This window comes from Gallinula chloropus (genome assembly GCF_964237585.1).
Source record: "Gallinula chloropus genome assembly, chromosome: 3".
NCBI lineage: Eukaryota > Metazoa > Chordata > Aves > Gruiformes > Rallidae > Gallinula > Gallinula chloropus.
Genome location: NC_140087.1, coordinates 50299693 through 50371781, shown reverse-complemented (window position 1 = coordinate 50371781; position 72089 = coordinate 50299693). Strand labels below are relative to the sequence as shown.

The window sequence follows — 72089 nt, the reverse complement described above, 5'->3', positions numbered from 1 at the left end:
ACAAAATCAGAGGTGGTTAAGCAGGGCGCAGATTTTAAGCTTTTTCATGGCCTCCCATAATCCTTCTCTCAACAAGTCCTGTAGTAGGAGCCAAAAGACAAACAGAAGGAATCAGAAGGAATAATTTATATTTTTTTGTCATTAGTGCCTCTCAGCCTAACATTCTCAAGGCTTTCCCCCAATGGAAGTCCTTAAACAGCCAGTCATGAGTTGGAGCCAATGACTTAATCATTTTACCATGTCTCACACACTCCAGATGTTGCCTGAGAGTCTCATGCACTTACTACATGTTGTTGCAGTCTCTACCATTCAGTAACCCCACACACCAGTAGTATTAGATTGACGTGGTCTACTGCTCTGTAATCTGCTGACCAACTGGGTCTTCTACACAGAGATGTGGAAAAGGGAGGAGAGTAGGATGCAGTGAAGGAGATGCAAATTATATCTCACAGGCCTTAGTGTTGAAAATAATAAGATGTATAAGAAACACCCTACAATGTTGGACCAATACTCTGCCCCACCAGTGGCAGTAGGAGATGCTGTTCAGGGAGAGCTTCTTGGCCACTATCTTCCTACTACTCCTCCCATCTCCACAGTCATTGATTAAGGAATTCCTGGTTATTTACTTTAATGTAACATTGGACTGCTTTTCCAGGAGTTCCTAATTCATTTTATTCTGTACCACAATTACCTGTCTCCAAAATTCATGGCCACAAATTTCAGAACTTGACTGTGAAGCATTCTGTGTGCAAAAATGTGTATCTTCACCTGTTTTAAAGCCATTTTCCACTAGCTTTAACGGGTGACACCTAGTTTTATTACTGAAGGATTTGATGAGTTAGCAGATCTGCATTCACTTCATTGAGTGCCTTCACATTTGTTCTTGAGCATTCTCCACTAAAAATTATAGATTTAGCCCTGCAAGTCTCTCCTCCTTTTAATGCTGTTGCTTGACATCCTTAATCACTTCTCTTGCCTTTCCCTGCACCTTTTCTAACTCCACTGATTCCTTCTAATGTGAGTATAAAAATGTACACAGTACCCAAGGTGTGAGTACAAAATTTTGTACTGCAGACAAATGATGCTTTTTGTTATGTTTTTTCTGTCCAAATTACACCTTTACTTTTTTGGCATTTTGACTGCTATTGTATCTTAAGCTGATGACTTCAGAGAACTGCTCGTGATGATTTCATCTTCCTTGAGGTGTAACTGCCAATTTCCAGTTCAGCATCCCATAGACATTTTTCCCCACAGTTAATTACTTCACTTTTTCTCACACTGACACTAATTTGACACTTTTTTGCCCACTCACTCAGCTTTGTGAGGTCTTTCTGGAAGACCAAACAGAATGAACATTCCTTATCTGCAAAGGGCAACTGCATGAGATCTCTCGTGACGGGAAAGCACTTTGCAGATACCCTGACCAGGCTCTCAGGTGCCAGGACATGAAGTTGAAATACATGCACGCTGAGTAGGGATTGCTTATTTGCATAACAGTAAAATTGTTCTTCAGCCATGTCTAGAATGACTAAAATAAAAAACTCTTGCACATGAATAGTTCTGATTTAACCTTTAGGATCAAAAATGGGGAAAGACTTTCTTTGCCTGAACAGCTATGAGAATTTTTCAACCTAGTGAAGAATTCACACATTTTCTCCATCTCTGGCTTCTGTGTGCAGTGACAGCTGGTCCGTCAGCTCATCTGACCACTCAGTTTGTTTGTACAGTCCTTTGGGATCCATCTTGTGTCAGGCTATCTTTATCTACATCAGAAACCCCAATTCCCCTGCTATGTCTGTGTGGAACCAGAACACAGAAAGGTGAAGGAAGCATACTTCACATCCTATCATGGATTTAAATAACATTGTAGTATAGTATTGGGAAGGGAAATTAATTTCATCTGCAATGACACAGTGAGATTATCTCATTGCTTTCAAAATTTCCCCACAGATTTGGCAATAAGAAGTAGCAAATGAAGATCTGCAACTGGCCAGGGAAGACCTGGCCAGGGAATGTCAGAGACAGGAGACTTATGTTACAGCCTGTAAGAGTCATACAAAGGGCTGTCAGAGTCAGAGTAACGAAAACCCTTTGGACTCTTGAATCTCTGAGCTAAAACAGTAGCACACAAGACAGTTATTTTGATGGAATGAGCTTTATGTGCTACATGAACCTTGCTTCCCTTGATCCATGTTTTCTTTCCAAAGCTTGTATTGAAATTAAATGCTTCAGAAACATATATTTTGCAGTCTTTCAGTCTTCAGCAATGTATGTGAAAGAAAATTCAAGCTTCTAGTGCTCTCCTACAAAGTGAAAATGAATATTTCATCATCTTCATGATATTTGTCTTCAGTTTAAAAGAATCCACCACAATAAGATTATACTGTAAAAGACAGATCGTACATTCTGCCTCAGGTGACCACTCCTCCAATCCCTCTTCCGGGATGACTTAGTCTATTCTCTAAATTAGCATTCCCTAGAAAAAATGAGCTGTTTCCCCTTAGAGCCTGTCTCTGCATGCCAGTAGAGACAAACCTTTCCCAGCAGGACTGCCACCTGCTTCCAGGGCAAGGCGCCTTAGCCCTCAGGCAATCAGTGTCAGCCTCTTACAGGACAGCAAGAGTCTAATCTGAATTCCTGACAGTGACATACAGGGAGAGGCTGATGGGAGCTGGTATTGTTCAACCTGGGGAAAAGATGGCTCAGCTGGATCTTCTCAGTGAATGTAACTCTGTGATGATGGGGACAAAGAAAATGGAGACAGACTTCTTGGTGGTGCCCAGTGAAATGACAAGAGGACATGTACTGAAATACAGGAAATGCAATTTAAACAAAAGAAAAAACTTTTTTCACTGTAAGACTGGTCATCAAATTGCCAAAGCAGGTTGTGGAGTTTCTATTATTGCAGATAGTTGAAAACCTGATGGGTTGCTGCCCTTATCAACCTGCTCTGAGCAGGAAAGATTGGCTTAAACAGTTGCCAGAGGCCCCTTCCAACCTCAGCCTTTTTATATGATTCTGTATGAACATCCACAGGCTTGAGAATGTTGAACTCTCTGCTTTGCTTTCGTGCAGATTTGTCACAGGATATGCAAGTGTTCAAATGCAACTCTCAGGCATGTGTGTTTGAGATAGGATGGGTTTACACCAAGACAACTCCGGAGAAGAGGAGCAAAAAAAAGTTGAAAGGCAGGTGTGTAATTTATGTTTGGACATCTGGTTGTGTCACTTGCTGTAAGGATGACTTACTGCTGAGAAGTGAAAGAAACACTGTAACAACAATTAAAGACCACGTCTCAGAAAAGAACATGCACAAGTATTTGCCTACAGATTTTAGTGGAACTTGCTTAAGCACTCTGCTGAATCAGGACTAAAATTCACCAATACCAACAAGCACTTCACCTCTAAAGGTGACCTACTTAATTATACTAATACCTTTTAAAAGATTTATTCCTCTCCTGAGGTATGCATTTTCCCCTCCTGTTTTAGGAAAGCCTATGACAGACATTATGATGTGTTAAGTGAACCGCTAAAGATTCCAAATACTCCCAGATAACAAAGAGCACTTTTTCTTTAATGTGCTTTAGAGTAGTAAAGTAAATATATCTGGAAATTTAATAGCACTGGTTGGAGTGTTTATGAAGTTGTACATGAGCTATTTGGTTGTAACAATGCTGAACTGTAATTTAGTAGTCCTATTTGCAAAATGTTTGCCTTCTATATGACTTGTTTTTATGAGACTAGGCAATTTACCATGCTGTGCCACTACTAGTTAGAGTGTTGTACTGCAAGCTGAGATCCACCTTTTGTTGTCTTGTATGGCAGTCCAGCTTCTCAGATAATTCTAGAAATCAGTTTCCACACGTATGACTACAGAACAAGTATCAGTCCATCTTGAAATAAAAAGAAGTTTTAGGCCAAAAAAAAGTCCCATGGAAGAGACTTCAGTTGCCTAACCAAACCCATTAGCTATTCATTTCCTGAAGAATGCAAAGATGTAACCACAGTACAAATATTGCTAATAACCATACCAGGGCTATCCCATCAGCTCTGGAAACAGTTGTCTCTTTAGCATGACCAAGGTTAGATGAGTTCAGCACCTGTTGTAGCAAAATGCGGTAACTATTGAGCGTGTTTTGCTGAAGCAGGTGTTGAACTCCCTTGACCTTATTCTCATCAGCCAGACAAATGGAGAACTGTTTTTTCTCAACAAAGAGCGCGTGTGTGATCTTGACATGTAGTAGTTTCTGTGATTTTGAGAAGACTTAAGAGTAAACTCTGAAGTCTGTAGCTTAATAATTTCAAGAAAGTGGAAACAAGCCCTGAACTAAACACTTCTCTAAGCTAAACTTGAACTTGAAAGGTTTGTGATTGATTAATTTAGATGATTTCTCTTACCAGGACACCATTTCTTATTTTGTCTATTCAGACATCTGGAAACCTGTATCTGACCTCTCCGCAAAACATCTCCAGATGCACTTGTTTTCCAAACATCAACTACTTCTGAAACCTTTGGCACCCTAACCTTTGTAATAGTACGGGGCTATTGCTTTCTGCAAGATTTATTTCTTGGGCTTAGATAGACTTTCCTTATTTCATACCAGTTCCTCAGGAAATTAAGTCAGTTTGACCTATTTGATAATGTCTTGTTAGTGTGATAATCACATATCAAGTAAGATTTATCTGGGTAGATGTTTTCCTTCTGCTTTAGGCTTTCTTTCCTTCCAAATTACAATCATGTTACCCTTTTCCAGAGGGAAAATATGCTATTCTATATGCTATTTTACATAATGTCATTCAATGGAAGTTAATAACAGTGGTGTTCACAAGCCTTTTTCCTTTTAAATTTTTTTGGAGATTTTCTGACGCTTGGTTCAATAGAACAAATAGTTAAGCCTTGTGTTTACAGAGTACCAAGTTGTACTGGGAAGCTGCCCCCACCCCCCACATTTGAAAAGTCTCCAGTTGTACATAATCATGAAATAGTAGTATTTAAACTTGTTTTCAAATAATTCAAATACATTAGCATTTATATGCAAGTATGAGATTAGAAGAACTGCAAAGTGTACAGCAGTGTATATTAATGTTCACACTTAAAAAACTTAAACACAGAAGATTAGATAATATGTTGCCATAGCAAATAATATTTTACTGAATGAAGCTAATTCATGATCTCTTGTTTTTATTCTTATTCTTGTGATTTTATATTCTTTCTGGCACTAACTAACCACTTGATATGCAGAAATAAAGCAATTTTAATTCCTATGTTTAATTTCATGAATGCTCCCTGTGAGCCATACCTAAAAACTGGTTCCTTCAGAGAAGAGATTATAAAGAGCAAGGAATTACTGCTGTATTTTTCAATTTAAAAAGGGGGTATGAAGTTAGTTCTATGTATGAGCTGCCTGTTACTAGGACTTTTCAAGGAGTCCCTCACGTGAAAAAACAAAATTATTTTCCACTTAGTCTATATTCAGAAACAAAGGGAAGAAAACAGCCTTATAGATTCTATACTGAACTGGTATTTGGGACATCAATATTGCATGTGCAAAATAAATGCCTATTTGCTCTTAGTATTAACTCTGGTGTCCTGGAAAAGTTGATTAAGCTTTCCTCAAAAGATATACATATATATTGCTCCTGCTTTTGCTCATCTTTGCTTTGTGGCATAAGAGCTATTTTGGAAGGGAGCTAATTTCTCCCTTATGATATAGAACTAATTGTGAATAACTACTTTTCAATAAAAACATGTAAAAATATAAATAGACTACAAAAGAAAATCAATTTATGTGTTCAAGTGGTGGACACTGACAATTTGTCATGCAAGTGAGATTGGTTTTCTCCTCCGCTTTTACAAGCAGTTGACTGTTCACACTGAGGACCATACACATCATGGTCTTCCTCCCTGCCACAGGAACAGGACTGTTTCCAAAACTTAAAGTCAGAGCATACGATTCTGTGATTCTGTGATTCTGTGATTCTCCTCGTCCTCTCCTATTACATGGGTAGCTTACCTTAGTCCTGTCCTTGCTACCAGACCTTCTCAGTTCAGGTCCGCCACCTGTACTCTTGAAGAGCTGCACCACACACATTATGAGCACTGAGATGAGTCAGTTCTCACATGTAGAGCACATGAGCACCTCATATGGCAAACGCTTTACTTCACAGTAATAGAAAGGATTATATATATATTCCTGCAAACTCAGCTTGATCTCATGTTCTGTTTGGTACACTTTTGACATGAAATCACCTACCTTGTGGCTAAGTGGGACTGAACAGCAGAGCCATCAGCCCAGCCAAGGGGTAGTCAACAGATCTTTTTAGTAAGAATATCAGCTCGCACAGTAAGAGGCTGCTCTGGCCTTTCTTGCTCCACTACAGTGGAATTCACTGATGTGTTGGTGTGGGTCTCTGCCTGATAACAGTGACAGTCCTTGGAGGTGCTGAATCTGTGCTTGACAGGTCAGTCTGGAGTCCCTCCTTCATCTCAGTGAAAACAGTCTTCTTTTCTGAAAAAGTCATGCTTAGGACTCTTCCTGGATGGCTCTCCAAGAGGAAGTCCAGTTTCCATCCTAATTGAGAAATTAATCTGTGATTTTTTTCCTGCCTAAACTACTCTTGCATGTTCTATATAATCAATGTTTTCTTTTGAAAATCTGGACAGGAAGAAAAACACACAAAGTTTTTTCCGTCTTTTGAAATTTGTGTCTCGAGGCTCACAAAGGGTCAATTATCTCCACAGGGAGACTGTCAGTGGGTTACAGATGATGTTAGAACTTGTTAAGCATCAGTAAGACAGGGCAGCACAGTATGATCTGAATCTCCATTAGAGCTCAGATGGTACTAGTGACCTCTCAGTAGGATGTTTTCGGCTCTACAAATTGCATAGTTGCCATCTGGACTCCATTCACTCTCTCTGTAACTGCACTACACGAATACAGATACTTACAGGCACAAGAATGCTGTGTCATGAAAAAAAAGGAGTGATTGTCTCTTGATTAATTTAAAGGACACCAGGGGACTTCTCCAGCTTCACGGTGGTATGCTGGACGTACTGCCTGAAGTCACATACTGTGTGAATACATGTATAAATAAACAAAGAAAAAGAGCTTTTACTGGTTACTGGGATTCTTTCAGTTCTGTTGTCTATGGGTATACTTCCAGCATTCTCCCAAACATCTCTCTTCTGGATCCCTGTAAATGTGCAGAACTTATGAAGCCAAGTAGAGCAGCTTAGGGCCATAGCATCACTTAACGTGCATAAGTGATGCTGGGGGGGACGGCTGAAGGGGTGGAGGCATTGAGCACTGCCAGAGGTGCTGGTCAAGCAAAAAGCCCCCACTCTGCTGTGCAAAGTAGCACACACACTGCACATCATGAGCAACTCCAGCTACCGGTGAGCAGCTTCCCTGTTCTGGAAAAAGAGCCCAGTGCCAGGAAGCTGATGTTGTGGACACTGCATCAGTGGTCCTTGGGGTGCTGTGCTGCTGCCAGAAGTGCTTATGGAATAGTTACAAGATGTGACTGGGCTCCCTCCATCAGGATAGTCACTGATACAACAGCAAATCACCCTGTTGCTTGCCAGCCTCTTTACAGCTCCATGGTCTGAAATTACTCAGGTCAGACTGTGTGAAGCTTGACTTTCATCTCCTAGCGCAACATTTTGTTCCATTACAGTATTATTATCCAGCCACAGGTTTTGTGTTTAGCTTGCATTAAATATTTTGCTCAGTAGTACATTTAATGAACATTAGCTACCTTTGAACTAAAGATTTATGTAAATAGTAGGTACAAAAGTACTTTTGAAAATACAAGGAAAATAATTACTTAGTGGACAACAAGTAGAATTCTGCCCCAAACCAAAATAAGAATTTAAACAGCCGAAACTGAGTTCTCTTGCAAATATACATCAAGTATTTGCTTTATTACTATTACATAAAAGACTTATAAAGTAAACCTCAGTCAGAAGCTCATCCAGTACAAATGCTGGACTGCAGCAACTGAATTTCTGGACCAGGAGTACAAATTTAAGGAAGGCAGAAAACATTTTCCATCTAGTAACCTTCTACACAAGAGCACCTGGCCCCTACTGAGTCTCCATCTTATTAGAAACACATTGACTCCAACGGCTGCTTGGGAAGCCAAGAACCACATTCATCACTGGGGTATCTCATCTGACATCAGTGAGATCAGAATTTGGCTTTAATCCTCCAAACCGCACACCATTTTTACACAGGAACTCTGTGAAAATGAACTTTGAGTGCTACACAAATTCCACTGTATTCAGAGAAGGAGACTGAACACTACTCTTTGTTCAAAACTTTTCTTAATGGCATCTTTAGTCAGCTGTCTTCATGTGAAAAGCCTCATGTGAAGAGCTACTTCTCCATCAGCTTTGGGGTGAAGACAGCACTTGTGGCACTGAGTACCCACAACAGACACTGACGTGCCAGACCAGGCAGGAGACAAGCTACTTATGAACCAAGACTCAGGAGAAATGCCTTAAGCCCTCTTTTCCCCTAAAATACCTGTCTAAGGTTCTGGCAACAGTCAGTATTCCTAGTGGCAGTTGAGCTCTTATTTTGCAGGAGCAGATGGGGCCAGGCCTTCACAACACACGCTGTCAAGAAAGTCACAGCCTAGAGAATAGCCTGGCTTCTTCTTTTCATTGAAGAATGGAAACTTACTGTGTATTATTTGATTAGTGTGTTCTGATTTTGTTTGGATTTTGGCTGATCAATGGGAAGACAATAAGTTTTGTTTATTTGACAGAAAGTATATGAAACGGGGTATGATGGGAAAGATAATCAATATAGGCACTGATTGGTGAAAATTACTGTTTTTCCTTAATCTACAGATGTTTCAGAGAATCTTTGTTATTTTTAAAATTAAGCAAGGGCTTCCAGGAGATGGCTTCTAATGGTTACATTTTTATTTTAGCTGGATTTTGGATGAAAAGGATCTTTGTTTTCATTACATTTTAATGGTATTTTGTTAATTCTCTATGGCATGAAAGTGCCCTTAATGTAGAATTTGTCTCTTATGCTATGTCAAAATTCTGGGGTTTATTCCTCAGATCTTTCAGTCAAAGATCTTATTTTTAATACTTGATGCGGATGCATTTTAGGTGTTTGCACTTTGAAAAGGTGGCTCTGGTAAAAAATGGTCATAGCTTAATTTTCGAACTAAATTTCCCTCTGAAGATCAAAACCTTCTTACTGCCTTGCATTTGGCCAATTAGTCACTTTCAAAAATGTAGGCTGGTACTCCCAATAAATGAAATCAGAAATTTCTATCTATCTCACAGGATAAAACCACATATGCTGGCTACCCCCACATTGTCCCTGTGTTTGTGCATGTATATGCATGCATATATATATGGCTTGTGCAGAAATGACTACATTTTTCATACAAAAGCTACTCTGGCTACTTAATTTGTTGTTCTATAGATTTGGAGTGAAAATTGAAGGGAGTTCTGAACAAGTTGACTTTTACATAATTATCAAGAAATCAGCTTTCTACAATATTTCTTGTATGATAAATATTGTTTGAAAAGTAGTTTTATGACTTACAAATAACAGACTTTTAATTAACTTTTCACTGGCCTTTTATCAAATAAAAAATAAAGAAAACAATGATACACTGTTAGAATTGATTATGTTATTTATTACAGAGCTTTTAAAAACATTCTCATAAATGGTTGACTAATGACACAAAGATTTAGATCCGGCACTCAAACTTGAGCTTGCTCTAATGATCTTATCTATAAATGATTAGCAAGTTTATGCGATAGGAAAAAGTGGAATTTTCTCCGGTTTTCAGTACAAATCATGCCCAGAACATGTTCTTTGGCATCCTGAAACCCAAAATAGAGCAAGAATGTGTTTCTTAATATGAAATATTAATCTAAACTGAAGTATGTTCACCCTCTGGGGGTTCTGTTTTGATTTTTAGTGATTGCCAAGTATCTTTATAGATGACTGATTTGGTGAGTGCTCTACCCAGCATTCAGCAGTATAAGGATGAGAAATATGCAGTTGCATAACATCACAGAGATGGGATTTTGCCAATCAGACATGAATGTAATTTGCAAGAAAAAAAGATGTTTTTACCTTTTACTCTGAAAAGTGCAATTTACTATGAACTCCCCCCCCCCCCCCATGTGCTACCCTACACATGAGGAAACTTAGTCCAAAATAAAACCAGTCTCAGTGGTGTAAGTGGTGTAAGTCTGGTGCAAGTCTCACTGCTTTCTCAGAGTATCTGTGATTTTGGAAATGGAAAACAGAGAAATTTACACAATTGAACACTTGCCTACAAAGCCTGGGGCATACTGCTCATTAATGCACTATTTAGTGTATTTACACTGACCACATCTCACAAAGCAGTTGCTTGAAATAGCCGCCCCCAGGTATAAAGCCAAAATGTTTTTAAAAGAAGCAAAAGCAAAATTTCCTTTTGGGTCAAGAAATGGTACTATTGAACAAACAGGTGCTACTTTGTACTCATATATTAAGACTTTGACTACTAGTGGCATTGAGAGTGACAGATCACAGCCAGTAAAATTTATGTCTATCTTAGAGGTCTACTCTGAAAAACATATGGAAAATACGTTAAGTGCTTATTCACAGATTTGTGGTGATGCTTCTCCTATCCCTTTTGCTTTGAGGAGCTATTAGCAAAAGCTCTTATGACTTTTGAGGACATTCTATGTTAAGGTAGTTTACATCCTCTTTTCAGATACTAAGACAAAACATTGCTTTACTATTATTAAATTTTAAAAGCAGAGCCCCTTTCTTGCCTGAGATGAGGTACATGTTACCTGAAGGGAATGCATACAGCAAGTACTGAGTAAAATCAATGACAGAAGTCTCAGCAGGTATTAAGCCTTATAGGCTTCATAAAATTATATTAATGCTAAAAGGCTAATCTAAACCAAAAAATATATTACAATTTTAGCAGTTCATTATGCTTTAATTTAAATTAAAAAAAAAAAGTGCCTGTCACTTTATATCTATAACTACTGTAGTTGCCCTGAGGCCTGATAGAAAGGAGGTTTTTTTGCAAGCTAGTCCAAAAAATATTCTGTATGGTTAGAAATAATGAAAAAATCAGTATGCCTGTATATAGATGTGTATATAGATGAGAACACAGATGCCTTTATCTTTCCTAAATTTAGAGGGAAAAGGCTCAAATGAAGAGTGAAGTAATTTTGGCAATTCAATGAAAGCTTGTACACTGAGAGATCTGTCAGAGGCAATGCCCTCATCAGAAATAATACTGAAAGGATAATTGATAAGAAATGGATATCCACAAAATGCTGGCAAGGAGCAGCAAAGCAAATAATCAAAATCCTGCCATCTCTCTATCACTTGCTTATATATGATCTAAATCTATTTAGCACCAAAGTAGGTAGGTCTACCTATTGCAAAGGGGCAGAGACTACTTTGTTTTCATGTTGTAACTCTTACCCTATTTTAACTTAATAAGGATACCCATCAGGATACCACTTCAATATGTGTAAAATAAAGTACTGGCAGCAGGACTTTATGGTTTGGAGTCCTGCAGTTTTCAGACTCCAGTAATTTCTTTGTGGGTTGACAAATGAGAGGGGAGTAGAGTGACCTCAAAGAACAAGGAGTCCCACAGGCTTCATTCTGTCACTCTCCCTACCAACTGTCCAGTGCCTTTCATTTGTGCCACCTATTTGTTTAAAGCCAACTGTAATTGTAATGTTAAAGAAAGCAAAAATTAGCTTGCAGAGACAGCTGTTGACATGCAACGCTGAAGAACATTTCTTTCCCTGTTTCTGCTGGCAAGATGGGCAATGGCATTTCAGAACTGCAGAAGCCATAGGAAGTATTGCTGTTACACAATGACACTTGTTTGTAAATGTCCATCAGAAAGAAGAAAAATATTAACCTGCATGCACAGCTGCTAAGATTATCTTTCTGCCTTCAAGGGGTGATTCTTTTCAGTTCCTCAGGGAAAGGTCATCCTGTTGTCAGGCCTTTTCATTACTATTACACATCATCCCTAAAAGATTCCTGTTGCATGAGGTGTACACCAAGCTTGCTGCAGCGATGCAGCCTGACTACAAGATACCTTTGCAGGAAAGTGTGCAGCCCTGCTCATCAGGCACTGACTGACACTATGGAAAATTACTGCTGCACATGGTCAGGCTTTCACCGCTCACATCTTTGTGAATATAGGTGCTACTTGTTGTGGACTAAAGCTTTTCTAACTCCTTTTCCTGTAGTTGCTACATATAAAATGCTGGGAATAGAATTTTCTTACCAGGGAAAAGAAAATCTGACTGAACTGAAAAAAATGCTGGAAAGGAATTTGCTCCAACTTTCTCCCCTCACAGTATATATACAGAGTATTAATCTTCAGACAGACAAAGGATGATAACTGGTGTGAGCAGGCATGCACTACAATCAACAATGATTTAATTCCATTCCATTGCTAACATTTAAAAACATTATCCCTTCCAAGTATCATCAATCAAGTCCTTGTTTAGGAAATACCAGATTCGTTGCTGTTGCTAAAATGCCATCGATAGATTTTTATATTTGGGGGGGAATATTCCACCATTCTTTTTTGCTCAGATTTGGTTGTTGGCTATTAACTTTTCAACAGGAATGTTACAAAAGGCTTGTTCAGCACATCTCTGTCTTCAGACTTGAGACAGAAGGGAACCATCTGCAAAGCGTAAAGTATCCTTGACACGACCATGATCTTACAGGCAGCTGCTCTCCCATCCATGAGCTGGTTTCAGTGCCTGAAACTTCCTTCTAAATTATTTGAAGTTAATGTGGTTCACACAAGTGACTGGGGTTATTTTGGCATGTAAGTAATCTAATTAAGATTTGATCACTAACTGGATAACTCTGTGGTTTACTAAACAGTCTAGTGGGAAAAAATGTGTTCCATGTCTATAAAGAACAAATAACAAGATACCATTCTTCAGTTAGGAACAAAACTGTTTACATCTACCTTAAGTTACCTCACTGAGTTCAATGTCACTTCATAAGGAGAGGAAGGAGAAATTTGAGCCTGTTTTCCCTCTAACCATATTTATAATTCTTATACTTACACTCGGTTTATAGTAATTTTCCTCCATTTGTCATTTTACAGCTTATTTTTTATAGATAATATTAACTGTGTTTTGACAGACGAGGTTTGCGCATTTTGTGGCCTCCTACACAGTAAGTATCCTGTGATGAGTATCGCACGCTTGCACAGTTGGATTAAATACAAAGCATGCCCGTTTGAAGGTACAGATATGTGTATGAGTGGCAGAAAACTCTATGAATATTTGAACAGTTTTGTTAAGATGAGTGAAATAGGCATGTGTGAGCAGCTGGGTAACTGCTTCGTGAAATGACTGCTCCATTAAAATCATGTGAAATTGCACTGATTTTCTCCAAAGATGTCTGGCACCTGTGTCAAGCTAAGTTTTTTGTGGCTGGATCACAATGTTGCAAATACAACGGTCCACGGAGTACATCATATTTTTTTTAACTGAGCACTTCAGTCAGGCTTTAATTTTCAGTCTAATTCAATACCTGTAAAATCAATGGAGAAGGCTTGAGAGATTTCAGTAGGCAGTGAATATACAGAAACCCCCAAGAGTTCTTCATACAAACACTCCCTCTAACATTACCCTTACTTAAAAGTTGCATTTTCTTCTCTTGTTCCAGGACAAAGCTGCTATTTAGGAAAGGATACGCAGCATTCCAATAAAATATCTGGAAATTAAAATATACCCACTAACCTGAAATACAAAGTAACTTTTCTGGAGCAATGAATCAAACTGATGGAAAAATAATAATCAGAAGTAGTACCGACATTTGCCTAAATCTCTAGGCTACACTAAAATACCTTTGTCCTCAGATGCCTTTCTAAGTCAGCTTCTTCATCTGTAACACTGAGGATTACATTACATAGCAAGGATTATGTTGTGCTTATGTCTCTGTTACTTCATAGAAACATACCAATTGATATTGGTGTGTGTTCAAGTGAATTTGGTAAATGCTTTCTTGCAGGAGTGGTTTACTGTGGAAAGGTTCAAAGTGTCAGTTACTACAGTCACATGACTAATCTAAAAATGATTAGGAGGATACACAGACATTTTCTAGTACATTTGGATGCATTTGTATTGATCCTTCAATGTGCATAACAAGGTCATCTCTGGAGGAATTAACGTGGGTATCCAGAAAGAGGATTAGCTTTGCAGCAGCATGTGCTATGGTAACAACAATTAGTGTGCTGTTACTGTAATATGTAAACAGTGTACAGCGTTTTGCAAAAGGAAAGTGTGTGTGAACAATGCATCATCTCATCTCTTTGTTTCACCTTTACAGCCTAATACAAGAAAGGGTTGGGGTTTGGTTTGTTTGGTTTTTTTTTTTGGGGGGGGGGGGGCAGGGAGGAGGGGGAGATTTGGAACTATTCATTTATTTTTGTCTATGCTCCTCATCTGCATCCTTTCTTGTCCATTCTTCTTCCCCATGCCCCAGTGTCTTCACATCCCTTCTCTTCCTTATCATTTCCCCCAAATTTTCCTCTTTCTCTGTTTCTAATTTTGTTTTCATTAACAGTTAATTCAATCTAAAGTAAACGCTCTGTTTCTTACCCATTGCTGATAGTGGTTTTCCTCAGTCTGTAGCCTTCCCCCTTCCTCTATAGTGGTTTTCTATTACACCATTTCTAACATCACTTTCATAACCCTCTCACTTTCCTATGTCTTTTCTTCCTGGTTCTACTGTCTTTGAACACCCGCCCCCCCCCTTCCTGTCCTAAAAAGTTAAGTTTCCAGTTTTCTACTGCTCATCTGACATTGTTCCCATGGCTTTCCTCCCTTCTTTCAAGCTGTCTTAAAGCTGTCATGCCTGCTCTTCCCTGCTCTTGCTTCTGGCCCCCCATTCCTCTGTCAAAACACTGTGTATCTCACACTTTTCTCTGTGTGGCTGTCATCTCCTGCCAGTTCTGGTTATGCATCATGTGCTGTCACAATCGGCACATGTGGGAAACGAGACATTTTGTAGAGATTGCTGCAATTTGACTCTGAGATCAGGCAGTGGAAAGAGAGAGCGCAGCCCCTCCAGCGGGCAAGAGACCGGTGCTGGATGTTTGACTCAATAATCAGGATGATCATGAGCACATCTCATGAACACATCCCTGTGTTAAAGGTAGATTTCCCTATCCTCAACAGTTTTGTTATTTGCTAGTATTATAGAATATTCTAAGCCACCAGCCTCACTCCAGTCCTGTAAAATTTCGAAGAGACTCTGAGTGATGTACAGACCAAACCACTGCAGTGGCTGCCCTCGCACTCCCCACACATGGTTTTGGCTTCTGAGTGACTGTGTTTTCTTCAGCGTGATAAGTTTCTCAGCCTGAAGCTGACAGTTTTCTATAAGGAGGCCAACCGTTAGGCTCTTAATTCTGACAAGCAGTATTTTTAAGCTTTCCAGCAGTGACCAACTACAGAACTTTAAGGAATATTGAACTCTTGGTGAAAAGCAAGGAGAAACTGAAGGCTGAGTACACTTGCCTTTTGGACTACAATGTGCCAACTAGTACATCAAATTCTGCACATCAATAAGCCAACCTCAGACTGTGCAGTTTCCTAATTGGTCTTTGCCTGCAGAAGACATAGTTAAATACAATGCACCTAATTTTTAATTAAAGAATAATTCTGTTTCTCTCCTTTGAGGAAGGTATCTCCCCTGTGACAGATCAGTGGAGCTCCCATAAAGAGAAAAGCAAAAGACCCATTATCATTTTGTAAGGACAACATATCTGACACATCTAGCTGAAAGCTGGAAGTGCCATGCATAGTCTTGGAAGTGCTGTCACCTCTGGGTAGAACTAAGTAAGTTCTGCAGTCAACAAGAAGCTTGCTTGTTTTTAATGTCTTCAAATATATTTAACACAACATGCCACTTAAATAAGTCAGATTTCAGTTATCCTAACAAGGGAGAGTTTTCTCAGCTGAAGGGAGCTTCAAAAGGTAAAGCGATTCCCCGCTGTTCATGACTGCCAGAGCTGTTCTTCCCTGAAGCTGCTGCTGGCTGAAGTTCCTGTGGACCATATTATGAGAAGAAAGGTCAGATAAGCACTGATACATTTTTCTACTGTGCTTGAATATGTCAGTAATAACTATGAGATTGTAATCTAGTGAGCTAGACTTTGTGTAGTTGCCAGATACAGGAAAGTTTGTTCAGCTCAACTTTTGTTTCATTAATTCTTCTCTCTAGTTTCTAATATAATCAATATTGCTTTCTTTAACATCATCTTGTCTCACGAATTATTACTGAAGCAGGCTGCTTCAAAGCAATGCAAATGAACTTCTGACCTCTGGGGGTGAAAGAGGTAAAAGATACTTGGCCAGTAACACTACACAGAAGATATGAAGCCAGAATGTTGCCAAGATGCTAGCAAGAGTTAGTTGGCACATAAAGCAAGTCAAGAAAGGCGGGGAGGGCAGATCAGCCACAGGATGAAATACTGACAGGTGTCAGGAATTCTCTCTTACAGTGTCAATATTTCTGTTTTACTTTGTAAAAACACTTGCCCTCTGCTGTCCTGCAAACAGCATTATTAGAAACACATTTTCAAATTATATAAAGAATCACAGCCAGAGGTGGCTGTTCCAACAAAATATGTTTCACTTAATTTGGACACATTTACTTGTGACAGATGCTTTATTGAAAAAGTTTCTAGAGAATGAATTCATGACGGTACATAGAAATGTCTAGGATTTAATTAGGACAGTAGTCACAAGTTTTCCTTAATGAGGTGTATTTGGCCACTGCAATGGGTTTACATGGTGTTTAACCAGGTGTTAAATATGTGTGAAACACTGAACTTCAATCTTTTCATAGAAACGTTTCCAAACAATGATTTAAACAAGAACAATAAATGAAATTCAAGTTTATTATTCTTATTTCATTTAGCACTTCATTTCATTCTGAGCCTGCTGCTCCCTTTTGTGTGGGTTTCAATGTCAGATCGGGAAGCACTTCAGATTTCCACTTGTGTATGTGAATGTCAGCATTATAAAAAAAGATAATTTCCTGAATAAGCTAGGGACCTGGAGGGCAGCAGGCTTCCAGATCCTGGAAGGTCAGATCTGTCATTCCTTTTATGTTATTTTAGCTCTAACATCCCAGTTCCAAGCCTCAAATTGCTCTGGAGTCCAGGTGAATGTGCAGGCCTGAATTATTCAAAATCACTGAAACACCAAACAGCTTTTCTAGCAGTGGATGTTTTGGAGTGACTACTGGGAGCGCAGCTTTATGTGAAGGAAAGTCAGCCCATAAAATCCTCCCCTGGTATCCAAAGGACAAACACACATTTGTTTCCTTGCATGGGACTTCACCAGAAACTGCAGACTACTTGTCAGCAAATTTCAAGGCCTTTAATCATTTGCAGTGAGTTTTCCCCAAACTGTCAGGTTTAAAAAATAAAATGTACTCTTTACCATTACTTAATATTTATACTCAGAGATCCTATCTATACAAGAAATGCATTTTTTCTGTACAGCCTGAGAGATGTGAATTCAAACTGATGTACAGACAACTTACGCTTTCTGAGCAAATAATTTGTCTTACTTTTAATGTGCTATTTGATTTATTTCATTCATTTTGAGAACAGCTAACTAAAAAAATTGTTCTAAAATTGTATAGCTGAAAGGCCACAATTTGACTGGTGTAACTGGGGAAAAGCATCCTTTGTTTTCAGCCTCCCAAGAGACAGCACAATAAGTTAAAACTGAAGTTCTTGTAGGTCCTGCAGCAAGAGGGGTCAAGGACACTGCTAATTTGAGAAAATAAAGGATTTTTAAATGGGAGATGATTCTTCAGTTTTCTGCTAAAGTACATGAAGTTAAATGGTTTGCTCTCTCCCTGCAGGTCAGGTTCTTGTCAAGGCATTTGGATGTCTAAACACAGGAGGTAGGTTTCTAAGATACTTCTTGTTTTGTCAACTCACAGTCAAATCTGTCCTCAGAAATTATAAGAGACAGCTAGAAATAATCTTCTAGAAACAACACAGTAATGAAGAATGTGACTACACTGATTAGTGGGGAACTAGGTTTCTCCCTTCTTTCTTGTGTTGGGGAAAACACAGAACTTCAAAGTCAACTTATTTTTTCTCCTTACCTGGATATTCTCAGTTTCATAGTCTTCTTGAGTTTGCTCTGGTGACTCAGAATAGTGTTGGAAAGAGGAACTCCGGTTGCTTTGCAGAGTAAGGACCCTGAAAATAAATGTTTTCCTTTCCAGCTGTGAGCAAAACTCAGGAAACTGGAGAACAGAACCATCAGTCATGGGATGCTTTGATATTCATCTCATTTTGTGCAGTCTGGAAAATGTTCTGCTTGCAATAGAAGTGAGAAAGAAGGAGCAAGCTTGTTTGAGTTATTATAGACCTGAACTGTCTTCATATGGGCTCAACTTTTCCAGGGACTGCCTTTATTCCTGCCTGCTTTGTCCCCATCTGGAGCTGAACTGGGTTTTTTTTTGTGATAACCAGAGCAATCTCCTGAGACATTAGGCTGTAAAAGGAGGAGAAGTAAGAAGCAGCTCAAGACATCAAGAGAAGACAGAGATTCCAATCTCTACCCACCTCCATGTAAAGCCAGCTCTGTCCCTGTAGCCATCATGGTATATCATAGAAGAGGTTTCCATAGACATGATTAAGGACCATACCCTTGGGGCCTCTCATCTTTTTTATTTTTGCAAGTTAGACCTCCAGCCTTCATCTCAGCTCAAGTATGGAAAACGTGACCCTCACTGCCTTTCAAACTAATACACAAAGCAGTTATATTTGGACAGCAGCATAACTGGAGAGGTGTCCAGCAAAGTGTGTCAGCACAACTCCAGCATATTTCCTATTTTAACAGTCTGTAATTTGAGTGTTTGTTCTCTTGACTGCCTTCAAATTATGCCAATTTCTAGAGATTAGAGTCTAGGCTAAGTATTCTCCATGAGCAGATATACAGTGGATCTCTGTTTTAGTTGGAATAAGGGATATATTTGAACTGATTGCTCATTGCCTGAAAGAGCTATTCAGCTGGCTATAAAAATTGTGGTTTTGACAAGGGAATGTTCCTGTGGCATTGTTTTACATAGCAGTGGTTGAATCTGAAACTTTAGATTCTCTTTGGACACTTCAGCTGTGATGTGGTTTGAACTGGAGTACCCAAGGCTCTCTTTGATTCCCTACCAAGGGAGAAGTAAAATATTATTGCATGTTTTTGATCTCCAGAGAGGTCTATGTTACTTTCTCTGCAGGATTGCCTTGAGTTGCAGGTACATTACCTTCCTGGTAAGTAATGACAATTAATTTATTTTTCTGGTGCAGGAAACAGAATTAAAAGTGTCAAACTTACAAACTTGAATTTAGTCTAAAATACTCACTGCAAAACACTTCTGTTTACAAAGTGGTGACTAAAGGTTAGTAAAAGTCTCTTATTAATCCTATTTCATATACTGACTCAAAACATAATCATGGGCACATCCCATGACCTCATATGCTTCAGGCAATGCAACTAGAAATTTGGTTTTAAAAAAAAGCACTGTGGATGCTGTGGTCCATATACAGCCTGAGTGTTCACTGAATAACTTGAAATTCTTGAAAAGTGGAGATGTATTGCCCCAAAAAAGTTTATGTGCCTGGGTGGATTGCCACACTCCTTACAAAGTAATGCTGCCTCCTGGTAGAATAAAGAAATTGGAGAAGTCAGCGACTCATTTACATGAGTGCCTCGAATTAGAAAAATAATTAGGAAGCTTATGTAATGAAAGACTGGATTTTATGATTTAATGCATGTAACAAATAGATATGTTGCTTACTCAGGGAGAATATTGTGGTGCAGTTGCTGCTGCAGATTAAATTCACAAAGCAGTGAGCATTTTTCAGACCATCTTATCCACAATTCACTGTAAACACAAATTAGCTTCATTTCAGCTTGTGGGGAATCTTCTGTGTACTAGGTTTCATCTCACATATCACAACTGAAACTTCATATTGAAGGAATTTCTGATGTCTGTTTTTAACTGAGTTTTTATACTTGCATTACATTTGAATTAGACATTTTTGATCATGCATGAGCAGCAGCTCAAAAAGGATGATCTGGGTTTTTTAGCGTACACTGTGAAAAACATGGAACTGCTAAACTCCATTTCTGACCGTTCCTAGATGAATTGAGGCAAAGTTTCTTTTGGAGTTTTGCTTCACTAAGTCCTATAGGATTTGGCCTAGTTTTGCCTGTCTTCAGTAAGAACAACAGTGTAACTGTGCTCTGTTCTTTGCCTGTCCCAACACAAATGCCCGCTTGAAACAAAGACCTACAATGTCAACTTCAGCACACTGTATGAGTATTGACTTTCACTTTGCTTAGTCAAGAGCATTATCAAAAGAAAACTTCAGATAGGAGGAAAAAAGGAAAAGACTTTAGAATGAAAATATTCAGTTGTTTAAAAATAGGTAGGGTCCTATGTGACCATTAAAAAAAATCAAGCTCTAACAGCCATATTATTTAAAGTAAAATCGCTGTACTGTACAACTTTTTCTTTCTTCCTTCCAACAGAATGGTGGTATGTTGAATTTGAAGGCTGACCCTGGAAAGCATTTTAGGTGGCAAAGCAAAGATCAAGGCTAATGTCAATTTTTTCTAATTTATGTTTCTCCGATGCTTTCAGAGTCTGGAGGCAAGATGAAGTCTGACTAGATTGAGAGTATCATATTCCCACATATGTCTCATGAAGAAACTTCTTGGGACTAAGAAAATCATAGAAAAAAAATCCTTTATTCTTTTTGGCTTAGTATAAGATGTGCATTTGTAAAGTGTAACTTGGGCACAACTTTTCAAAGTCTCTTGTTTCAGACTGATGAGTGTGGCAGGTATCCTTAATTGATGAAGTTGCTATCAGCAAATTACGCTCTTCTTCAGGATCACATGAATGCCACCGTGCCGTGCTGAAAGAAGAAAAATGCATTCATATTTCCCTTAAGGACAGAATGAAAGCTGGAACTGGTTTCATTTTCCACTTTCAGTCATATCTGCATGGCTGATGGTTAACAGGGTGCTTTGCTTCTATGTGAGGAAGCATTTGTTATTGCTTGCTCACTATTTTCCATAGCAACACAAAGTCTCTGTTTAAGATCCAGTGGAGATGAGCAAACAGAAATGGCTTTAAGGAGTTTTTAAAGGAAGCTAAATTAAACTTAACTCTTTCAGGTTCAGGTTAACTGTACAGTCAGTATTTGTACCTTGCTGAGGGTAGGAATGCCCTCAATTTTTAAGCACAAGAATGGCCATATTGTGCCAGATGCACTGTTGTCTTAGCACAGAAAGCCATCTCTGCTCACATCAGGTAGTGGATTCCTACAGAAGAACATAGAAGTAGGGCAGGCATGACATGATAAATGCCCTGCTATGCCCTTTCCCTCCTTCTGTCCCTAAGTTCCTACAAGTTGCAGCTGGGGAACTTTCTCGAGTAGAAGAGGTGTTTGTGTTTTTAAATAGAGGTGGGTACAAATCAGTTAGATTACAAATAATTTTATCCTTTATTTACTCCACTAATGACAGGAGACAAATCATAGTCTCTGGTTTCACACAGCACGTGTGGAACACGTAAGAAAAAACAGGCCCAAATGTGAGACAGAAATCGGAGACTACTTGAAAGGTCCAAATCATTTATGGAACCTTTTAAAGCCACAGAACAAATATAGAAGCACACAGTTTCAAGATATGTATACTGATGACCACGTTATGTTTCTAAGGTTTTAGAAGAGCAAGCAAATAGTAAATTAGCATCAGGTCAGGCTGTGAAAGATGAAGTGTCCTAGAGACACACTCAACACAAGGAAAGGCTACATGATTGCATTTCCTGGTGATAGCAATAGTGACTAAGAACAGAGACTGACAAAATCATTACCTGAACAGTCCATCAACGATTTTGAATTGAACAGACCATGCACCAGTACTGTCAACTCTCATAACTTTCATTTTAAGTCCTTCCATATATGGAAGGTACTTTAAGCCCTGGAGTAATTTTTGTAGTATCTGCAATTTACCTTCCTTTCCTTATGTTTGTCTCCCTCATGACTGCAGAGAAAACCTCAAAAACACATGCTTTAAAGCCTGAGAACATAACTGAAAACAATAAAATAATTACCAATTTTAACTCCCATAATTACCAAGCCAAACCCAGTTCACATGGGCCTTGTTTGGGCAGGCCTGCCAACAACTTACAGAGTTGACAGACCCCACTCTATCAACTTGGTCCTTTCTTCAGTGTCTGACCAGTCAAAGGTGCTGTCATTACTTTGACTACAGAAAATATCCTAAAGTTGTCAAGTACTTACTCTTCAATTTAGAAAACATTGCCACTGCTTTGAAAATAGCATTAAAAATAAATGTTAGTTAATCTCTGTCTGCTTCCTAAAACTTCTTAGCTTTACAATGTTCATGTTATATTTAACAGAGATAAAATTGTATTTCAAGTATAATGCTCTGGTACTTCTACTTTTAAAAATCATAAAAACACCATATGGATGTGGTTTGCAAATACTAGTGAAATATGCACTATAAGAGCAGCAGCACTCTAGTGAAAAGAGCACTGAGTAGATCAGGACACGAGGAAGGGTAATGAGTCAAATATGTAAGCAAAACCGTCTCGTTTTGTCAGCTTTATGTGAACTGGAATAAGAACACTATTTTATCTCATTCCTGGTTTTAGTCAATTTTATTTTCATGGTTTGTTTCATCACCAGACCCACACAACTGAATAGCAGCCATTTTACACATGACTTAGAGCTACTGTACTGTATCTAAGTATTTCTCTGGGATGTTATAATTAGGGTTTATTTTTTCTCTGCTGCAACAAAATTGTGGTTGTGGACATTTTTTAAACATGATTTATCAATCTCAATATGCCCAGTGAATGATGATACAGTTTTTGTTTTTACCTCAAAAAAGATTACCTTAATGAAATCAACAGACTGACACAAGATGAGTAGCAGCGAAAAAGAGAATAGGGAGAAAATGAAAAATGCCCAGGAATGCAGGTCTTCAACTTAAGCATGCAACCACAACAGAACAGAAGCAAGAAGATGCACAGAAAAAAATTGCATACTGCAATTTTTGTAAATAATTTCTGTTTTAAGAATTCAATCTGACAGTCATTCTGTAATAGCTACAGAAATATCTACAGATAGCATGGGGAGTTTATTGGAGTCATTTGTAAGTTATATGATTATGTGTTTCTTGTAATAACTGCTTTTTTTTTTACTCAGCTGGTCAATGTGATAAACATAAGAGAAAAATAATGCCTGAATCAATTTTTAAAATTTCTTTACATGAGGTCGAATCTATCATGCTCACAAAGTACCACAGATCCTATGTGATGTTAGAGCTGTCAGCTTACCAGTCTTGAGGTTGGAACAACACATCTTTCAACTGCCCATTCACAGGTCTGATGCCCATGTGCACCTGCTACAGAAATTCTGGCTTTTTACTGCATGGTAAGATGCAGCCCTCACTGCTGGCACATCTCAGCCAGGCCCCAGGGCAGCAGCCAGGCCTGGGCCTGGTGTGGCAGTGGGCACTGGCTTTCAGCTGGGCTGAAGGGACACCCGTGACACACAGGGCTGTGCTGGAACACTTGGCCCTACCAGAGCACCCAGGCCAGTGAGACGTCTTGCCTTGCCCTGTAAGCTGCATAGCAAGGCCGTGTCTCATCTTGTCATGCTGTCCCTCAGGACCAACATTTTCCCCTCACTGCCCCCAGGTGTGGGTAAACATTCACAACATTCAAAAGCAAATGAAGAGAAGGAGAATGTAAATTCAAAGGAACTTAGAAAAAAAAAATTTCAAGGTTCTTACTGCCATGATGTCTTCCAGGGACTCACACTTCTCTTCCTGAGGTTGCCAGGGTCTGGGGCAGCCTTTCTTCTCTCAGCCACCTCTTGCTGTCTGTAGTGGGCAAACCCCTACATTTAGGCATGTCCAGACCTTTACTCAACATCTCAGCAGCTGGGACAGAGAGTGATTCTCTCCCCAGGGCACTGCACCCAGGACCCCTAGGACTGACCACCCATGGCTGGTCTGCTGCGGCCCTGCCATCCCCTCAGCTGCCTCTGTGCGGATGGGCCACCTCAATGTATGGAGCTGCTTTGGTGCTGTCGCTGCTTCACCTCAGTGCACAGGAAGGGGAGAGTGATACACACGGCCTTTGAGGAAAGAGCAGGAGCCCTGAGAGAAGCCCTCAGTTCTCATACTCTCCTTGCTTTGGGCAGTCACAACTTCTCCAGGCTCCCATCACCCTGCGGCCTTCTGGGTCCACGACACATCTCTTCGTTTCAAGGTATTACCTGTATTATGCTCTGATTGAAAATAAAGAGTATGGTTTCAAAAGGGACAGGCAAATGAAAATGCAGTGGTTGAAGTTCAAATCAGCAAATTTTAAACAGGAAATAAAATATATTCTTAACACTGAGGAACACAACTGATGGTATAATTCACCACAGGTATGAAAAACTCAGCATGTTTTGCATTCTGTAAATTTGAATTGGCTATCTTTATAAAAGATATTTTCTAGCAAAGGTTTTGGGGTAACCATGGATAGCAAAGGCAGGGGGTCAGGTCAGGCCAGATCATTGCTTTTTACTACAGACCATTGCTTTTAACTACAAACCATGATTATCATCCTCTGTACCTAAGAAGCTGTATAATGATAGCCTTACACACAAGCAATAGATTTTCTACTGAAGTTGACGTGAAAGCTGAAGTTGGAATGTTCTTTTCCTGATTCCACTGAAGACTAGATGCCCTGAGGGGCCTGCGGAGAACTCTGAATTTGGAGGATACTCTACAGTTAAGGACAAATACAGTTTGTTCACCTTACATGGATACAGATTGTAGAGAAAATAATCATCCCAGAGTTGTGCAATGGTATACAGTCATGCATCTTTCCTTTCTAGTTTCATTTAGTATCGGCCACTTCCAAAAGTGTATTTGGAAAATCTTTTTTGCCTATATTGGCAATTTCCCCAAAGAGCAAAGACATGGATGTCATTGACTTTAAATTCACTATGGTCATTCGCTGTAATTGTCTATTAGCAAAGCCCACGTTATCAAATAAATAAAGAATTTTTTTTTAATTATTATTATCTCTGCAAGCCCCTCAGGGCATCTAGTCTTCAGTGGAATCAGGAAAAGATATATATATAATTTCTTTATTTATTTGGTAACATGGGCTTTGTTATATATATATATATGTATACATATATAAAACTTACTTAAAAAAAACCCTGTCAAGTGTTAAGTCCTATCAAGTTGACTTGAAAATCTGCACTAGATATGGAGCATTTTGGTCTAATGTCCAGCTGGTGACACATTTTCAGAGGCTAAATTTGATAGAAAAAAATAGCAAAAAATAATAATCTGTAAATATCAATACATAATGTAAAGCTATCCAAGATTGCTTAGCAACAGTAATGGAGTTAAATCAATATTCTGGCATCAATGCTATGCATTTCAGGATGACAAGTTCTGCTATTTTCCAGACTCTTTCACCTTATAGCTGCCCATTAATTACCTTCATTTGTCAGCTGGCAGTGCAAACAGGGTGCAAATGTTTAGTCTGCTGCTTGTGTTAATATCTAGGAGCTGCAGTAGACAGAAGATTTCCAGAACTCTGCTGTATAATCACCCTATGAAATTGCTTAGCTCTGTTGTTTAGTAGCACTACTAACATGTTTTCTTTTTCTTACAAATAAAGTAACAGATGAAAATGTCTCAAGCTAACACAGACTTGTTTGCATTCTTAACAAAACCCATTTTAGAGCAGAGCAGTAATTCCACCTCAACAGCAGTTTTAGCTGTGCTTACTTACAAGTTGCATTTTAGCATTCAGTTTTAGGGCAGACTGATTTATGCAGTGGAATATTTGTGTAAACCTCTGTGTGTTCCCACCTCATGAATAACAGTGTAGGAAGAAATGGACATAAAAGGTCCATAAACTAGCATGTTCTGTAGGTATTCTCAGGCAGCAAGGCAATAGCAGAATGAGACAAGAAACCATTGAATGTTACTGTTGTGCTCCCAACCAAGGGAAACAAACTCTATCCATAACATTGGCTCAGTCACTTGCTGGGGCAGAAAGCAAAACAGAGTATAAACATGTATATGCACAAGAGCTTTCCACTGGCATTGGACCAGGCTTTCTTACTGCCATGTAAGCCAGCCAGTGCAATGCATCATCAATAGCATATTATTCCTTTTGTGAAGTACCCATTTATTAATGGCAATTCAACACTGAGTGACATCCTAGCAAAAGGCAACAACTAGGACCCTGAGTCAAAACATCAACTGCCACTTTGTCAGGAGGTACCCTCAGCGTGTTTGGTCACTCAGCCAGGACCATAATCCTGTCAGCATTCCTTGAACTAGAACTTTTCTGTGAGCAGCAGCATCAACTACTCTTAAAGCCACTTCTTTTTTTACCATCTGGGAGCTAACTGGATAGATACAGGTGGGATTCAGCCCTGTTCCTTGGAAGGCTTTCTCAGAGCATGACGGTATGGATTTTTTGATTTACAGTTGCTTTCTTGGGCTCTTTTTGTGCTGCAGCTGCAGGAAAGTGGTAATCTAATGGCCTGCTAACTTTTTCCATGTAAACAGCCAGAGGCAGAAGAACTGGCATATTGATGTACTTCCTCATATTGCAGTAGGTTGGCATGAATGTAACAGACATATGTGAGAGGTACCCTGATCTTGCAATGTTTTACAAAGGTCACCTAGCATAAAATATTTCTCATGATGAAACTAAACAGAAGTCAGTATTTGCAGGACTGGTGTTGAAGTCAGGTCCAATAAAACTATAGGTCTGCACATAAGAGAGAATGTAAGTGGCCTTTGCTGCCTGACCATGTAGAAGTACATACTTGTGGTGGTTTGGTGCTGGCTGGATGCCAGATGCCCACCAAAGTCTATCACTCCCCTCTTCAGTTGGACAAGGGAGAAAATATATATTGGGAGGCTTAGGAGTCGAGGTAAGGACAGGGAGAGATCACTCTGCAATCGGTGTCATGGGCAAAACAGACTCAATGCAGAATAAAGGAAAGAAAACTAATTTATTGCAACTAGACTACACACCCTGTGAAACTGGAGTCGGGTAATGAGAAGTGCGACCAGATCTTAAGGTGCCTTCCCCCCACCTTTCCCTTCTTAGCAGACTTAACTTCAGTCATGATTTTGCTCCCCTCTTTCCCCACATTGTGGCACATGGAGGGGCAGGGGCGTGGGGAATGGGGGTTTCAGTCAGTCCCTCATGAGTTGTTTTCCTCCTTAGCTGGGCGGGGGGCATTCTGCCCACTCTTTCCCTGCTCCAGCATGGGGTCCCACCCACAGGAGACAGCCCCCCCCACTCCAGCAAACCTGCTCTGGGGTGGATCTCTCTCTCTCCCCCTCTCTCTTGCTTATCTCTGTACTCAGCATTGGTGAGGCCACACCTTGAGTACTGTGTGCAGTTCTGGGCTCCCCACCATAAGAAGGACATTGAGGTCCTCGAGTGAGTGCAGAGGAGGGCAACCAGGCTGGTGAAGGGGCTGGAGGGCAAATCCTATGAGGAGTGGCTGAGGGAGCTGGGGACGTTTAGCTTGGAGAAGAGGAGGCTGAGGGGAGACCTTATCACCACCTACAGCTCCCTGAAGGGAGGCTGTGGAGAGATGAGCGATGGTGTCTTCAGCCAGGTGACAGGAGACAGGACAAGGGGAAATGGCATGAAGCTGTGCCAGGGCAGGGACAGATTGGATATTAGAAAAAAAACTTACTGAAAGAGTTGTCAGGGCCTGGAACAGGCTGCCCGGGGATGTGGTTGAGTCACCTTCCCTGGATGTGTTTAAAAAAAGGGTAGATGAGGTACTCAGGGATATGGTTTAGCTTAGGATGGGATTGGTTGGACTTGATCTTCAAAGGTCTTTTCCAACCTTGTGATTCTGTGTGATCTCTGTGTGTCTCTCTCCATGGGCTGCAATGCGGGTCACAGCATCTTCTGCGTGTCTTCACCTGCTCCAGCGTGGGGCCTCTTCATGGGCATCTTTCTCTCCAGCACCTGGAGTGCCTTCTCCCCTCACCTTTCACTGGCCTTGGTATCTGCACTGTTTCTTACATCTTCTCACTCCCTTCTCTGGGGGCAAAAAGTGTCTGCTAGCATTTTATTTCTTCCTAAATGTGATTCACAGAGGTGCTGTGACCGTCGTTGATCAGCCTTGGTCAGTGATGACTCCAGCCTTGAGTTGTCCAGTGTTTGCTCTCTCAGGCCTACAGAAAGCTTCTAGCTGCTTCTTGCAGAAGCCACCCCTGCAGCCCCCCTTCTCCACCAGAACCCAGTTGTGCAAAACTACAATACTTCACTTTGTTTGTAAGAACTACTGGAGACAATGATAATGCCATTTTAGTTGTCTCTGTATGTAAAGGGAATATGCTGAAGACAAATATGAAGATTTGTCTACAGCGTTATTGTTTCAAGCTTTTGCTGAGACAGTCTGCAGGTTTATACAGCTGAACTTTCTTCATTTGTTTTGTACATAGTCTTTTTGTCAATATAAACAGAGATCAAAGCTAAAATATTTTAAAAATTAAGCTAGAGAGAAAAGATGACAGCTGGTCCCCAGAGGGAGGGTTTGAACCTGCAGGTCAGAGAGACTGGGGATTTTCCTTCATGTGTCTCAAAGGCTGTTGCTAAGGAGACCACTTTTGCTTCAATGAGCCTGTAGGATGGACTAGTTGACATATATGCAATATTTTTGCTGCTAAGACAAAAAGGAAGCACAAGCTGCAGAGTCATTGTCAAGATAGAGCACAGAAGCCCACTTAACAAGACCTTTTTCAACTACTATACTTACTTGCTCCTACTGACAAAAGTTGGTAACCCCACCATTTTTCCCTTTTCCTTTGCAGTCATCTTCATTTCAGATGAAAAGGAAAATGTTGCTGTGAATGGCAAGGAGATACCTTACTATCAACAGAAATCCAAAGAGAGCACAAGCTTTCCCAAGGAAGAGCTCTCCAGCTAGGCATAATGCTTCCATTACAAATTTGGCAGGTAATAATTCTAAACTTAGCACCATCCATATATTCTCTAACAATATTTTTTTACATTACCAGGAGGTACTATAAGTGAACCTGAGGTTGTTTAACCACACAGAGTGCTCCTGTGTTACTGAATAGTTTCAGTGGTGCTTCGAAGTAGCACAAATATTTTACTTGTTTTAGAACTTAAAATTACTATTTTTACATGTAACCTTCAAGCATTCCCAGTTTTGATAATTTTATGTTTTTCACATTTACTTTTGTATCAATAGATTTGACATTCACATTAGTTGTATGACTGAGTTTGCAAGACCTCTATTGTCCAATCTATTGTTTCCCTGTGATGATCTTTCTATGAGATAAATTAATCTTGACAAGCATTTCCCAAAAAGGAAGAGAGAAGTTTCCACTGTGGGACTACTGAGAATCAAAAGGTCATTCAAATCTGATCTACTATAAAAAGTGTTACTGTTATTACTGCTTTGATTCCAAGTGTACTGTTTTACCAAAACAGTTATATGCAGGAAAGGCTGTTGGGTGGGCACCCATATGTAAATATGTTGCACTGAAATAGCTAATAGAGCTTCTAGAATGAGCTGTTTTTAAATAAGCATGTTCATCTGCTCTAAGGACATTCTGTAAAACCTTGTGGCAGTAAAACTAGCATTGATAAGGAACTGGCTGGATGGCCACTCTCAAAGAGTTGTGGTTGATGGCTCAATGTTCACGTGGAGGTCCATGGCAAGTGGTGTTCCTCAGGGGTCAGTACTGGGAGCAGCATTGTTCAACGTCTTTGTTGCTGACATGGAAAGTGGGATAGAGTGCACCTTCAGAAAGTTTGCCAATGACACCAAACTGTGGTGCAGGTGACACGCTGGAGGGAAGGGATGTCAGCCAGAGGGATCTCTACAGGCTGGAGGGATAGGCCTTTGCAAACTGCATGAAGTTCAACAAGGCCAGGCGTGAAGTCCTGCATGTAGGTTGGCACAATCCCAAGCACAGCTACAGGCTGGGCAGAGAAGGGGTTGAGAGCAGCCCTGAGAAAAAGACTTGGGGGTGCTGACCCATGAAAGCTCAACAGGAGCTGGCAATGTGCACAGCAGCTCGGAAGGCCAACCATGTCCTGGGCTGCATCGAGAACAGTGTGGCCAGCAGGTTGAGGGATGTATTTCTGCCCCCTCTGCTCTGCTCTCGTGAGACCCCACCTGCAGTACTGCGTCCAGCTCTGGGGTCCCCAGTACAGGAAAGACATAGAGCTGTTGGAGCAAGTCCAGAGGAGGCCACAAAGATGACCAAGGAGTTGGGGCACCTCTCCTATGAAGACAGGCTGAGAGAGTTGGGTTTGTCCAGCGTGGAGAAGAGAAGGCTCTGGGGAAGCCTAATTACAGCCTACCAATACTTAAAGGGGTCCTACAGGAAAGTGGGAGAGGAACTGTTTGCCAGGGAGTGCAGTGATAGGACAAGGGGTAATGACTTCAAGCTGAGAGAGGGTAGGTTTAGATTAGATTTTAGGAAGAAATTTTTTACTGTGAGGGTGGTGAGGCCCTGGCACAGGTTGCCCAGAGAGGTTGTGGAAGCCCCATCTCTAGCAGTGTTCAAGTCCAGGTTGAATGGGACTTTGGGCAACCTAGCAAAGGGTGTCCCTGCCCATGGCAGGGGGGTGGGACCTAGATGATTTTTGAGGTTCCTTCCAACCCAAAAGCATTCTATGATTCAATAATAAGGCTCCCCTAGCAATCTATCGCTCATGTAGGAATGATAAACAATAAAACCTTCCCTTGTTCCTTGAACCTAACTTTACAAAACTGCTGCACAATACAGAGGAAGGACATGCAGTTTTATCAATGAGCTTTGTTCTTGTACCAGGTGAAGAGAATATGACTCCCTTCCCCAGTAACGTTATGTTTTATTCTGATATTGGCACAAGCTCCTTTACATTGGGACTTTCTGATCTTTAACCTTTAAAATATTCCCTCCACCAGTGATGTACAGTGGCTTGAAATACATACTTGAATAGCACAGATCTTTCACTATGAAGGAAAATTCAGCATGTTAAGTAGGTGGATGGCAAAAGAGGATCCAGAAAACCTTACTAATTTCTTTTCATTTCATTTAAGCTCTTTTAATTCACTGTAATAGAAACATTGATACTCGGTCTACAGAGAAGTAAAAGTAAAAATGGAGAATGGCAAGACAATGTAGAGCCAGTGGGCTTCATTTCAGTCACCACCTATTTATAATTCATCAGAGATTAAAATTACTTCTCTAAATAACCAATTCAATAAAGCAAAGACATGTATTTGCATTTACTTCTCTTTACTGATTCTATTAGAGGACTGCGGGTATTATTAACTTTGGAGTAAACAAGAGGCATAAAGTATTTGATTCCTTGATAGTCATTTGCTTTACACTCTTAAACTTTGAGAGAGGAAAACGAAAACTATTAAAGATGTAATAAGAACTGTGCCAAAACTATAAAAAATATGCTGCCTCTTAACCAGCTACTATTCCTGCTGCTGAGAAGGAGCAGGTTCTAAAGCAGACAGGTGAGTGAGAGCTGGTGACAGCTGGAGAAAAGTAAGGCTTATTTCATCTGGGGGGTGACTGGTTTCCCAAGGTCCAAAATTGCAGAAAGAACACCTGGAGAAACTCTTAGAAATGACCTAATGTGCCACACTTTCCCTGTCTTTTTTAAATTAAAAGGTAATTTTTTTTTTTTTTTGAGGGGGGGAATAATAATGTTCTGCAATACATTGTATTTTTATGGAGCATTGTTTCGTAAAATCATCACCTCCTCAATGCTGAGCTGGTAGGAAAGAATGAAATTTCATTGTAATGTCACTTAGATCTATCACCAATCAGCTCTGGTTTCTTCTCACTTAATTACTCATCTCATCCTAAACTATTTATATCTTAGAAATACTTGGTTTATTCATCCCACTCAGAAGGAATGTGACTAGAACAAATTGAAAACAAAAGGATAAAACCAAAGTTGCTTCAAAATGAGTGAACATGGAGTTATTCTTCTAACAACACTTGAGCTTCTTGATAAATATTCACACTTAAAAAGCCTAAATCATCAGATACTTAACTGCAGACTTTTTGTGCTGAATATTTTTCCTTTTTAAAGGTTTATAGTAAAACCCCTGTTTTGTTCACAATGCATTAATTCTTACTGCTTGTAGAAATTGTTTTGGAAGGTGTCATATTTTAAACACAAGTTTCCAGTAATTTTTCCACACTACTTCTTTGGTTGAGCGTCTGTCCTTGAAGCCAGTAATATACAACAATGGTTTTATTTCTTTCAAAGTTGATATATTTTACATCCCAAGTATATTATTTAGTTTCTGTAAAGCAGTCTGGAGAACTCCCGCAATACATGAAGCTGTGGCTTCCCAGCACTAAACCAAAGTGAATCACTACATTGTTTCCCACACATTTAAAGTTCCTAACACCTTCACTATTCCTGTATTTTAAATGTGTGGGAAACATTCTTTGCTAATGTAATGTGATTTCAGCTAAACTGTGACAGTTCTCAGCAGCTGAGGATCTCTTGCTCAGTTGTCACATATTGCTGTAATTCATCTTCTCTGCAATAATATTTGCATTGCAGCTATTAAAATCCATTAAAAATAAGCCATGTGCGGAGGTTTTGGCTTTACCAAAGAGGATAGCAAACAGAAGCTGTGATATTATACCTTATGGTTAACATGCAGGACATCTGGGCCCCAGCAAAGCCAGAAGGAGTTTTGCCATTACTTTAAATGACACCAAGTTTCACCAGATTCTGCTACTTGATCTGCCTAGATATGTTTTTTTTTCCCCATCCATAATGACTTGAAAAAATCAGACAACTTCTCAGAAAATGAGATTTGTAGCCACTGTTTCTAGAAGGGCTGAGAGCTACCTCTGTGATATGCTTCCATATTACCCTCAGTGGTTCAACTGTATCAGATTCCGGCTTTCCCAGATCAGTGGAACCCCACAACACCTTATCAATAAAGGATGAGCGGGAAACTGCATGAAAACTCTGAGATTTGTTGCCACCAGAGACTTGCAGAAGGGCTATAGCTCAGATGCATCCTTTTACTTCATGAGGGGTGACAACAGATACATGCTCTGTAACAAACCTGCAGAGAATGAACTTTTACTGCTGTAGACTGGGTCATGGTGCAGGAGGGTGGGCAGCAAAGCAGCATGCAGTACAAATAGTGGGTGGTTTTGATCCAGGTCTACAGGGTCTTCATTTCAAGTGCATGTGGCACAACTCTCCAGCTTTCTATCAAAGCAAAATCAACCATTGCTTTGGGGACAGATAGCTGCAAGTGAGGGGGACACAAAGATGGCCTTGTAGCAAGAAGAGGGAAGCACTGTGGAAAACCATCTAATTCATACTTTTAGGTTCTTTCAAGTGTTTCAGTTCTATTAGGTATCTAAATAATGTCTGCTTATGCCTAAGGCTGGACTTCCCTTTCAGAAGTAGGTCTGACCACAGTGATCTGGAAGTTCAGGAATTCATGACTATGTTACCGTAACACTTACTGAGATATAAAAACACCTACCCTGATGTCGCCTCTAACTGCTTCACCACATGGCAGGCTTTCTACTTAGCAACAAAAGCCAGAGCTAGCATTTCACTTCACTGCTTTAGCTCCTCATTTCATGCAGGATGTAGGGAGCCACTAATGCTAATCAAGGCCCAAGATTCTAGCAGTGTCATACAGTACAAATTAGGGAGACCAGGCAATAGTGAAATTACTTTTGGGAAATTACATAATCATCTATGTTCAGGAAATATGAACTTAAACTGGAATGTTTGCAGAAGAGAGCTGGAAAGATCATTAGGGAATGAAAGACCTTTTAAGAGATTTAAATAAAGCATCTTGTTTAGTCTAGCAAAATCAAGATGGAGGGAGAAAATGAATGCTGTTGACAAATACACTGGTTAAGAGGGGTGAATACTAGGAGGCAAAGCTATTTAGGGTAAAAGACAGCACTGGCACAAGGGTATAAACTGACTCAATTATTTCAGACTAGAAAAACAAGGAGAAGGTTGCTGCAAGAGTGAAATTCTGGAGTTATAAAAGCAGCAGTGGAAACAAAGGATTTAAGATGGAGCCTATATCATGGGACTAGATGTGATGTGGGAGATGGGTCTTGATAACTGTGATACATAAGGCAGTTTTATCTTTTTAAGACCTAGTCTACAAACAAACATGTACTGAAATAACTCCAATCATTGCCTCTCCAGCTGTGAGCACAACCTTCACACAGCAGCTGCATTCCACAAGAACAATAAAATGAGACCAGGCCCCCTCATGAGAGGGAGTCTTGGCTTTAACTACATTTGGAATATATTATTGGTAGAACTAAGGATGAGCTTCAGATCTCACTGTATTCATAACCAAATATAAAACTAATTTGCTTGACTTCCTACAGTAAGCTTTATAAGCACAAAGACACGTTCTGGTTTTAATGAGTTTTTCATTATTTCTACAACTGGGGAGAGCAAGTGGGGAAAACGTGTGGTTTTGCTTTTGATAACTGCTACAAAATGCTCTTTTTAAAAAATTTTGAGAAACATAGGCAGGTGTCTAACTTTAAAGAAGAATTCTTCACAGTTTCCTTCCAGCAGTTTCTTGTAAGGCATGTTCTTAGACATCTTAGGAACTTAGAAAAATAATTTCAGAGCTAATTTAAATTTTGTAGTACTGAATTAATAACTTGAGCCACGTCATTAGAGCCCTATCTCTTTATGATCAGGTTTAGATTAGCTGGTTTTAAATTCCTCGATATATTTTGTCTGATTAGAAGAAACTGTTTGTCTAGTACAGTCAGTGTTTACAGGCAAACTATAAGTATCACTTAAACTCTTTCAGCATATTCAGTGAACAGGTAATCTTACCCAAAGATCTAAACTGTTTATTTATAAAACAATAAAAAAAGGGCCAGATGGATCTAGCAGTGCAAATAAAAGAAGGGGAAAACAAACCTATAAATGGATGAGATGAAGAAAATCTGTGAGATCATCTTGAAATTCCCCCAAGATAAACATCAGTAGTAAGTTACCATAGAAAACAAGGGGTGAATATCTATCAGTTTAAGAGATACTTGGTTCTTCCTGAGGAACACTGAATATGTTATTCCAGAGTATGATCCTGTCATGGTTGCATTTCAGATCCATGGTCTAAACTGGGCTGAATGGGAAACTTGCAAGGCCACCTATGTATTACTGGAAATAAAATTGGGGATTCTGTGAAGGATTTCCTAGCTCAGTATTAATTTCTGCATACATTTCATGTGCTCTAGATCAGTCAGGGGGTGATGCCCAGAAGAAAGACATGTTTAGTACTTTTCTGTGGCCTTTTTGCAAGGAACTGGGAGAAGGAGGGAAAGCTGGAGCCACTGGAGCATTATAAACTCATATAACTGCCTACAGACGGATCGATGTTTTGACTGCATTCTGACAGCCACTCAGATCTGTAGATATAGATAGTAATATTTAAAGTGATAATTCTTCCTTCATTCCACAGGAGCTAAAGCCTGCTTCACTATAAAAAAGATCTGAAGGATAACAAGATAATTCAGATAATCCAGAGCACCATGGACTCTGCTTATCAGGTTAGATCTATAGTTTTCAGTTTGTTGAAGAATCCCTCATGGTGTAAATTGTTACATCTTTACAGATGGATTTGGGATACCTCTTTGTTTCTTTTCTTCCTTTTCTTTATCAAGTTCAGTCATCACTGACTTTATAGAAAAAAAATATAAAACCCATAGATTTGATCCTATCTAAAGCAACATTTTACACTGTGGAAAGAAGGATACCCACTAAAACTGTCAAACTTTGCTTTTCAAGGTATTTTTTTGCAGCTTAAGTTATGAAGTCTTAGTTTGTTTAGTTAGAATATCTAAGGATATTTGACAGTAACACAGTTTTCTAACTGTGAAAAAGCTTTGTAATTTTATGAACTTGTCTGCATCATACCCACATTTGTAACTAGGAAAGTTTTAACTGGACAGGAAAACACATTCAAAAGAAATGTAGATTTAATCAGGAAATGTGATTGAATGGCTCATTGCATGAGTTTTAGAAGGAAAACGTCTAAGTACAGTATTTCAGATTGTGTGTCCTCCCTACTTTGACTGCATCATGTACAGACTTTTTACATGCATAACGGAAAAGATGTATCTGATCTGAAAAGCTGTCATGTATCAACTAATAATTTTAATATAAATTTAATGCTGGCAAAAAGTATAATGCATATGAACAAGCAGCTACAGAATGCACATAACAATATGTGTCTATTTCCCTTGAATAAAGACTAGTGGAAGTTTGCCCTGTTAATAGATCTTCCCCTAAAATGAAACTGTTCACAGAATCAAAAAAATAGCCATGCACAAGCCGAGTTGTTCATATCTCTGCCTGAGAGTGATGAACTTTGTACAAGATAGTTTATATCTTTAAGACATTTCCTAAAAAGGAAGAGATAATTGTGCACAGCAGATTAGATGTGTTAAGAAACAACAAAGAAGCAATCCAAAATTGGAGTCAAATAGTATTTAAATTTATTTGCACTTAGCACATGTCTGAATATCAAAACACTAAGTCAGCATCAGTTTGTACTTTCCCTGAATTCCTGGACTTCAGTGTGGGATACAACACAGTACACAGTTAGGCTGGCTTTCTAAAGAAATGTGGTTTGGAAATCGAACTGTGGCTTTGTGTGCATATGAGATCCTGAAACAGTTTTGTAAACCCTAGTCTGTTTCAGTCAGAGATGATGGACAGGTAAATGGCTCAGTTCTGTTTCGTACAAAGTTGATGAAAATAAGCAGCTAGGCAGCAGAGAAAGACCCTTTTAGTATGCTTATACTCCCCCAGTGAAGAAAGGGCTGTATCATGAGGAGAGCCTTTTTTAGACATGAGAGAACCCACACAACAGGATTTCTCTCTGCTCCCAAAGACGTGAAAGCTCTTAAAACCCGTGATACATGAGCAACTCTGGTTTATTTGTGTAAGTGCATGTCATTATGTCTTAGTATGCATATAATGTTATAGATTGAGTTTTGTTCTATACAAAAAAGGCTGCATTACACAGTGGCTCAGCCGCTAACTTATGTACTGTTCTCAGATTTGCCCACTGGTGTGATGTATGTTCCAACATGCCATGGGCTAAACTGTTATGATTTGGTGTATTAAGGAAGCCTTCAGAATGCCCCTTGCAAATGCAAGTTAACAGTGGAGAGTGGGAGGCAGAAGGAGTTTTTAAAAATCTGTATTCAGTTTTCAGAACTGCAAGGGGAGCCCTACAAATGGGAAAGTGTGACATTTTATATTTTGCTTGCTGTCGTGTTACATGATACACAGAAAGCAAGGCAGAGTGGGCATGCTTTCATCTGAGTGACACCTCACAAGGGGCATGGCAAAGAAGCAAAGCCCACAGTTCCAGCGGGCGAATGGTCTAGGACTATGGATAAACTGGCATGCTTTGGGCTGCTGGCTGTGGGGTGTGCCCTGGCCACATACTGCCTGCGATGAGAGCAAGACCCAGGCAGATATTCATTTCCCATTCCTATACTTATTTTTCAGTAGAGGAAACAACATATGAGGCAGAGGGGACCTAGCCATGCTTTAGCTATGTTTTGATGCTGTTCTTCTGCAGGATCTTAGCCTCCATGTCCATTGTGTCTCCATTGCTCAATGCCAATAGTCTGAATGAATTAATTTCTAGATTAAGTGGAAAAACCTAGAGGTTTTTTTAATTGGTGTGACGGCACTGAGACTTAGTGAGGAATGGCACAGAGTCCTGCAGATTGTGGGACAGCTACATGTTGGGCTCTCAGAGCCATTCTTTTGTTGCATGAAGTGCAAAGTAATCCTCTTGCTATACGACTCTCTCCCATCCTGATGAAATGATCTGGTGAAAGGATGCCACCCTACATGCAGACTACTTAGGAGTTTTCCTCCTTTCATTCAGTAACAGTAGGAAAGAAAAATATCCCTTGATTACTCCCACATCAGGGAGCAATTCACAATATTAACAGGATAAATATTTTTCATGATGCAGCAGTAATTAAGGATGTCCACTTCTCTTGCTTGCTTGCTTTAGGAAGTGTCAGATGCTCCATGGCTACGGGATGGTTTAAGATTACAAATACCACTGGGGTAGACTATCTCATGCCTCATTTAGAACAACTTAACTAGACAGTTATTTCATGGTGGCCTGGTCACACCTGTTCACACTTAACTGATTCTGCACAGATTTGACCTCTGCCTGATGTCTTTGCTAAGGTGTCATGGCACAGCGAAAACCCCTCTGTTGCTGGACATGTGTTGTCTTGTTTTTTGAACTGTGGTGAGAGCCAGGTTATTCTAACTGCTCTCCAGACGTAGGATCAGACAGTCTTTGCTGCCCAACACAGTTCCAAAAGGACAAACAATAGACAAACAAATAAATTGAATGACTTGCTTGTAATCACTGAATATTAGATTTCCCAAAACCATCACTAGTCCATCTTGCCCACTTTTCCAAGTCATATAATCATATTGCCTTATGGCTGATAATAGTTCAAAGTGAGAGCAAAGCCTAGATTTTTATAATTCAAATGATACAGTCTTTTGTGGAACTTTATAGAAAATATTTTCAGGCATCTATCACTGAAACCTTATACAGTATGTTGAGCATATTTACAATACCGAGCTGTGTATAGTTCAGTAAAGCACTCCAGCTCTATATAACACTACTGAGTACTCCTTAGCTAATGCTCTTAGGCTAAGCACTGCCCTTCAAATAATTTACCCACAGATTTTTCCATCTAATTTGACAGAACAGAGGAAAGCTGATTGAAGCACAACATTATCTTTCTTCTAGCGATGTCAGTCTCAGCTGCGGAGAGATAAATGTTTTGCCCCAGTTCATGCCCGCAATTCAAGTCTTTTCTAGAGCCAAGAGAGCCTACAAGTCCAGGTTAATGCTGTAGTCAAAAGAATCTTTGCCTTTCCCTTTATTCTTCCTATTCTGTTGGTTGTCTGCCCTGGCAGTGCTAGGGAAAACTCCCTTTACTGTACCAGTCCAAGCACAGCTGTGTTCTTAATTCCAGTATGAGAAATGGCATTATTCAATGAGCACATCCTTAGTGTGGTTAGGATTTTCGTAACACTGCCACAGGATATAGGACTCCCTATACAATCCTAGTTAACATTTAGCGTATTTGTGGCTTACATTCAAAAGTAATTTCATAAGCCAAATGCAGTGAAAGCTCTTGTAACCCCGTGGATGCAGAAGGTCAACGTTTACAGTCAGCTTGTTAAGCTGCTGTCTCCATTTGCATTTTTTAGTGAGATCAGTTTGGATAAAATAACAAGTGATGTAAAGCTTTTCTGAATTTAGAAAATACTTGATGATTAAATATAAACACATGTACCATGAGCTCTGCAGATATGCCTATCTGCCAGGAGAGGAAATAGAAATATTATGAGTACATCTGTTCTCACGATTTTTCCAACCTACCAGACAAAATTTGCAGGAATTAAGGTTGAGGAAAAGAGAGTATATCCCCAGAAATGTTTCTGTACTGCAGCAGAGTGCTTTGTCAAAAAGGAATAGGAAAAGGAATCCCTGAGAGACAGGGTTAACATCCTACAGTATCATTCAGAAACAGAAAGTAATGACTGGAATTCTGTTTCCTATAAAGGGAATAAATATTATAAAACAAAAAGGCCATCCAGTTATTACATCATAAAATAGATGGCAATGATAGCTGTCTTGGACTCCAAGCATTTAAAATCTTTTCTCTTAATTCTGATACTGTCTTTAGACATGTGTCTAAGGAGCCTGACGTAAATGTTTTCAGTTAAGGTGTTTTTCTTTCAGTTGTCTAAACAGAGTGGCAGAGAGTGAGTATGGGTTTCATAAATATTATTCTTGGTGCACTTTTTTTTTTTTTTTGAAGTATGTACCATATCTTTTGGCAGCTAATGACTAACCTAAACCTTACTCTATACTATAACATCTAATGCATTTTTAGTCCATATGATCACAACCAGTCGGGAATTTGAAGCTTAGGGACAGTGTTGGCGGTAGTGCAGTGACCATGAGATGGTGGAATTCCACCTTCCACTGTGAGGGAGCTGGGTAAAAGGAAGATCACAACCCTAGGCTTCAGGAGAGCAGTCTAACATGTCAGGGATCTGTTTGGAAGAATCCGGTGGGTTATAGTTTTGAAGAGAAGAGGGATCCAGGAGGGATCATTTATTTTCAAGGATCACCCTTTCTAAACTCAAGAAAGGTTCATCCTGGTAAGAAGGAAATCAAGCAAAGGTGGCAGGAGATGAGTCTGACTAAACTCAGACAAGAAGCATACAAGAGGTGGAAACTGGGTCCAGTGGCCTAAGAGGAATATCAAAACACTGTCAAAGCATTCAGGGACAAGGTGAGGAAAGCTTAATCCTATTGAACTGAATGTGAGGTGATGGTGAGAGCTGTGAAGGGCAACAAGACAGGCTTGTGCAAGCACATCAACAGCAGTAGGGAAAATGTGTGCTCACTGCTGATGGGGGCTGGGGACCTGGTAACAAAGGTTGTGGAATGAGCTAAAGTATTAGATGCCTCCTTCACCACAGTCTTTACTGGTAAGACTAGCCTTCAGGCATTCTGGGTTCCCAAGAGCAGTGGGACAGTCTAGAGCAAATAAGACTTACCCTGGATGGAGGAGGATTAGGTTAGGGAACATTTAAGAAACAGACATATACAAGTCCATTGGGCCTGATGGCATGCAACCACAAGTACCAGTGTTAATGCAAGGGCATTCCTGATAATCTTTGAATTATCCTTGATGATCAGGAAAGGTTCCTTCCTATGGATTGGAAGAAAGGATATGTCACTTCTATCTTCAAGAAGGGAAAGGAGGATCTTGTCAGCCCCACCACGATCCATGGGAAGGCGATAGAGCAAATAATCCTTTAAACCATTTTGAAAAATGCAAAGGAAAAGAAGGTGATTTGTAGTAGGTCTAAGTGTGCCCAGAGGAAGAAGAAACAAAAAGCTTGAATCTGCCTCCTGATCAAGAACACAACTGACAGTAGAGCTAATACGCTTGCACACAGAGAGCAGCTGTAATTCCCCATGACTTTACTGAGGGTGAATCTTGAAGGGCTAGCCACGGTCCCCAAGATACATGTTTGGCACAATAGATGACATTATTATGAATCCATTCCTGGGTGTCTCCTTCCAGCTGGTCTGTCTGACTCCAGGTGAGATTGCAACAGGTAGAAAATACCTTACCCTATTCAAAAGTTCACAAAAAGCACTAGGTACTTCCTTGATTTTCTAGCACTTGTAAAATGTTAACTAGAGAGAAGCAGTTAGTGAGGGATCCAGACTTTTATATGGAATCAGGAAACCCCTTAAAAAGACATATAAAATGAAAGGGTTTGTAGGAAACAGATGTACTAATGTACCTTGTGTTCACATGAACAGCGACTGTATGAAAACAGAACAGTTAGATCACTGCTAATTTAATTAATTTCCTTACAGCAACTATTAATTTCTTTCCTTAAAATAAAGTCCAATGTCAATCTTTCTTAGCTTCTTGCATCATCCAAACTTTATTTGGCTTCGTTATGCCAGGTCCAACACCATCTTTGCTGGGTTTGTATCTGGGTTATTTATATTTGACATACCAAACAGCTGCTTCCAATTTTGTTAATGACTGACATTCTCAAAAAGGCAGTTACCCAAAGTGTCCCTTCTCTCACTACTTCTAGCAGGAATGAAAAATATTTTGAGCTGATAGACTCTGTAGGAGTCAAGTCCTCCTATGTTTTTCTGAAACTTGGCCTCAGTCTCTTCTTGGGAATTTCCTGCAAAATTTAGAGAATGTCCTGCAGCCCCAGCCCTGATAAATAGCTTCCTTGTTAATACCAATAAATGTTAAAAGGAAAAAGGACTATGAAGTATAATCATCCCTAAACAAGATATTGTTTATAACTCTCTTTAGATATTTTTTTTTCTTAGATATTTTGTTCTTTTCTGTCATGTTCATATATTGTACATCTATTTATATCAGTTTGCCAGCAAATCCAGATGGTTCTGGCCTCTACACATTTTTAGTGGCACGTGTGAACAGGTGAAATGAAACAGATACCTTCAGTACATGAAAGTTTCAAGAGTATGAATTCAATAAAGTGTCAACACTGAGCAATTTTTATTAATATAATATAGCTTTGTCAGTGTGTGTAGGAAAGTAATGTTACTGTGGGAGTCATTAGTGACTTGGTGTACCTTCAAAAGAAAATGTGTTTGCATCAAATCTCTGTCTCAGGGTTTCTGCTAGCCTCCTTGAGGCTGCTTTCCAATCTTCAGTTGTGATCTAGCTTGAAGGCTTGTTTTGCTTTTCAGTTTCAAGCTATTGGATTTGATCCTTGTTGGAAAAAGACAGAGATCAATGTGGAGTTGTGTATTTCACTGTACTTGACCTGCTCTTTACCTCCCATTGACATCCTCAGCACAATGCTGATTGCACCAGTTAGGTTGTCAGAGGAGCTGACAGGGGTTCATAGGTTCCTGAACTGGATGATTGTTGAACTTTCTGGTATGTTTTTGTATTGTGTTTTGCATAGTCAATATGAGGAATTTAACAAACACTCATGCAGAAAGAAACTAAGTATGTGCTTTTTGGCTTCTGCTTTCTTCCTCCAACCCATTTAGATTACATCTTTAGGTCTTCACTGTATTCTTCAGTTAGCTGAAGAGATGGGGAAAGGTTTTCTGGCCTGTGGGAAGACTTGTGAAGCATATGTGGACCTTCCTAGGCAGTTGTACAGTTAGCATACTTTGTGTACTTTGTGGCCACAGAAAAGTGATATGATATCCAAGGCAATATCTTCCAGTTCTCTGTTCCCGTCTGGTCAACTTGCAGCAGAATCATGGTTTTCAGGTAACTGGCATGTAAGTCCCCCTTGGGAAGTCTAATTTCCGTGAAGAAAAGGAAGGAAGAACTTCTGAGAAACTAGAAACTCATGGTTTTGATCTGACAAGCTATATTGTGACAGCTGAGATGCCGGATCAGATTACACAAAGCAATATTTTACAGAAGACAATATCAGAACAGAAACTGAGCACGTTTCAACTTTGCATCTTCTAGGTCTTTATGACTGAGACGATCTGAACAATTCAGGGATCCAGCTTCTGAGGGAGGGAAGTAACAAGAAAGTTTTAAAGAAAGGTGGAAGTTTACTTTGCTAGTGTAAAAGTCCTGTTCTTGCCTTATGCAAAGTTTCTCCTCCACAACACAGTAGTTCTTTTTGCCTGGAGCAATGGTTGTTGCTTTAGCTCAGACCACCCACCCTCATCACAAGACCTAAGGATATACAAATTTAGAAGACAATCACATAGGAAGGATAATACAGACAAAAGACTTCCTGCAACAGTGAGACATTTTTCAGTAGACTGAATTCAAGTATAAAACATGTCAAAGCAAAAAATAACCCAACTGCAATAGCTGCTCTAGGAATCTGTTTCTGCTTTCTAGAGAATACTTACTTGAGAAGTCCTGCAAAATGATTTCTCATTCAGCAGATAGTTTAAGTGCTCCAGTCATGGCATTTGAATCCATTCTGCACAGAAAATGTCTAATTCCTCATTTCACTCAAACCTCCCCTATGCTGCTGACTGATAGATATTTCCAGTGAAAGTTTTGGCCTAAATTCTCATTAGGTTCTAAATCTCCAGGTCCTGTAAGAACCATGGGGCCAAGCAAAGCCTTGAACCTGCTTTCTAAAATATAAAAAAGCACTATAGTCACAGAGCCACCATTTTTCTTGGATCATGAATGCACTGGAAATTTGATCCAGGGTTATACACACAGAATATGCAGGCAATTAAACATTATCTCAAAAAACAAACACAGTTCTTGGCCATTCCACATTTCAGTTCCTCATTTACAGGAATAATATGGGAAACTGTAGCTGCATGTCTCATTAATACATAATAATGTAAGTGCTTAACCACAAACAGGGGTAATGAGTGTGTTCCTAAAACACACTGAAGGAATGGAAGTAGTTGGCATTCACTCTTTAGAAATTTTAAGAATAAAAATAATATATATTCAATCATGCTTTACTTACATGTTCTGAGAGAAAGATACAGGTAAATGTGGTTATCTAATGAAGGACAGTCTACAAACTGTGTCAGGATTTTACCTAAAGACTTCAGTGAAAGCTCCTGGAACTTTGCCAGTCATTTCACCACGACCAAAGTATTAGTCTCCTGTCTCCAATTACTTAAAACCTGTGTATATCCCAGAGGGTCCTACCTGCTTCTAGTTTGCCTTTTAAAATATCAGGAACTGAACCAAATTGGAGTAGCCAGTTGAATTAAGATAGTAGAATTGATCTGTCCCTTGGCCCATATCTCTGAACTCTACTGTGGGCTGGTTCATTACAGCACAAAACAAAACCTTGTGTTTTGGTGAGGCTATCTACTGAATCACAAAGACATAGCAGTTTAAAGGTTGTGTGTTTTTTATTGTATTGCACAAGATATCTATGCAATTCATGTAGGGTACTGTATTAAAGGATCCACGCTTCCCAAAACATTGGCTGTTGCAGCACACATCACAAGCATTGTGAATAACCAGTGCCTTCTTCAAAAATTAAAACAATTGGTTGCAAGTTTAAGCATCTGTGGCAATAAATGTAAGGAAAAAAATTAAAAAAGCAAGGAGTATCAATACATGTTTCTTTTCAAACACACAAATATACAATTTTCAGAAGAGCACCAATAATACCAAGCGTCTGTTCTGATGAAATACTGTAATGTGTAGGCTTTGCAGTGAAAAGCCAATATGCACACAAAAAATATATTTCAACTTTTAAAATAATTTAACCATAATATCTTGCATGTGTCACCTGTTTACAGCATATAATTTCATATACAAAGTCAGGCCTGAGCCTCCACTTGTGTAAATTTGTGCATACTCATTTAAAGCAGCTGAGACTCTAGACCAGGCATCCAAGCTGAAAAAGCCTTCAAATTGTTCACATCTGAAGAAAGAGCGGTAGTGTAAGACTGCAAAAGTAGTTACAGTGAAGGCATAACAGAAATGGTACTATGGAAAAAATGAAGAAAAACACTATTAAACCCTCAAACACAAGGTTCTAGAAAGAGGCCTAAACGTATAGTGATGTTGTAATAATTTATAGAAGTGAATAATTAATATCAGTCTCCTTTCTGATACTTAGAGATTCTCAAATATTCCAAAGCCATAGAAGTGAACCAACCAAATGTTACAATAAGTATCATATTCAAACTCTCTTTCTTAATTTTCTGATCATTAATACTGGTACTTAAAAACATTTTATATTTGCTGAAAACTGTTATTAAAATTTACCTTCCTGCTATGAGAATTTAGTGTAATAAAAATCATGAAAAACAATAGGTAAAAAAATAGTATTTTAAGAATATTTTTAGAAAACCCGTCAAACAACTGCAAATACAGCTGGTTTTTAAGTGTCTCTACTTTAGAACTACTTTTGATTTTTGTTTGCTTTTGTTTGAGTGAATCACTTCTAAAGAAACAAGTGAGTACCAGTTCTAAGATTTATTCTTGTCCATTACATTGAGGACCTCATCCAAAAGTGAAGGTCCCAAGTCAAGCTGTAAGGAGAGAAGAGAGCCTGCAAGGTCTGAAAGGGATTCCTCTGACTTAGTCTTTGTCTTGGTTAGTTCGCACGGACTAAGTCGGCTGTCATCGAACAAATCAACTGTCTGCCAGTCAGTGCACCGTTCGGAGAAGCTGGAGGAGTGACTGTCTCTACCGTTGGTAAAATGCGAAGAGCCACCATTCTGCTCCCATACGTCCTCTTTGTATGTTTCTCCATCCTCCATCTGTTTACTTTTCTCCTGCAGTTTTTCTTCTATTACTGGCTCGCAGCTAAGCCTGGGATTTTTTGATGACCTGATGGATTCTTGCTTTGAATTAAATGTCACTGGTGACAATAAGGGCAACGTAAGGGCTTGAGAACCCCCAATGGTAGGAAGGGAAATAGCATTTTTGAGCACTGGTGATGGAGTTTCTGTAAACATGGATTCAGAAGTGCTGTTTGCCCTTAAGAATTCATTGTGGCCACCAGACTGGCTAACTCTGGTTTCTCCTTCATTTCCAGGCAATAGCTCGTAGTTGCCCTGCAAAAAGGAGATGTCTCCAAAAACATCATGTTGTCCCTCTTTTCCAATGTGTATGGTGTGACGAAAATCTCCAAGTGGTGGACTGATCATATCAGGAGACAAGATATCCCTTAGTTTGAATTTCTTCCCTTTCTTATTGTTAGCAGCTTTCAAGTAGATGGGTGTCTTGGCTGGCATCTTGCTTGCAGTTTCTAACAGACAAATTGATTTTTTTAAAAAAAAAAAGGGGGGGAGGGAACAGCCTCTTACAAAGTCAGTCAATTCTCAGGATACCTTCAGTGTTAACAATGTTACATCATCATCTTGAACCACTCTTGCACATGAAGTCCCTTTCTTCTAATGCAGAGTGATGTGGGGTGTGTAAAGTGAAATGTCTCCCACTGCAGTTCTTTCCAAGGCGGAACACAAGTTTCAGGTCAGTTAGCAAATGCCCTGCTACTTCCAGAACTTGAGAAAAACCTGCATGGGATAGAAAATCGGGTTATCATTAATTTATTTTTCATGGTTCACTCAGTTTTGTTTTTTAAAAAATAATAATAATAAATCAGTAACAGTACTGACAGTTCCAGCCTGCAGATTTACTTTATGATGTTGCTTCCCTTCATTAGGCAAGATTAAAGAATTTAGATTAACAAGGGCTAGATAACCTTTCTTTGGCTTCATAGCTTTTTTTTTGAAGTCAGTTTCTTAGACACGGTTGCTGAGCACAATTCATTTGATAAACATCAGTATCTCAATCTTTCTTCTCCTTATTCTGGCATTCAAAATACTGGCCCTCCAAGAGGACATGCAGAAACACATTTATAACGTTCAACATTAAGCTTTTGTTAGACCCAGAAAAATTGTCAAAGTGATTCAGGAAACCTTTTTTGGAAATGGAGTAGACTGCTTTGGATTAAAGAACTTGAGATTCAGGGCTGGAACTCTCACAAACTATCACCAAAAACATGCCTGCCAAATGTACCCATTTAAAAGGATAGTTTTAGGTGTGCCAGCCCAGGTCTTTACAAACACCCAAATGCAGGTGTTTTAAGAGAGACTGATTTGTGTAAATAGAACCTTTAGACTATAGGAATTCTTAACAACAATTAGGTATAGACTGTAGTTCATTAGTTACACAGGCCACAAGGCAACCATGATTCAAACTTGTTCTGTGCAACCAAATGAAACAGTGTTTGCAAACCAAGTCTCCCTACTAGAATGTGGTCTCTGAAAAGCACGACACAGCAGTCCACAAGGGCTAACAGGTTATTGGGTCAACAAGTTACAGAAAAACACTTTTCATTAATGCTTAATGGTGTATTTCTTCCTTACAGTACCAGTCACTGACTCTTGATCAGTCTCAGAATAAGAATGCATATTTCTCTTGAACATCTTTGTCCTTTCCCCTATTCAGTTCACAGACCACTGGAGGAGCATCACAGGTCACTCCTCCTCGCCAGAATACTCAGCCCCAAATCCCTTAAACTCTGTCCATCACCATCTTCACGGCATAAAGGAGCTTGCAGTTTTTGCACAGAAAGACCATTCCATGCAATAAGCAAAGGGAAGCTGTCTGGAACAGGCACTACTTTTGCCGCCTTTTATCCATGCCCCAGCAGAAATTTTCCTTCATCAAATTAAGCCCAGTAAGAATCACCTGTTCTAAAACTTTGTAGCACAGGGCTATACATCCAGGTTGTCAAGAAGCATTTAAGCATTTTCACAAATTCTTTAGCCTGAGTAATTAGTTCCTACAGAGAGGTACTTAACTGTGCATCACAAGGGGAGCTGGGAATCTCGCCAGATAAGTATTTTGGTTTTTTTGATTCCCACCAGTTTTCTACTGCACCTCTGATATCATTGAAAAGCCCTCCCCCCAAAAGTACAACAGATATAAACAGATGAAAGCTGTCATGCAAAATAAGCTCAATGTTCCATAAATTATAAGGACATTTTATACTTTTAAGCTAATTTTTGAAAAATATATCCGATTGCATTGATCAGTTAAAAGCATTTCAAAGCTCCCTTCTCCACAACAAAATGATAATTTGTTAGAATCTACAGAATACCAACAGCTTCACGTTGCGCGGCAAAACTCCAGCTTCGTGTCAGTATTGTAAGATACAAAAGTAAATCCTAAATAAGATCTCTACTTGTGCCATACCCCATGGCAACACCAATGATTAATCAACTCAGTTACCTTCCATTTTTCAACTGAGAAATTCACTGTATTGTTTCCCCACTGATCATCCTTCTACCCAAGCAACTCATTTCGCTGAACAAAATGTCCTCAAGTGTAAAGAATAGTCTTAGCAAACAAAGCTGAGTGGTGAGGCTGGTTTATGTTTATCTAGTGAACTCAGCTTTGTCTCACTCCTCAAGAATAACGGGCAGAATTGCTCCTGGTTTGAATTCCTCCTCCTTTCATATCTTTTAATCTGGAATGGATGGCAATGTAGTATCAGTGTTTTCTACAGTCACACCCGTTGGTCACTAACTTAAAAATTAAAGACAATTCCTGGTTCATTCAAAGCTTTCATGGCTTCCACCAATTTGGCTGTGTATCAAAGATGATTATCAGCAAACTCCACAAGGAGATTTCAAAGAAACCCGCCATCTGACTATCAAGAAACAGTAAAATCAGATGTAAAATAACTTTTCATAAAAATAATCCATTTTTGACACACCAGAATAGCACAGTATTTGATTTAGCTCATAGCTCAGGAGGAAAAAAAATAGCAAACCCCAAAAATAGAGCAAACTTTTGGGCAATCACTCTTCTTAAGTTCTTGCACTATGTGAGAGCCCCAGTAAGGGGCAGTGTAAAACCACACTACCTCAGAGGATGCTGCAAGAGACTCCAGTGCCAGGAATTACAATCTCTCTATAAATACAGCAGTTCCTGTATTTGTGAAGGCCTTGCCTTCTATTTGGCCAGTGCAAGAGGCTTTACATTTGAAGACCAGAATTTTCACAAAGGTGTGCAAGCATCATTTGCTCAGCTGAAAACAAAAGGCTACCACTGCTGCAGATTTCACTGGCTATTCTAGTAGTTTCTATGAAACATCTGCAAATTACACCTTGGAAATAAAAGATGAGGGTTCCCTCCTCAACGGACAGGCTTTCCATGTACAGCACACATAGGCTTCTGAGCAACTGCACTTGGTTTCCACATACCTATTCTCTTTGCCAAGTACTGCCAAAGGAGTACAGATTCTAAGCTACTGTGAAAAGCTGAAATATATCTTAAATGTGGAAATATTCACATATCTTAAAATACTGGTTTTACTCATATTTCATTTTCAATTAAATAAGGAAGAATCTGTATCAATATATATACCTTGGGGTTGTTTGTTTTTTTTTTTAAATTAGTTCTCTTATTAAGGAAAATTAAATACAACTTTGGCAAATACAGGAAGACTTAATGAGACTAAGCCTTCGGCTCAGCTTCTGGAAAATGAAAATATTAGACCAGAGCATTTTCACACGGATATTAAATGTGTATAATGTCCTACATTCAGCAAGATTTAATGATGTCACCAGTACTCAGGCAAAAAGAAAGAACAGAACACACTCAAATCTCAATAACAGGCCACATAGTAAAATTCATCTTGTCTTAAAATGAGACCTTTTTCTGATGTTACTTCTAAAAGAGTCTCTATTTTGACTAATTTCAGCTCAGTAACTGAAAAGCTGAAATTATCAGAAAACTAAATTAATTAATAACCAAGAGTCCAAAGTCTCAGACTGCAAGCCTTCAGTGAAATAGAGGACCCAACCATGAGCCAATCCAGAAAAAATTCAACCCAGTGAAAATTAATTTGGCTGTAACACCTGCTCATTTTCACTCCTATCACTTCACACCTTCATGTAAGTGTTTTGCTTGGTAACAGAGACTAATATTTTCAGGGACACTTCTCAATCCACCTCCTGCAACTTCTGTCCACTGAGCAATCACACAGTTCAGTTTTCCATGGATGCCTCAGCTTATTCCACAGTCAGTTAGAAAAGGACCGACTATCACCAAATATCTGAACAGCTAAGCTTACAAAGTCAGAGACAAATAAGGGTCGAGGTGCAAACTTGTATCTGGGCACAAACCCCAAGAAACCTAGATCCTTAAACATTGTCCTAGGCGAAGAAACGATAGAAAGAAAACCCTCTTTCCACAGGACAGGACCAGAAGCAAGCGTGCGCTCTGGGAAGCCTACGTGCTTTCGGCGGCACAATCCCTTGCACGGGCTCTGCCTTACACATCCTTAGCTAGAAGCAGGTAAATCTTAGAGAAACCCATTTCCAAATCAGTGCTTAAAATAACATTGAAGTATCTCGTGGAATAAGACACTAAAAAAACAGACTGTTTTCTCCTAAACATCATTTAAATATCCAAATAAGAACAGAGTAACATAGCAAACGGCAGGCACAAACCTCACAATAAGCTGCTGCAACTTTTCTACGCCATGAAATATCTGCAAGCACAGAAGAATTAGGCTTTAGGGCTTCATTTTAGGTTCCAGCTACCAGTAGCTTTCAGCAACATGAACAAACTGTGGAGAACATCCTTATCAATGCTGGTGCTTTCACTATCCCTGAAACATCAGTACAAACCACATTTTTAATAGTTTTGTAACAGGGGCTTGAACATGTGCAGTTACAATTCCTGAATGCAGGTAAAACAAACTCATAGTATAACCAACTCTTCAGGTATAAGAAAAGCAGCAAATGATGCACTGTAGAGCCTACCTCCCATGTTCCTGTGGACTCAGGTGTACATATCAACTTAGCAGCCTCTGAAGATAAGAAACCACAAGTCTATCCACTTCTAAACCAGGCCACCAGGGAACCTCTGCTTACAGACCCAACACCTTCAGAGTAACTTTAATCAAATCAGGTGCTAACCCTCTACCTCCAGGTTGTTGATCTAAATTTATCTTGCTTATAAGAGGCCCAAGCCTTTGAATCAGCCAAATTCCCTGATCAAATTAGAAGTGCTGGCCCCTTTGTTTCTCCTTCCATCAAAGAATTCACACCATTTCTGATTAAAGCTACAGATTTAACTACTTTATACAAACAATCAGGCTAATCACACTTCAACTAATTTTCTCAAACAGCCCTCAATCTACTTTCTTAGATCAAATCTAATGTATTTTTTCCCATCGCCACAGACACTTCTTCAAAAATGAAGAAAAAGAAATCCCTAACCCTACCCACAGCTACAGAAACACAGGTCAAGAGGGGACCTTGTGATGCAGTTCATTCATTTATCCATCTGCCAGCAAGGACCCAGATGTCTTCTCCTAGTTCTGGAAGACATTTGTACACCCTCCTCTTAAAACTCCCTACAGGTGCAGACTGCAGACATTAGTTTACTTCCCAGAGGCTTGTCATCAGAGAAGATAGATCACTGCAACAGTTGACCCAGAGATGTAGTGGGGGCCCCAGCCCTGGAGATATTCAAGGTCAGGCTTAATGGGGCTCTGAGTGACCTGATCTAGTGAAGATTTCCCCAATTACTGCAGAGGAGTTGGATTAGATACCTTTAAAGGTCCCTTCCAACTTAACGCATTCTATAATTCTAAGAGGCACCTAAAGTCTCCTCTGCTTCAATCTGGGTCCACAATAAATACAGGTCATTATTTTATGCATTCTACATCTCCTGTCAGCCTTTTCTTCTTCAGATGAAACACAAATATTTCAAACTGGACTTGTTTTCTGGAGCTCAGATAGCTTTCCCTCCAAAACTCCCTTTTCTGGTCATCCTCCCCCCACCACAAATCTTTTTTTAAATATGCCCAAAAGCAAACACATTAGTCAAGATGAGATCTCACTTTCTTAATTTTTCTACCAGCATCACAACATTGTTGGCTTATGTTTAGTTGGGGGTCCACTGAAAACCTCGCTCCTTTAGTGAAGAACTGCTGTCTAGCTAGTTATTCTATGTCTTGTTCTTGACTGTGCCCCTGTAGCAAAGCCTCCATACTCACTGCACCCTGTTCTATTAATTTCAAACACTTCACATAGTCAGAATCACTTTGAATTTTAATCTTGCCCTTTACAGTGTACAGGTTTAGTATCACCTGCAGATTTAATAACTGTGTATTCAAATCATTCCTTAAAATATTGTGTAGTAACAGAGGTGGAAGATAGCCCTGCAGAGTTCCACCTGATACATCTTTCCAGATTAATATTGGCCAAATACTCCAAGATACTGCTACTTAAGGTAGCTTAAATTTTTGAAACAATTGTCTGCTCAGTGTTAAGTTAGGAAATGTGAATATGCCCCAAATACAGATATATTAGTGAATGACAAGGAAGGCTTAGGACACTTCAGCTATGCCGTAGCTGGGGAAAAAGAAAAAAAAAAAGAAAAAGAGGAAAAAGCAAAAAGCACAAATTAATTAATTCATTATCAATGATCTTTGGAAGGGAAATGTAAGAAAAATCACATAAGGTTATATTTTCATCTCCCTTGCTACAAACACTTTTTCCCATAAATCAAAGATAAATAGCACCTTTCTCTGCATAATACCCTTTCAAAAGGATCAAGATGGCGTAAATCACCTTAACCAGGGAATACCTTCAACTTTAAGGTACATCTGCATTATTTCCCATATTTAAGAGTTTCATTTTAGCTTATAACAAAAAGGAATAAAGGATAGCCAACCTGGTTTGAAAACAAAAAAAAAAAAGAATTTTCAGAGTTCATTGTACCCTTCAAGCAGTTGTACTGGCACAGCAGGAAGGAGCTGCTTGAGTTATCTAATTTAGGGCTGCTAATTTGAGCAACTGGCCCCTGTCTCCAGTTATTATTTTGTTCTGTATCGGTCTGTGAGATTACAAAGGCCCTTTATCAAGCAGTAACCATCATCCCTGTTAAGGTACTTGAATACTAACTGAGTTATTTCTCAGACCTGTTTTTTGATCGAAGTGAAGAGGGGGAATTCCTCATGTGGTGATGGTGGGGGAGTAATTCTAAGCCTTCTAATACATATCTCTCTCTCTCCCCTTTGAACCCTCTCCAATTTTCCAACATCCTTTTCAGGGCAGATCAGAACTAGTGACAACGCTTCAGTACCGTTCTCCCAAACAACATATACAAAGATAAAAATCACTTCTTTCTTCCCATCATTGCTGCCTTGTTTATAAACAAGACCATGTTTCTGCTTTTCTGCTCAGTATCTTACAACAATTTTCCTGTATTTACAGAGTAGCATTATATTACAAACCATTTGAAGCTCTTGTGCTGATATAACAAAACCAAGTTCTCCTGGCAGAATAAACCGTATTGGCAAACCCAGAAGTGTTATTACTGTCATGTCTTGGTTCAGAGTGGGCATGCCCATTCTGGTTTTTAGGGTGACAACACACAGCTCTTGTTTAATCAACTAATTTTGCCAGGACTGTCAATGCTGGTGCTCATATTACAGTGCTAGTTAAATAAGACTATTCCTTAGAAAAAGGAATGGTTTTCCAAGCTATTGTTCTCCAGCAAATAAATTGGATTTATATTCTTTAAAAATAGACAACTTTCTATTTGAGTGTGCTCAAGTTGACAGTCAATAAATCAGTTATTTCTCCATCTTCCTCAATATACTTCTTCACCAATCTACACCACCTTCAAATTTGTACCACAACACTTATTTGCAGGCTGCTCATAAAATTACTATGCAGTCCAATGCTGTATAAGAAGATCTCTGCAATTTTTGATAGAATACATCCCTCTTTCATGCCGACTTCTTTCTGACATTTACTCTGAGGTTCTAAAGATTTTTAATACATGCAGAGGGCTGATGTTTTGAAAATTTGTCTGTGACGCAATATTAAGTCAAATGCCTTATAGAGTCTCCTTTTGCAGTTGTATTTTTGACAACTCGTTACAATGTTATATATAATTACCCTTTTTTATCAAGCACATTTTTTTCACCTTCCAACAGGTTTTCATCCCAGCTTTCTTTCAGCCTTTAAAAGTTAGCATCTTCTCTAGAATGATAAAAACCTTCTTTTCTTCTCTTTTCCAGAGACAGGCATTTAATGAGTTCACATCTCTTTATTACCTTCCTTTTAGCTTTTTTGGCTGGTACATTCATACATTTAGATCTAGTACCATATAGTTCAGTTTTATCATTGGCTTTCAAAACCTGGGCGAGTGCAAGTCCATGATTGGTATGTGTCAGTACAAAATCTAGCACCTCAACTTATGCATCTGGTGAATACAAGGTTATGCTATGGCAGACAGACTGTGCACTGAAGCACAGTCACATCTTTCCTCCTCCAACGCCAGCAGATCAGATGAGCAAACTGATAAACTCATAAGGCACAAGGTTGGAGAGGCTTAAAAACTCGTCCATCAGCTCTCTTAGGCCAAAGGAAAATTATTGTGAAATGGGACCTAAAACCTCCCAACATATAACCTGAACCTATGTGTCACCTAAAAGTTATGGTTAACTGCTCCATTGACCTAAAAAGATATGGTTAACTGCTCTCATCTGCTGAGGGAGAACAAAGGAAGAGTTTTTAGTCAAAGCAGGCCCAGCATGCAGCTCAAGGCTTGGTCATCTAAGTGCTGGTATTGACCTATGGAAGAACTAGGGAAGATGTTGATTGAGGCAAGCAGTATTGCACCTTTTGATGTCAGTTAGCACTCATATCGGGTTAAATGGGTCACGAATCCACACCCTTTGTAATTCTGAGCAGGTTAGCATAGATGGCTTTCTCTTTTGACAAGGAGGGTATAGTTCCCCAACCCAGCTCTGCTCTCAGCTGGTTTGAGAAGTTCCCACCCTGGATTTGGATTCCTCACTCCTTGTTGCTGGTTCCTGGTTTTGCACTGCAGTTCCTTGTACCCTCTGTGGGCAGGCAGACCTAAAAGCCACACTGCAAACCCGTCAAAGCAGCAATTCTCCCCACTGACTCAGTTTACAGTAAAGGTTTACCAACAGCTGCAGGGTGAGTGATGGCAATGCTTCAATAGAGTTCAAGCCCAATATAACTGTTGTTGTTGTCAGAAAGGCATTCTCCCCTCCCCCGTCCATGGAATTACATCTAAATTATTAATTTCTGATGCAAAAATGGTTTGGCAACTCCGTTTCCTCCTGCCTTTATGTTCCCCAAAGTAGCTGTCATGTTGAAATGAAGGTTTTCCAGCTATAGTTAAGAGTTTATTATTACTATTTTTAAAAAGAACTTTAGTTTAACATTTCCTTAACTGGTCCCCCTGACAATAGGCAATCTAAAATCAAAGCATTCCACCCCCTAAATACCCCTCTATCCCGAACTCCCTTCATCTCTAAGTCAAATATTCTTTATCATCTCCTTGAAGCACACAAGTGACATGGGCATATTATAATCATCAGTTCTCCTATTATTCAATTCTCAAAGCACTTCACTTGAAATAAATATTTACCATCTTGAAGTGGCTGATAAACTAGGTTTAAAACAAACTTGAAGGTCAGAGAGCCCTCTGTATGTAAAGGCTTACAACGAGGTAGAGGTACTAAACTACAGAGAGAAAAAAAGTTGCATAAAATTTATTTGTTTTATTAAATAGGAAAAGGATGAATCCTCTGCTCTGTTGCAATTCTGCCTCCTCCAGAGAGTTGTATGGTCATCAAGATGAGATCAAAGAGTATGGGGTTGGGATTACAAAAATCTTCACTGAATTTCTTTTTTGGTCCAACTCATGCCCTCTTTGAGGGATGGGGATAAAATTGTGGAGTAAATAGGACTGCTAAAATTTTGTAATCTATATGCAATTCAAAGTACATTGTTAATACAGCTAAAGTAACCGTTTTCTCACCCTTACATGAAACAAAAGAAAAAAAAAAGAAATGACATCTTCACTGCGGGTTTATACTATACTGTTAACAAAACAACTCCACTATTTTAAGGCCCTGTTTGAGGACAGGTAAGAATATGGAGACATAAGTGACAACTGAAAGACATGTCATATTCTGGCTCTGCTCTGCAGGATGTCAGTGACACCTGCAATGTGCCCCAGCTGACAGTGATGCATCATGCTGGACAGCAGCACAGGGGTCCCCACTTCTTGAAATCTTGCTGCCACAGGTGCTCGGTTCTGTTAACTTCAGTTGCTTGTACTAAACTGATCGGACTTTTTTTGGGGGGGGGGGGGGGGGGGGGGAGGGTTGTTGTCTGGAATCTATCAAGTATCAGAGCACATCACTCACTGTGCCAACAGTTATATTTCACATACTGCTCTTAAAGCCAGGCAGAGTTAATCAGTTTAATTTGAAAGAAATTAATATACCTGGCATTTGTAGGGAGGTATACTGTCTGAATATTCAGTGGCACAGTGGCAATTCAGTGCTAAAGCTAGTTTAGTGATTAGCAGCTGATATTTCTTTCAAACTCTAAACCCCATCTATTTAATTAAACTGTCTGAAATACTGCTGTCTCAAATCCCACTCAAGCTACCTTCTCAACACTCATGGGTTTACCTCAGCCAGTACTCAGCGCCTATCTTCCCATTACCGCAGCCATATTTCAAAGATAAGTACAGCTCTAAGACACAGCTTAAGCCAAATGGCAAGCTACATGACAGCAGCTGTATATAGAGGAGACTGGACCTCAAGCTTGCATGTGCAGACAACATGACAGAATAATTAAATGGGTCAGGGAAATATACTGTACCAAATGAACCCGAGCAGACCTAATGTACTGCAAGTCAAGTCCTGTCTTTCGCAGCTTTCTGGAAAAGTATTTTGCAGATGTTCATGTTCCCCCTGCACTCTGCAGGGGCTCCCGCTTAGAACTTTGCCTTGAGACTGCAAGAGAGCATAAATCCTTCTGTTTAAAGGTCAATATTTCAAAGGGCTCCAAAATGGACATTTTGTTTTCAGAAGTAGTGTCAAGGGAAAGCATGTTGGCGGCAAAAAGCAAACTTCTAGTAGGCAGTCACATTAGGGTAATGTAATCATGACTCATGCTCCTCACCCATTTCCTGACGAGGGCTGTGCATGATCAAAAGAAAATCAGCCCCAGTAATGCTGCCGCTCATTAATGTCAGCTAGCCTGAAAGGATTACACACTACCAGAAAACAAACTCATTGCAGAGTATCCTATTTAAAGCTTGGCATAAATTGACATTGACAAACACAGCCGAGTAGTATCATAATCAACCAAAACAAGAACTTGCTTTTGTTGCAAGAAACAAGTTACAACTTTTTACCACTAATTCTCCTACCTGAACAAACCCTCACAAACACATTAAACATTGTAAATCCTTGGGGTGTGCAGGGAGAGGCTGGGCAACATTTGAATGTTAGTTAGTATCTAAGGAAATACAAGATACATGGCCCCTTTGAAGAGAACCGCAGCAAGCTCAGACTGCTATAAAACAACTGCCACCTTCCCCAGAAAGGCTGTAAAACAATACACACAGCCCAGCCAAAGCACGTGCTGGGCCTAAGTGGCTGTCACCTTATAGGAAAGGCACTGCAAGAGGTTCTCAGTGTTCCATCCTGTTGGGCAGCCAGAGTGAGCGTGTGCTTAATGATGCAAATTAGTGTTCATTTGTATACAGAGTTCTTCAGCAGAAAACAAATTTCAGGTCCTTGTTAGGGCTTTGGTCACATTTAATTTGTTCCAAAACCCACATTAATGAAACCCCAAAAATTAATCACATATTTCAACAGAAACTAGGCTAGACATTAGGTAACACAGATGACAACACTCAGCTCTCGCAGGCCAAATAGAACCCTAGAATCATTCAGGTTGGAGAAGATCTTGAAGATCATTGCGTCCAACCAGTCAACCCTTCTCCCTACCTCAGAAGCCGACTCCAGCATTTGCAGGTCACTTTCACTCACTTTTGTAGATGTCAACTAACTGCCAACCATGCTCCTCACACCAGTTACCATGTTCCTTGTACTGCTTTGGACAAGGGAGATCAAAGGGGAGACACATCCTGAAGTTGATCATTAAATATCTAATCCATTGCCAAAATCATTGGTCCATAGAATTGAGACTGGTCAGTAGTGGCATTTCACTCCCAGGATACTGATGAGACATCTAACAGGTGTCTGACAGCCAAATTCAACCCCAATTTAACAACAACTTGTATTTTTAGCAGTGCCCCAACTTCCCTCTTAGAAATCTCAAACCTCTACTGGAGGCCAGGTAGGAGAAGCAATCAGTTTCACATGGCAAAAGTTAACATTTGGGCCTGACTGAACACACACCAGCTAAACACACTATACTTTATCTCGGTTGCACTAATTAGTTCAGAGTAGAGAGAACCTACTGAGAAACTACTTCTGAAACAGACTGTGCATATACCAGGACCTTACACTGCATTTTGACACTTGCTGCCAGACCGTTATAACTCTGCTTGGTCATCACATGTCTTATTTATCCAACTCCCACAGCACAGAAATGAGGTGCAGCAATCCCTTTGGGCATGGATGCACCTCTCTCTTGACCAAGAACAAGCTGTTACCACATGTTGCAAGTTGTTCATGTACCAATTCATCCAGCTAGGACGGAAGGGAGTGGGTTGTAGAGAGACAAATAAAAGAACTTAATGCGGAGACCTACTTTCCTGTGTAAAGGGCACATTTATTTACTTAATCCTTAAATAAGTAGGTAAGATGAACTTCTGCCTTTACTGAAGGCTATTTAAAGCAAATTTCTAATGGCTCGTGCAAGTTCCAGGGAGTCAGAATTCAAGTCATGGGAGGAGGGATGTTACTTAGTGTGGTTTACCATCTTTTGGCGATTTAAGAAAAGGTGATGGGACAGACACCCGCAGTGCTGATGTTAGAAAAACAAACAAACAAACAATTAAAACACAGCACCTATGAGAAAACCCTCACAACCAACTCAGAAAACAAAAGCAACCTAAAGATGATCAGAATCCAGGTCACAAAATCTCCTATATAATTTTGCGCGCAACAGGGTTGCTTAATTTAAGGAACAGTGCGGCGTGCACTTCTCTTGTAAAAATCTGTAGTGTTTCTTTTAACAGAGATAGAGCTTCTGTAGAAACACAGGGGAGCAACATGCCTCAGTTCCCTGAGTTACAGAAGAGCACATGGCCAACAGATACAGTACACAAGGAATTTAAAAGGGAACTTGCATCTGAGGAAGGCATCGACATCTCCACGTTGCTGCTTTGGTACCAGACAAGAAGAAATTAATGGGCAATGCTCCACAGTCTCTGGAGGTAGCTGACACGGGAAGGAATAGAAACATCAGAACCAAAATACTTTGAAACCGTTCCAGTGAATGGCATTCACAGCAACTTCGAGAGGAAGATTTGGCCAGACTGGCATTCCTTCTTTTCCTTTCTACGTGGGTGCTACCTAGATTCACCAAAAGTATGTTCCTTCTGGCTTCAGAACCAGTGGGGCAGCATACTTGGGAAGGAGCCCAAGGAAATCCTTACTGGAGGAAATCGTTATATTGTTCAGCAACAGCTACAAAGATCCATGTTAGAAATAGCTCATCAACACCTCTATTGATAGTCTACACTTCCTAAATTAAACCGCACCCTTGGGCAGAATGGGATTTCGTTGTTTTGTTTGTTTTAAAGTTCTCTCAGAACACAAAGCACTAAATATGGGTTATCCCACAATAATTAGAATAAAATATATGTATTTTCTCAAACAAAAATCCTGCCACAGAGTGCTGTTAAAACTCCTGCCGTTGGAAAAGGCCATAATCCGTTCACTTTAGAGAATAAAAATGGGAAGGTAGAGACAATTTAGCATGTGAAAAGAACAACTAAAAGGGGAAAAAAACCTGCACCTAATCAGTAAACCAAAACTCTCCAAATACAACACATTAGCAGCTTGTGGTAGAACAGTTAACTTTTAATAGTCACCAGGTTCCCAGGTTAGTGGATGCTGATCTGGCAAGTTCACACCTCCCAAAGCAAGTGTTTCAGACTGTTTGAAATAAGGTGGGCAGTTTCCTCCAGCGTACCAACACAGCCTGAGCCACGTTATATCTTCAAGGGAAATCTCAATTTTAAAAACAGAAATGTTGTGAATAACAAAAATCCAAAGAGGCTCAATCTGCTTTGTATTTTGTCTGCTACATTCCTGGTGACGAACTGTCCAAGAAGCTGAACCTAGGGCTGCTTTAGAACTTTATTAAGCCAAATAAATAATAAACTCCTTTCATACCTTTTGCTACTCACCTTTCTTAAGCAGAAGAAGATACAGAAAATCTACTTATGTGGTTTTCCAGACACCAAAATATTCTTCTTGGGCTTTTTGCTGAAAGGCTGTCATTTACTACACACCTGGAAACAGCCATTTGATCCTTCCTCAAACTTAGCATTTATGCCCTCAGCAGAGTACAACAAAGACTTTACCAATATAACAACATGCTGCATTTGAAAAGCAACCACCCCTCACCCTGGAAAGTACAATGAACTTCTATTTCTGTTCTGTTTCCAGAATCTTCCACTGTTAAATGCAAGAAGCAAGAATGAAACAAAATTAAAATGTTGTAACGCAGTAGCAGTTGACAACTGATGACACTTTTGGGAACAACCAAGATTAACTTTTTGAGTCACTTAGTCCACATCTCTTTCTCTGTTAACAGTAATTAATGCAGTGTAATTATTGGAGGTTATAACTAAATCAGAACAGAATTGGGACTCTTGTTTCACTAAATAGATGACAAAATAACAAAACTGATGCATCTGTAATGGAAGGATAGGTCTGTACAACCAATATGCAATGCAGAGCTCCTCTTCTGCCCAGCACAGCCACTCAAACCCCCCAAAATACTCTTTTTCTCTGTCATGGGGTCTCAGAGCAGATCAATTATGATTTTTTAGACACCAGCACAATATGCAAATTTCACAGGAATTTCCCCCTGTTGGTGCACCATAAAAGGCAGTATTTCTCCCTTCAGACTGATGTTAGAATATGTTAAAAACAAGTTGTGGCATTTATTTCTGTTGGCACTAAGACTTGCATGGGCTTTCTGCTCAGCAAGGGCTTTCAACCTGCATTGCCAGTAGTTGCTCTTAAACTCTTTGCCTTCAAATCATTCCTTGCAGTTGGAGAATTGCTGTGAAACGACCTGCACCACACTACTGGGATTCAGGGGGAGGAGAGGAAAATTAGCAAGTAGATAATGGAAATGAGACGAATAGTGTGATCTGGATAAACTGCTATTTGAACACCACCAAGATGCTTGAGTTTTAACAGTAGCCAAAATCACCCCTTTGAGATTAAAATTTAAGACTAAATCACATATGCCACACTTTCAGGAGGGGCCTGCATAGAAATAGTAATAACAGTTTTACAGGTCAGAAGAGATAACCAGCTAAACCTCATCCTTTTGTGCTGTAGTCACAAGGGGCAACTGCAATTCCCTGCTTCATAAGGAAAATGGCAAAAAAATTAAAGGGAAGGTCCAGTAATTCTGTATCTGGCCATCATCATGTCCAATCCCAGTAGCCACAATGGTGTGAGGAGGCTGCTAAACAAAAGAGGGTTTCAGAACCGTAAAAACCAATACAATCATTCATGTTTGCTAGACTAAGCTAAGCAAGAAAACATACCTTTTTGTAACAGCAAGAACAATTTACCAAGGCTTGTGGTGGATTCTCTATTATTTGGATTTTTTTTTTATTTAAAAAAAAATTACTAAAAGCTGCCAACTGTCTAATTCAAACAACTCAGACAGAGCCAGGAGTCTGACACAGAACTGGGTAACAATTCAGGAGAAGCTTGTCAGAGACAGGTTCCCAATGGTCTTTCTGGCTTTTATCATTCAAGATATGAACAGTGTTTTTCTGTAAATAAAAGACATTTCTCTTAAGAATTAAATATTTTGGAAAGTATTTTTATCAAGGGAAAGCCATGCTAAATTTGTAGAGCCTTTCTGTTCACAGATTATGTTTTCTTGGCCATCAGTTTGATTATAAAGGTTAGAAGGACAAATCTCCTTGAAGTTATCAAAATATAGCTCTCCTCCATACTGTTGTGTTTGGAAAGTTCTTGTTTTTCACCACAAAGAGAAAAAAATATAAATACATATATGTATGTATGTTTGACACTACTTAAAAAATTCTGCATGGAGAACTGAATAAATTCTTCCCTGTCAAATTGCCATGAACAGTTTGAGATCTGCAAGCTTTCTCCTACGGTGCTGTGTAAGCAGAAGGGCACATATTTCGCAGCAATCTCAGCCTATTCAAAGTGAACAAGGAAAATGAAACATTTTAAAGTATATCTTTCTAAGAAGATTATTTCAAATCCATGACTGAGCAGAATCTAGGGTCCAACTTCAGATACACAACTTTGCAGAAAAGAGCACAATATAAAAAATGAGCTGTGGCTTTATTCACTTTCACTCAAGAGAAATTGAGATAGTTCTTGAATGTGACAATGCTCTATAATTTCTCTTTGAGCCATACCTATATATTGCTACTATTGTAAAACTTGACTTTAAGACTACATTTCAGGATATTAGCCCAAGAATTGCAAACTTTGAAATTCAGAAAGCCCACTAGTGACACCTACCTCGCCAGATGGACTGAAAGAACACACTGAATCAGAGCACCTGAAAAATCATCTCATACCATTTCAAACAAGGATCTTTAATGTACACACAGGCAGCTGCTCCTTCTTCCGCAAATACCATGGTGTTTTATTACAGAGAGAATAGACAAGAGTTTCTTAGATGATGCCTTTTAACATGTCCACCTACCCATCAGATGTCTTGGAAACTTCCCTTTTTAAAGTTCAGAGTTGTCTATAAACATCAGATTTTGCCATTCAAGCCAACATGTTCTAGCCTTCCCCTGCAGCCATCTGTGCATATTTGTTTATTGTAAGGATTAGAAATAAGTGGGAGAATTTTAGCTGAAGTTGTTACACTGTTTCTCTAATGAGACAAAACAAAATTATGTATTTCTACTCCCCTGCTTTCCTGTAATGCCCTGTACTGCTATGCATGCACCACTCATCATCAAAATCCACAGCCTTGCGAAAAACTTCAAGCACTTCTGCACTTTTAAAGCCAGCCCTGACCTTCAAATTTCTATCTGGGAAAGTTCCTTTTCCTGACACTGTGAATTACCAGGACAGTCCGTTTTAGGGAGTATTAATTGTGCAAGTTTTTGCAAGATTCAGTAGCTTAGTGTCTGCCAGCTAAAGTCTTCCAAAATCCCCTCTCCAGTAAAAATACTGCTCCTTCTGCTTACATTGGTCTATCTCCACAAATGACTCAGAAGGAATAACTACCAACCCAAATTCAGTGGTAGGACAGAACCTCTGCATATGACCTAGGGACATGGAACCAGGAGATGGACACTGGAAGTGGGGAAGGGATTGACCCTTATGCATAGATGCAAGGGAGAAAGACATAAGCAGGCTTGATGCAGGAAAATTTGCTGGAATTTAGCAACAGGAATTAACTTCATCTTTACATTGTTCATTTGGGCATTGAGGGCTGCTTCTTTCACTACATATTCCTTGGGTTTATGCAGATTATATATTTGTATTTTGAGAGATTACTTGATTACATTTAAAGATTTACATTTCAATGGATATACATTTCTTACCAAAGGCAATGTCAAAAAGCTTCCAATTTCTTTGTTGTCCCTTCATTAGATGTTACTCTTGTCTATTCCTTCTATAAGGTTGTTGGAGCATATCCCAGCAATCCAACTGCTACCATGCCACAAAATACCTTATTTACAATGCTTATTCCTCTGCCAAAGTAGAGACACCCCTGTAGTCTCAAAGTAAAATAACTATTGCAACTAAAAGTGAAATTAACTCTAAAATCTGGAAGCTGTCTGCATTGCATTTGTTTGGAGAGGTGGGTTTTATTTTTATCCTCACAAATGCCTTTAGGAACTCCTATAGATTCCTAATGCTACTTGGGCTCTTGCTGTTGTAACTTTTCTTCTTTGGGACCAGAAATATTTATTTTTAAGAGAGTTGTACAGCCCACTCTGCCATAAAATAGATTACTTTGTTGTCTTTGCTGTTGACCTTCATGGATCTCATCTAAAAGACTGGAGACTGAGATGAGTATTAATTTTGCCTGAGGGTGCATGTAGAAAAAAACCCAGCAGAATATAGCCTCCCTCCCCACTAACTCGTACCACGCAAGTGCAGAATGGATGTACAAGAACAGAACAGCTGCCACAGAACTTACTGGCTTGCTCAATCCGCTGTCTGCTTCCTAACAGAAGATTCTCTACTCAGTCTGTATAACTTCTCTGTAGTACTAATTACTTTGCATAGAATTAGTAAGAAACAAATTAGAGCAGATATGATAATGTTCACAGTCCAACCTTTTCATTGAAGGTCTCCTTCAAACTGCCTAGACTCTACAATTGATGACTTCTAGGCAAGATGCCCAACCTGAGCACTGTATTGCTATAGATTTATGTTACTGTGGCAGCAAAAGCCCTAATCACAAGCCAGATATCTAGTATGTTCAGAATTATGCAGACATAAAATGACAATAACAAAGTCCCACAAAAGACAGTTCTTCAGTTATTGCATCTTTTGGGTAGGGAATCTTGTTACCTTTGCAACAGAACAGTAACTTGTGAGCAACCTCTCCCTCCTGTTCCAGTTTTTCAGTCCAAGTGTTTGGACTGAAGTAAAGTGCAATTCCGTATGCCATATATACAAGCCTGTGCATGGACACACTGCTCCATTCTTTACCTCCTTATTCCCATCTGGGTTTTGAACACAAAAGCACAAAAGACCCCCCAGATACATTCCATCTTACCCTCTTATGAGCTATGGTTATTCTTCCAAGGTCATCTGCTAGAGCCACAAACAAGCAAAGAACCAGCCTAAACTTGATGAAGAGCAGTAATCTTTTGTATCTGGAGCGGGAGCATGTGAGCTTCATCTGACATGCTGGACAATCAATGGCACTATTCTTTCCTTGTCCATCTCACACTCATGATGTAGCTCTCCTACTGTTCAACTCTTCCTTAAATTGGGCTAGCCCTTAACATTATTTGTAGGAGCCACACATCCTTAAAAGAAGGGAAACACCATAGACTACGCAGCCACATACCATCCTCCAAATGAATACAGACAAGTCATGCAAAGCTAAAGAAAAGTGCATTTGCAATGACTGCAGTGCTGGCCTTTACATCAAACTACAAAACACAGGACCTATATTTTCTTTTCCTTCAGCCTCACTGTGGCACATACAGCTGTTGGTATCAAAAGATGCTTTTGGCTTTATTTTTTGTGGTTACAGAAACATGTACTCAAATAAACAATGAGTTACATTAATCCTTCAAATGATAGGGAGCTTGCAAAACTAAAATTGATTAAGATGTCATTTGAAATCTGAACATTGAGAAGATTGTCCTAACCATTCTCTGGATTTTGAACAACCTAAATTATGCTTTAGTTCCCAAAAGACAGTTCATCAGATAATCAAACGATAAAGACCAAAAAGAAATACTGATGGCTGTTCCCCAACAGAATGCATCATTAAAAACAGTGGCAAGAGTGCCCAAACAAGATGCATCTTAATGGTGGTCCATCACACCGAAGACAAGATATTTATGGTGTGTATTTTGAGCACAGAAAAGGGGAGACAAAAAACATAACCCAAAACATTCACCATAACCTTCAATACATCTTGGACAAATCTCTGCCAGAGTTTCAGATCAAACTGTTACCCAGTCTCATGAATAAACAAAATTAAAGTCAAACTAAATCAAAGTGTACACTGAATCATATTAACAGAGGCAAAAAGGTAGAGCTTTCTAGAAAATACTTAGACCTTCATGAAAAAGATATATCTAAACATGTACAATTTAGGTATGACTTACCTAGAACTGGAGACAGAAGGCAGAAAGAATGGAACTTGTTCCTGATCACAATATCTTGATGAATACAATTTAAAAGGCTAGCTTTAAGTAACATTAGAATGAAGAGGCATTCAAAAATGATTCTGCTATCACAATAATTTTTTTAAGTTCTGAATTATTTAAGTATTGATTTTTGTAAAATTTAAAAGCTTTCTTAACGAGAATATTCCATTAATGCTGTCAGATACTCCTAACATTATAAATGAAATAAGACCAAAAAAAAAAAAAACAAAAAACCAACCCCCAAAAATACAAGAATGTGATTGTGGGGAAAAAGTCCTCAGCAACACCTGGATTATGTTCCTGCACATCACTTGGTACCAGTGCACCACTGCAGTACTAGAAAAGCCAACCATATATAAACCTGTCTACTCTGCAGGAGATGGAGAAACTGTATGGCTTGAGGAAGCCATCTTCTTCAAAGTCAATACAAACTTCTACTAGAATAGGAGAAACAGAGAAAGTGTTTGATTATCAAAGTAGTAAGATCCATCAGCCTCTTCCTCACTAAAGTCTTAAGACTCGTCTTGCCTACGATTTCCTTCCTGCCTCTTCTCTGCTTTTGCTTAAGATTTGAAACAATGTTAGTCATACATGTGCAGGTGTCAGGATCTCTCCTTGTGAAGATCATGGTGAGAGCTCTGCCAGCTAGAACGCTAGTTTCACAACCTTCTTGGAGAAATGCCTCATAGATGCTGACTGTAGTGGCAGCAAATCACCTTTGATCTTCCTTGTAGAGTATCACAGAGAGTTTTAAACCCCATAATTAGAAATATCGTATGTGGAACACTAAGGCTGCAAAGTCAATGAACACAAAGTTAGGAAATCCCAAGATTATAGTACTTGTACAACCATCATTTGATTCCTTCACCATCTGCATTACAATGTTGCCCAGCATCACCCAAAAGGACTGTGACAGAGCAGGACCTTTAGCTTTAGCCCACTGTTATCATTTTCTACAGGCATTTTCACACATGTGGATACTTGCTTTGCCAGCGTAACAGCCTAGGGTTTTGGGCTGCCTTTGCTCATACACTGTGCAGACTTATAAAAAAGTTAACTGAAAAAAATTCAGACCAACAGTTTGCTTTTATTTACTATTTTTATGATAGTGTCTAATATTCTAATATGGAACACACCCCACCTCCACACACACCACACATCCCGCCCTGTTTGGAATGAAGACTCAACACCTGTTTCCTTTGTTTAAAGCACAACAAGAATATTCAGATACATAAAATTTCTACAGCAAAACAGTCTTGAAACATCTGGTATTTCAAAGGGACAGAATTTTAAAAAAAGAAAATAATTCACCAAGCCCTGTATTTTAGATCTTCCCAGCAAAGACATGAAGAATTTATTTTTAGAAAGTGCTCTATAGGTGACTTAAAAAAAATAAAATAACCGCCATCTAAATGCATCTGAACAAGTCTACAGACCTCACTAAGCAAGTCATACCTCGTTTCAGTGACCACAGCTTGTCATCAGCACTTGCATCTCTACAGAAGGTCAGCTGCTGTTTACATGTAACCACAGAGAAGTTCACTTTGCTCACTCAGAACCAGCCCCAGCACAATAACTCACTATATCAGTCCATTTCATTTCTTATCTAACTTGTTCCCTGTTGACCTTTGTGATAGAAATCAAAGGGATGTATCAGATGTGGTGAGTTTTCTTCTATTATTCAGTTCAAGTAAACAACATTAACACAACATTTACATAGTTAAGGTGCATGTTGCTTTTCCACACATGGTGGGCGTTGAAACCCTTCATGTGGCTCCCCGGCATTCAGGAGATACTAGTCATCAAGTTTTAAGAGTATTGTGCAACTTGCATAATTTCAAAGATAACAGTATTTCAGTTGGTAAACCGACATTTCAGTAAAATGATCTCACACACAAAGCTACTGTGGGCACGAAGATAGGATTTAGTTTGAGCATTCAACTATGGCTTTCCCATTTTCAGCGCTTTAGGTATTAAAATGCCTACTGGAATGTCGACTCAGCCTGTAAATGGTGTGCAAATGGCTTATCTCCCTCCTTAAAAAAGAAACAAACAGAAAGGAGTAAACCCCACTGAACAGTTCACTAGCTTCTCAAAAGAAAAATCTCGCAGTTGCTTACAAAAGTTAACTGCTCGTCTGGAATTAACTCATGGCACAAACATTTGCTTCCACACCTGCCTATTTATTCCATAGATGTCCATGAAACCCAAGTAAAGGTACAAATATATCTTGTCACCCTGGCCAACTCTGTCCATTTGTAATCTTCTCGTTTCATCTTGGCAGTGTTTTCTGAAGCTTTACTGTGTCTTGATTTAACCATTAAACTATGAGGAAGCTAGTTGTCTTGTCAGCCAGTTCCAACTGCTCCGGTTACATTCGTCACTGCTGCAGTTGCCATGCTGGATCAATATCCATGCTCATTAACACTATGAATGTAAATACAGAGCGTTACAAAATATTCTAAGCAGTGCTTATCTTCATGGCTGTCATTCAGAAATCTTCCTCATTTAACACGGCACTAGAAACAAATCTCTTCTTCCAGTGAACTTTGCTTGAGTTTATAGTCTAGTTGCACCTCATTCTGCCTTGACCCCGCTTCACACAAAGCCCTCCCCTGTGCAGGTGGTGCTTCAGATCTGCTCTCACTGCTGTACCCAGACACATCCACCAGCTAGCTGCTGCTTCCACTGGCAGGTAACTGGCCTACTATGCAGTGAGAGGAAATCATTTGAAAACAGTTCGGCATCCAACACCTGAACACAATTTCACCCACATCCCCATTTAAGTTCAGGGTTGAGTTTATTTGGGAAAATCACTTTGCTATTGCACAAAAAAAACAGCCAACCAACCAACCACAGGGCATACCTTCAGTGAACTGCCACCCCTGTACATCGGCAGATCAGGTCTCTGCCATGTGGCTGTGACAATTAGGCATAGACCACCCAGTTAATTCTGTTTTACCACTGGGGGAGGGAGAGGCAGACAGTTCTCTCCAAGATGGTTCAGATCTGGAGAAAATACATTTACTTTGCCTTAATCATGATAAGGGGGAAATGTAAAGAAGTGGTGGGGTTTGTTTGCTGGGGTTTTTCTTGGTGGTTTGTTTTTTGGTTTGGTTTTTATTCAAACGCAACATTTGCATGCAGGAGAGTGAAAGCCTGTGGTGTTTTGCTTTATGAAAGGCCAAAATGGGCACTAGGTGACATGATCCACAGCACTTCTGTCAATGAGGGTGAGGAATGGGAGGAAGAACTGGTCAGCGAGCATCCCTGTGCCTGTGGGATACAGCCTTGCTGGCAAGAAGCAAAGGACAACTTGAATGCAAATTCTGCATGGCTGAGGGAAATTTCTTTTTACATGGCAGTTCCTTCTCCTACCCCAAATTATTTCTCAAGACTTGGGCAGAGGACCAGAATTTCTATACAAAGTCATCTAGCTTACAAGACTATAAACTAAAGCAGCGTACCTAATTACGAAAAGCTGAGGGCAAAACATGTTTTGCCATGAAGTATAGCTTTCTTTGGTTACAGTAAAGCTGATATAAGTGGTTTGGAACAGTTTTAGACGCATCTTTGAAGTCAACGTGACATTCAACCACAGCAGTCAAACAGGGACACTGCAGAGCCACGCTGCCTCAGGGAATGAGTGGCTCAGGGCTGCCTCTTAGGTGATACCCGTATCTTTCCCTTCCAAAATTCTCCCAGGCCACCTCCTAGTGATTCTGGCTGGCTTTACTTGTCACAGAGGAGAGGCAGAACCACAGGGGTAGTTTCTGTAGCCCGGTTTTCACTTCTGTGGATGCACAAGATGTTCACAAACAGTAACTGACTAATCCAAGAAGGAGATAGGCCCCACTGTTTCCTTCCCATACACTGTTGGCTTATGCTGAGGCCGGGAAAAATCCTTCAGTACTATCCTATCAACCTAAGAACCTGTTCAGTTCCTCTCCTCTGCATGCTATTATAAAAAACAAATGCTCAAAGCAAGGACTGCCCTGAGCATAGAAGTTTTCTTTTACTTTTCTGAATGGTTCTGCTGAAAGACTATTTTTAACATGCCATGGAGCTAAAGGATGTCTTAACACTAACACTAAAAAAGGCTGGTCCCTTTCAGTATGAGACACTTTAAAAATAAATCCTTGTGACAGTAATCTCACCTGCTGATATATGCTTTTATGATTAGCCAGCTGCTGAGATACTACATCTGTCACTTTTTGCTTCCAGAAATGTGCTCTCCTTTCCTGTAGGGAAGGAGAAAATTCTGCTCCTGGAATTGTGCAGAGAATCACTATGCCTTTTTTGGTATCTCTTGTCATTCCTCTAAACATCTGAGCCGCAGCACATGGATTATAAGATTTCTGGTACTGTGAATCACAAGAATTGTTCAGCTGTAGATTTTCATACCTCAAAGCCTCTGATTTTTTTCCTATAGTTCACTGAACAATGTTACATATTTATAACCTACATGTAACTGTAATTTCACTCTTGGGAGCTCTCCTTGCCTCCCTCCCCCAAGTATTTTTCGAAGGAAAGTAGGAGATCAGGATCACATTTGTTACATTAAACATTTCATAATAAGCCCTCTTCCTATTTTTAAAACGTAACAACAGTCTACAGTGACGCAAGTCCTAAAATAATTACTTCCTCTATTTCGCTCCCTCTTTAATTTCAACCGAAAATAAATCAAGTTCTCTTTTATGAATCTACCGCCCGCATTTCTTCACCAGCAGCCCCATACAAATCCTGATTTGGCTTCCCGGCTTAAACTCTTTGTTCGACAGCCAGCATCACACCGGCCCGCTGCCTTTCTCCCAGCCCTGTACCAGCCCTAGGTGCAGCCCCAGCTGCGCGGCCAGCGGCGGCGTATTCAAGCGCACGGTTATTTTTAAACCCACCTAGAAAGGTGCAGTGGAAAAAGGGAACTCCCCGCACACACACACAAAAACCCCCCATAAATAAGTACCCGAGCTGTTTCGAGGAGGTGTCGGCATGCTTTCTGCCTCCAACACAAGGGCGTAGAATCGGGTATGTCAAAATACGCCGGGAAGAAAATTTTAAACCGATTATAGGGGCGAATTCCAGCTCGGAATTTCAGTGATGTAGAAATACCTCGCGACAGGCTTAGCAATGCGACTGCTCCGGCATAAATCCCCCGGGCAGCCAAACACAAGAATTAATGGATATTCTCCCCGGCCACCCCGAAATGCCTCCTCTCCCTCCCAGCCCCCCGAGCGGGCGCGGTGCTGATCCGCAGGGGAAGAAGGGCCGCGCCGGGACCCTCGTAGCCCCCAGCCCGCGCTGCCCGGCGGTGGCTCCGCACCCGGCTCCGCGCACACGCCGCCCCCGCTCCCCGACTTACGGCGCCGCCGGCTGCTGCTCCGCCGCTCCTCCCTTCCTGGCTACCTCCCTCCCGCCGGTGCAGAGCCGGGAGGGCAGCGGGGCCAGCCCTCCGCGATTCGGGGCGAACGCGGCACCTGTGAGCGCCTGTCAGTGCGCGGGCGGCGGCGCCCCGTGTCCCGGGGGCGCGGCGCGGGGCCGCAGGCGGCGAACGGGAGCCGCGGGGAGGCGGCGCTGCCGGCGGGGCTGCGGGAGGGGAGGGCGAGCTGCAGGGAAATCCTGGCACCGCGGAGCGCCGCCTGCGAAGCGGGCAGGGGAGGCGAGGAACAACCACGATAACAATAAAGGGCTGTTGCTCCCCGCCACCACCACCTTTTCTTTTTTGGATTTTTGAGCTCGTTGAGGGGAGGGGACGTTGCGGGGAGCACCCCACACCCCCGCAGCGTTCCGCTGAAGCCCTCGGGTGGGCAGCTTTCCCGGAGCACGGCCAGCTCGGAGGGGTGCTTACAAAGCTGATCGATGGTTTTTCCACCCAAACCCTCTTCCCCCTCACCTCCTCGACGCCCTGATCCGTCAAAAGGGTGAGGCTTTCAGCCCGCTCTCCCCACGCAGCGCC

General features: G+C 39.9%; 1 protein-coding gene across 1 annotated transcript; it reads right to left on the bottom strand.

The window, feature by feature from the left end:
• Positions 1–45467: 45467 nt before the first annotated feature.
• Positions 45468–71511, bottom strand: CDC42EP3 (CDC42 effector protein 3). Its single transcript, XM_084261011.1, has 2 exons — positions 71496–71511; positions 45468–46767 (listed from the first exon to the last, which is right to left on the bottom strand). Exon 2 carries the CDS (start codon positions 46483–46485, stop codon positions 45715–45717), a length of 771 nt encoding a protein of 256 aa, XP_084117137.1. The 5' UTR covers positions 46486–46767; positions 71496–71511; the 3' UTR covers positions 45468–45714.
• Positions 71512–72089: the final 578 nt, after the last annotated feature.

Bases quoted from the DNA above. Each gene is read 5' to 3' on its own strand.
- CDC42EP3 (XM_084261011.1), bottom strand. From the start codon at position 46,485: ATGCCAGCCAAGACACCCATCTACTTGAAAGCTGCTAACAATAAGAAA.